This window comes from Melanaphis sacchari, unplaced genomic scaffold, assembly GCF_002803265.2.
Source record: "Melanaphis sacchari strain LSU unplaced genomic scaffold, SCAv2.0 Contig20_pilon_pilon, whole genome shotgun sequence".
Classification (NCBI taxonomy): domain Eukaryota; kingdom Metazoa; phylum Arthropoda; class Insecta; order Hemiptera; family Aphididae; genus Melanaphis; species Melanaphis sacchari.
The window spans coordinates 1513604-1579674 of record NW_020271042.1 but is presented as its reverse complement, the minus strand read 5'-3'; the positions used below and the strand labels follow the sequence as shown (position 1 = coordinate 1579674).

General features: G+C 28.0%; 1 protein-coding gene across 1 annotated transcript; it reads right to left on the bottom strand.

Moving 5' to 3' along the window:
• Window positions 1-7285: 7285 nt before the first annotated feature.
• Window positions 7286-53877, bottom strand: LOC112593690 (UNC93-like protein). Its single transcript, XM_025338196.1, has 7 exons — window positions 53050-53877; window positions 41109-41974; window positions 39073-39298; window positions 28457-28619; window positions 25744-26011; window positions 8596-8922; window positions 7286-7790 (listed from the first exon to the last, which is right to left on the bottom strand). Exons 2-6 carry the CDS (start codon window positions 41890-41892, stop codon window positions 8603-8605), a joined length of 1761 nt encoding a protein of 586 aa, XP_025193981.1. The 5' UTR covers window positions 41893-41974; window positions 53050-53877; the 3' UTR covers window positions 7286-7790; window positions 8596-8602.
• Between the last annotated feature and the right edge of the window lie 12194 nt (window positions 53878-66071).

The window sequence follows — 66071 nt, the reverse complement described above, 5'->3', positions numbered from 1 at the left end:
TAAATTTACGCGTGTACGGTAAAAACAATAATAATATAATCTACGTAATAAAATGTATACGTATGGCATTCAAAAAATGTTTTTAATAGGTGGGTACCTTATATCGGATGTTCATCAAATGGTGTCCCATAGGCAAGATACTTATTTTTTAAACTATTTTGAGGTTTAATTAGTTTTAATTTAATTTTGTATTTCTTGCTTTAGTTAATTAGATAAGTATATTCACTAAAATTTGATGTCTCCCCGAAATTCCTAGATTTCCAAGTAGGGTCTTAAAAATATGAATTGGTTACCATTATACTGGACATGTGATATTATACAATGTATAGTAGGTATAGAAATTTTTAAATTATTTGTTTTTTAAACATCAATTATGTGGTTTTAACCAAATTTAAAATTTCAATTATTTTTGTTTAGTTTTACAATAGTTCATTTATTATTTGTCCAAGTTTAGCTTCATTAATGAAACTAATCAATTTTTTGGTTGTTTTTGCTGACGACACTAGTATTATTTTCATAATTGAATTTATTATGTAGTTTAATCTTTAGAAATGTATATAATATCAGTTCAAAGACTTGCTATTATATATTGCATAGTTAAAGAATGGGGCGATAAATCCCTTGTTTGAATAATATTCTACATTTGTACAATTATGGAAGACATTTTTTTAATGTCATACAGTGGGTACATAATACTATAATATATCTATGTAAATTATTTATAAATTTTTTTAATTTAACAGCGAACTTAACATCTGAACTATATTGAGTGTATACTTAATATTATTATTTGTCTTGTCTTTTTTATTTCTCTAAGTAAAGTCTAGAAATAGTAAAATTTTATTTATTTATTTTTGATCAAAAACGAAAGTAAAAAAAAAACATTTACTTTGATGTTTTATTATATTTCCCGTGAAAAACGCATGAGTATGGAAGACTTTGAGGACGTATTGCATAAGTTAAATAATTAATATAATACAAATGTAAATAACTACATAGTGTATTTATGGTAGTTTATACTATGTTTCTGTATTTTGTTATAGGCATTCATTGTTAAGTACGTATAATAATAGCATTGGTAAATCGTAAATGTAAATTAGATTTACAAAAAATCTATTCCGGGAAAACAATTCAGTCATATTCATATACCTAACTTATGGCAATTATAAAACGAGAATCGACTAAACGGTTTTTAAAAAGAGAGAATGAGATAAAGAATGAAATAAAAACAAAATTGTTCGTCTGTACATATAAGTATAGTATTAAAAAGCGTATTGTGGCCAATGGGTGCATGGGTGCCCATATATGAATAAAAATATAAGAATGTAAAACCTTATAGGAATCAAGGAATGTAAAAGTTTCAAATAGTCTAAGAAATTGGTCGTCCCTGCCGCCCAAAAACAAACAAGGCCCTAAAAAATTTAATACAAGCTTGCGACTATGGATTTTGAATAAAGAGAAGAATGTCTTGCCGTGTTGATTTTTTAATGACTTTTTTTTTTCTATATGTAATTTTGATTTGGAGTAGAATATATTTTAAAGTTTCTAAGATTGATGATGGTTTCTAATAAAAGAACTAATCTAATCGTACTAATTGGAACCACGTGGATCAAAAATAGAATATTCACAGTAATTTTCTTATTTATTGAGAAAAATGTTTCAAATTAACAATAAAAATAGCAGAAATTCTTACGCAACACCATTTTTTTTTACTGAATCAAGTTTGTTTTTGTAATCTAAAAAAAAAACCTTAAAAATGTTTAATATTTAAAATATATAAATAAGTAACAGTAAAAATAAAATGTTTTTATACTTAGGTTTTTATATAATTTTATCGGGGTTGAAATATATTTTGATTTGTGTTTCTATTTGATTCATATTATATATATATTTTAATAAGAATACTAAAAAAATCACTAAAATTTAGTTAATTGATTATATTATATTATATTTCCTCAGCCAGATAATATGTTTATTATAAGTATTATCTCTACAACTGAAATATTATTAAATATTATTGTTTTAATTTATTATTTATTTTCATCATCCATCATTATACATTTGAGCATTAGTGATATTTACTATTCCCGATTGTTTGATCATATTGAAATTTTAACTTCTTAAATTGGCGTAATAAATAAGTACTTTAAATATCTCCATATTAAAATTAATATAATTATTAGTATAAGCATTATTGTATGTAGCTATTATTTTTAATATTTCGACAATTTGTTTGATGTTCTACTTTCTACAATAGGTAATGTAGTACCTATATAATTTATTTTCTAATTAAACAAACTGTTGAAAAGTACACTAAAGTACACGTTTCAGTAGAAACGGATAAATCGATTGTATTTTTATATATTTATTATTATTAAAGTAATAAAAAATTATACTAGATAATCTAATAAGCTACTACTTTTATCTATTTAGGTCCTATTGTATAAATAAATAATAGATAAATGCAATCAATGTTTGTATACATAAAAAAAACGCGATTTAAAAGTCGAGGAAACAAAACAAACAAAAAAAAAAAAAAAACATATCGCTAAAGGCTATTTATGATCTTATTTTCTATAGATCCGTCTTACTAATTATTACGGGTACGCGCGAGTGTAAAAATCCCAAGACAATATACAATATTATTAAAATATATATGATCTCGTACGTCATTCATGCAAACCAGCAGACGTGTAAATTATATTATACGAGTCACATAATAACATAATATAATACACGACGCCAAGACGGAATTACCATGTGGATATATATATATACAAATCTTCTAATTGCGTTTGACTTTACTACTCGAGACAACCGCAGAAAATTTATACCTACCGCGTGCTTTTCCCATCCGCGGTAATGAGTTTGGGCGTTTTTTGGGCACAGTCGCGCCGACCATCGTGTGTAATCAAGTAATATAATATGTTATTATTATTATTATTATTATTATTATTATATATTTTATTGTTTCCGCTAAACATGACTCTGCCGAATTCCGATATGGACCGTATTTCTCCACGGGCGGCTGCAGCTGTATAGTATATTATTATATTATTCATGGAACTAAAGATATAGGTATCTATATTATAATAGATTTCCTATATGGTATAGAAAAGATTTATTTTTGATCTATAGTATAGGTATTATTGGTACGCGTAGCTATCATGTTATGAAACTCGTATCTAATACACAATATTCATGATAAGATAATGGTTTTACATTTGACCCGTTTTTATTAGAAAAACTAACTTCACAGGAAAAATTATCACACTTTGTAAAATAGAGAGATTTCATTATATTTTATTTTTTTATTTGAAAATTAATAAATTTATGCAGATTGTATACGACTTCGAAATAAATAAATACAGTAAGTATAAGTATATACTATGTAAAATACTTTATTTTTAGAAATTTTAATGATTAAATATCGTAATGAAATGGTTATTTAGTATTAGTTACACACGTAAGATTTTTTTCTGAGGAGGAGGGTTATAATAATTGGTTTAGTCATAAGTTTATAAGAATAGATTAAAATGATTTTTATGAAGTAAAAAATAATATGAGAGGTTTGTGATCTTTCAATACTCTTTTGACGCCACTATGTGGTATAGATAGCTAATATACAGTTAGGTATATTATAATATCTTAAGTATTGTAATCCTTATAGGTGCCTATAGTATTTAATAAAATATTTTTATTTTTTTATCGCAGTCCCGAAAATCATTTGAATGCATTATTTTCATTTATTATTATTGTTATTATAAGTATAAATTATTGATTTTAAATAATTTAAAACCTATAGGTATAGTTAAGCCATTCATAGTTCATAATAATTGACATGATTAATATTATATTATGTATGATAGTTTAGATAACTTCAAAATTCAAATAAAAGTAAAATATTAAACAAATGTAATAAATGAATATTATTACATAATATTATATACGATGAAAAAATATAATTAAACTTAAGTCTTAATTAGTTCTTTTCACCAATTTCAGGATCTTTATTATGTTCACTAAACTACATATTTGTATGGGTACAATTTCTTGCAATAGTAACTAGTCTTTATCTGTTGTAAATTTATAATTGACCTTTTACTTAGCTTAAAATGTCAGTATAGGTATGCATTATTATTCATTAATAATAATATATTTTTTAATTTAAAATTCAATAACATAAAATTTGACATATAAGGTTAATTTATTTTAAAAATGTGATTTAAAAAATATAAATACAACGTTGAGGGCGTAGTGTATGTATGTATATTGTATATTGTATACATGAATGTACGAATAATAATTTTACTAAAATTACATATTAGAAGTTGATGGGAAATTAAGTTCTATAATTTTGCGATTGTGATAGTTGTTGTTTTTTACGGCAAAATGCAATATATTTAATCATTGGCTCTAAAAGTATACCTACGTGGCTACGTAATGTATGAGCATTAATGTAGTGTATTATAAAATACTATAATAGTTATTTTATGAATTATAATTATGATTTTTTTTTTTATATAGTCCTGTTAGGTATTTACTATTTTCTTTAAGCAATTTGAACAATACATTTTTTATGATAATAGTGATATATTTTTAAATGTTAGTAATAAATCTTTTGCCACAAATTTGAAATTCCTAAAACGTATTTTTAGTTTAGTTACTAATAGGATTTCATCAGTTGTTGATATACAAATCATATTAATGTTTTAAATATTATTTAATACACTTTTTAGAAATAATGGTAATAATAAACTTTAAAGTTTATGATACGTCTCTGGAAAATATTAAATAAACTTAATTTTTTTACATTGTGCTAATATAATTTTAAAGCAAAGCATATTCATGATTTATCCATGTAACTTCTGAACCGGGAGCAATGTCTTGTCCTTAAAGCGACTACTTAATAATATATACAGGAGGGGCTTATATTATAATGCGTGTTTATAACAGTATTATACATATATACATACGCACAATTTACATGATGTTAGACCAAAGTATGTTGTTATGTGAAAGAGTGGGTGGGCGGATGGGTGTAAAAATCGCACACACATTTATAATATATGCAAATAAAAGAGGTAAGAAAAAATATCGAACAGTATATAATAAATAATAATATACATCACAGTACAGGTCGTGTAAAAATATCTACGCTGAGAGGTTCAAGGTCATTCAGGGTGTGTCCTAAGTGGATTATATAATATTTCTTAAATGTATAATATTGTTAAAAGAAAAAATAAACATAACGGATTGGATACGATACCGCACACTCATACTATAAATACGAGAGGGTTTTACACAAGCGAGAGCTATGATGTATACTAATACATCTACCATTCAAACTTCAAACCGAATATTAATTTATGTACAGATTTTTCGCAGAATTGACTAGTTTGTATGTAAAATATGTATTTTTTAATAATGTTACTCACACATAAATGGTACAATGTTGATGATGTTCAATTTTCTAATATATAATTTAATAAAAGAGATGATAAGAAGATGTCATACCTGATATTTGAAATATTATGAATGATTTAAGTTCAGCTAAACCGCTTAAACTTAACCTAATTTTGTTAATTTTAATACATTTTAGTGTAAATTTACTTATTATAAAACTTATACAGTTAAGATTATAAGAAGATATACGTAAATACATTTATTATCTTGTCAAATATTTTTCGATGTTTGAATTTTAATGTGAGCTATTTACAAGCGGGATTATAGAATATTAAGAAATTCACATTCTATACCATGAATGTTAATACAGTTACTAAGAAAAAACCGATGAGTGAATAAATAGATAATAGTATTTATTTTTTAACAATTAGTTGATTTTTATTTAAAAATTATAACACCTACTGTGTTAAATTAACTACTAAGGACTACCTAAGGAGGACGACAATTTAGCATGTTATGCATGTTTAACGTAAATGGTGAATACAACGGGTTCATGTCCTCATAATTTTATTCATAAAGATATTCGGGTGAGTGTATTGACATGAATCGATAAATCTATAATATATTATACAGAGTGTCCATCGTGTTTATTTTAAAAACCCACCTCTCATATGTAAGTTACATAGAACATATTAAAATATATCTATTACCTACTTTAAATTTAAGAACTTATGTATAATCATCTACTAAATTACTATTCTCTACTTTGTTACCATAATTGTTTTTAAGATATATACAAACATAATCCCTTCATAAATTGGACATTTTGTAGTTTTAAGATGTAGTAACTACTTTGTATTACAATTGATTTTATTCTTCGATATATAGGTTCAGTAATGGTTTAAAAAAATAAATATTAAATAAAAAAAACATAGTGAAACATCCTATATACTTGTGCTAGGACGGTGATTAGATTATTCGCAGGAGTTGTATCATATATATTATATACATATGATATTATATAAATATGTGTAAATATCTGCAGTTGTAGTTACAGTTAATATACACATTATTTAAATTATTCATTAGCCAATGACAAACCCAGTAAATACCAGCAAACCCAGTTACCTGTTATTATTTATTATTTCATTATTTTTTAATCTTTTCGATACGTATCATGATGATAACTGTATAATAAGTAATAACTGACTGTCTAAATTACCTAATACGCTGCACGTCATATTGTGATTAACACTCAATGAGTCATTTTCAAGACGTATGAAAATAACAATGATAATATTATAATATCTAATATAGTCCTTTTTTTGTTCTTCTTCACCTTTCTCTACCAACTATATGTGGGGCATCCTTGTCCTTTATCCCTAATCTAATAAAAGTAAATAAATAATAATATTTTTTCAATAACCAGCTGGTAAGGGGTGTCATATTTTCAGTTTTTTTGTACATTTAATAAGCATACACATATTATACATACATAATATTATAAAATTCAATTATGATATTAATATTAGAAAAACACCAAAAAAAAAAAAGAAAGAAAGAAAAAATGTCATAATATATATTTTGTTTTTATTTTACAATCTAATTTTTATACACATTTCTACGAGATAAATCACATCACAGTTGCTGCTGATGAGGATATACCTAAATATTATATTTTTCTTATCTAAATCGTTTTATATAATATAATATATTGTAGGATATATGCCTAAGCTGTCAAGCGAATTAAAATCTAAATGTATCAAACACACATCATACACAAAAATTATAATAATAAGTAACAACAATAATATTCAATTTTTAATTACACACTATCTAAATCTATATCTATTTAATATAATATGTTAATAATAATACTATTGGACGTGTTTTGTAAAGGAAAACAAAATAATTGACTAACTACGAAGAAGTATCTACCTACTTTGATACTTATAAACTAGGCGTATAAATAATTTAACTCATTTTATCATATATAATTAACGTAAACCATCTATGACGGATAGTTAGTAATAGTTAATGTTAAAATTAGATCACTTTCACTACAAAAAAGGGCGATATTTTAAAATAATAATACTAATGCTAATAATATTTGTAAAAGTAATGTACAATTTTTTTTTTTACTGATACATATTTCCTATGCAAATTATGAAACAGTATAAATACTATGTACAAAATGCAGTAATAAATTACACAGTATTGGTAATTAGTGTAATCAATACATCACACCGATTTCCATACGTATTTAGTTACTAAACATAATTTATAGTAAAAATAAATATATTTTAAAAGTGATGAAGACGTTCTAATAACATAGCAACTGAGCATCTTGGTTTATTCTATATAATATAGCACACCGATTAAGTCTGCAAAAAAAAAAAAAAAAACATAAATAATAAAAATAATGTTGGCAAAGTTAGTTTCAGTATTTTAAATAATTATTAACAAAATATTAATTTGCAATTTGTATCGAAATAACAGCAATAAGTAAATACTAGTAAATAAGAAGTTTAATATAATAATATCATTGATAATGTCGTGGGTAAAGTGATGTGATATTAATTTAAACTGGCAATTATTATAATATTCTATTACAAATCCAAATAGGCACATTTATTGTATATACCAGTAGGCAACATAACATCGTAGTGTACACTAATAGTATTAAAGCTATTTTTTTGCTGTGCATTGATGTTTTGTCGCTTATGAGAATTGTTGTATTAAATTCAAATATATATTATACGACATAATGTAAATTATACACGTGCGTTATCTATTCTCTGCGGGAATAAATACTGAAACCTCGACAAAAATAATAATATAACTCTGATATTTCATGTCTGTACACGATCCATTCAACGGCAATGCTCAGCATAGTAATTGATTAGCTTCAAAGTGCAATCGTTTAATGCTACGTCAACTAACTAGACACTCGTTTGCTGATTTTAGTAATATTTATTAGTCCGATTTATCGGAGACATATCTCTCCATATTATATAGTGCGTGTAATAATTTGTCAAATTTTGATCTCTTTAATAGTATTACTTAGTATTTACTAATGATCCAGATAATTAATGAAATAATAAATGAATTATATTATTATTATTATTTTATTTTACTCGGGGATTAGAGGTTGGTAAAAAGTCACACAAAAGCCCCGTCTTCACTTACCCGTTGTTCATAAATGCGTCACGATTATCTCGTCGTCGATGTCGTCCTTCTCGTCGTCGGTCTCATTGACGGTCTCGTCGGGCAGCGGCTCCGACTTCGGGTCGTCGGCCAGCCGTTTGAGCCGCCTGGCCTTGACGCTGTGCCGGATTTCGACGATTATGTATCCGACGAATCCGACGAACAGCACGACACCCATGACGTACAGCTTCTTCCGGGCGCACAGGTGCGTGCTGTACGCGTACGCCACCACGAAGCCGGCCGACTCCCACAGCCGATAGTTACTAAACGCCGCTTCCTTGTTGCGCCTAAACAGTGTCCCGTAGATACCTGTAGACAAAAACGACATTTTTCACTACAATTTTTTTTTTTTTTAAAGCTATTTATCGCCATAATGTTCATAGGTTAAGACGTTAAAGAAGATAGCCACGTTTATAATTGTGTACGGTGTTCGATGATAGGCACCGTGGTTATCCAGCCAGGGTCCGAAATTTGTGTGCGCCGACCCGGGAATTTTTGTAGTATTAAAATTTAAAAATCTGTCAAATGGATTTGATAAAAGTAATATTTGTATAATTTTTTGAAATGACGGTGATGAAGATATGTTTTTTTCTCTTTTCGATTTGTATCCTCTAGTATTTTAAAAATGCTAGACAGAAAGAATAAGATGTTTGTACGGGAGCTCGTAATTTGCACCAAAATAAAGATATGTAATTTGCACCACCGTAAGTAGCCGAAAATAGTGTTTGTAATTTTCACTAAAATTAGGGCATATAATTTGCACCATCGTTGGTAGTAAGAAATAGGAAATGTTATTAACACCAAAACCAAAATCGATTATTATAAGATAGGTACTATCAAAGAATAATCGTAAAAGTTTCGATATTTAAGAAAATATTTTACTTCATTAAAGTTCTCACCGATTTTTAAACAAATGCGTACATAAAACTATCAAGTTTACATACATCTAACCAAATTATTTCTCAAACAAGTGAACGAACAAATCAAATTCAAGTTTCTTTGGATCAGTATCATAATAAATTGATATTAACAACTTAATTCAATGAATTAGTTGCATACAAATACAAAAAGTCTGTAAGTATCAAAACCTTAATTGCAATCTAACTATTAACTAATCCGACAATTAATGAAACGTCAGTTTGTTTTATTATTTTTTTAATAAATTATACTCAATTATTAAAAATTGCACGATTTTTCTTTTGATAATACCTATTTTATATTACCTAGTCAATTTTGATATTGATGCTATTTAAATGTTTTATTTATCACTACCTGAGATTGTGTAAATTAAAAATCTTTATTTTGATGCAATTTACACATGTTGTAAATATTTAGAATCAATTTTGGTGCCAATTGACTACGTCCATTCGTATGTATGTATGAATTTTTTATGGTTGCAAACCTAATAGTGATTACTGATTGCAATATATTTTTCATGTTTGTATAAACATTGCAATGGATAATAAATGCATCTACTATGCTGTGGTTATTTTTGTGGTTAATGGTTATTGTATATATTATATAATATGAAAGTTATCTGTGATACATTGGTTAAGCATACATTTATTAAATATAAAAATGTATGCTGGATCGCATAATTGCATAATTAATTAAATTATTTATTAACATTTATTGGACTAATCATGGACTACTAAATTTAGTTTATGTTACTATTAGTTAACTATTGATTTATTGAATGCTTAGTAATTGCTTATGCAACCCAACAATTATTACATATTTTTTTTTAAAGCAAGATATTTTATTTTTTTAAGCTAATTCTTTGAAATTATAACAAATGAAATATTTTAATTTAATAGAGATTTAAGAAAATTGCAATCTAAGTAGAATCGATTGGTTATTGATTTCAAAGTCAATATCACAACGTAATAATGTTACCAAGAACGTTATATAATATGCGTACATCACTGGCCGCCTAACTCTTGTAATATCGTACAATAACGCATCGAAAAGGTGACTTTTAACTTTGTTTTTTTACATTAATTAATCATTAATTATGAGAAGCGCGAGCAGAAACTGCTAAGACAGCTTAACTGGTGATTTCTGTTTATATTTTTTAATTACATACGGTAGGTATAGTATGAATTTTTGATTTTCTTTTAATAATAATTGATGAACGTTGCTTAAAAGTTAGGTACATCGTTTTGTATTCTACTTACAATAATATGGTTTTAGCGTACAAAAATAACATTTTAATTACTATTTTTACACTATACCTATATGATGTATGTACGTACCTATATTATGTACGACTACGACGTACGTATAATACGTAAATAATAAATATATTTTATGTACGATAATTCACATATATTATCTATTGATGCAATTTTTACATGAATACAAAGCATTATTTATTTTTTACTCAATTTCCCCGTCAATCAAAAGTGTATAAAAATAACAGTTGAAAATTAATTACGTCAATTTTTTTTTTACTACCTACTAAATATTATTATAACATCATCTTTTATACCTGATAATTATATATTTGTGTATAAGTATACGCTACGCCCACTATTTCGTCTAACGTGGTTGTGAAATATACAAACAAAAGTATTCATTATAATATCTTATAATACAAATGTTAAGTATTTAAATTATCGAAAATATTCATCTTTTGCAGTACCTAACCAATAACCAATATTAATTTATTTATAATGTATAATGATTTAAATGGTATAATGAAATATATGTTTAAAGTTATGTGTATATTAAATAATAATAATAATACTTGTATATTCAAACGATGTATATTAAAATAATCATTACAGAATGATAATATAAATAATTATTTTACCTAATAAATCATTTATTCAGATTTCAGACAAATGGCAAACGATTACGATACCCAACCTATAACCATATAATATTGAGCATACTATATAACACAATATATATATATGATATAAAAATGAAGAATCTTTAAAATAATTAAATAAATGTAAAATTTAATTTCTGGTGTATTCAGTAGCGTAATTATAGCGAAATTTTCACCTAGGTTTTTATTTTAATTTTTGAATACACAATATTTTAAAACGATTTTATATTTTTATATTTTAAATTTATAGTCCTTAGCCAGTACGTTTAATGAAAAATGTTATCAATAAATTGTATTCGTTTTTTATAAGTATTTAAAATTTAAATAATGAAATAGTATTTACACCACACGTTGTCTTTATTGTATATAGTAAGTACCTAGTTATTAAATATAAATTAAACTTTTTTGTTTGATTAATTATCTGATATAGTTATTTTATATATTCGAAAATGGAATTAAAAATATGGATTATTATAAAAAAATTTTAAAAATTTACATTTCATAATAACTTGCAAATTAACTATGAGTATAATTTGCTAAATAGCCTTGATTCGATTTTTTTGTCTAGAGTTCTAAGTCTCTGTCACGGCATATAAAATATATACAAATTATAGACTCCCATAATAAGACAATTGATTTATGCTGTGACAACTATTATTTTAAATCTGTGTATTTATGTTTATCATTATATATTTAACTATGGTGTAAGCATATAATATTAATTCTATAGAAATTGATTGTTGATATCATTATGTAATTGAAAATAAATCGGTCAATATTATGCGTATGCTGAATGAAGAGCGTCGCATATAATATTATTATATTAATTATTATTGTTGCATTGTGACTATAAGATGAGCTTACCTACAGTTTAGTAATATATATTATGTATGAACTTTATATAATATGTATAATAATGTACACGTGTGTGCGTGCTGGGTATACTTTACGGGCATGTCGTTGAAGAACGGATTATGTATTTTAATCCCCACGCCGTCTACCGTAATAGTAGTTTTTAAGTAATGGTTAGGTTGGTGGTTGATAATTGTCCAACCCTTATACCCTATTAGATTGTTTTTATTTTATTTTTTATTTTTTACAAATTTTTATTTATTATTGAGTGTATTTAAAAAAAAATTGTTTTTAATGCATTTAAATTCAATTTATTTGTCTATACGTTAATTTTATAGATGCTTATCTATATCTGTATCTACTATAAAACATTTCAATAATATCATGCGATTATTAAATTTCATGAATAGTTTTTTTAGACATTGCGCTGAGAAAATAATTCTATAATACTTTTTTTATAAATATGATCAAACCAATTTTTTTAGATTGAAAAAAATATGTTAGATCTTACGTACATACAGTATCCTACACCTATTTATATTTGATGCGGAACATTAGTATAAACCGTAAGAAATCATTAATGAAGAAAAAATGGCCAATGAGGGAGTTAATAGTAAGTAATAATATTATTTATTAGTATTGTAGCATATACAGTATAATTCACTAAGCGTTTAAACAAATTCAGCGTCATTTTTTTATTTAGAAATAGATTAATTCGAATATTTGAGAACTTTTCTATTAGGTATTTAAAGAGTGTTCTAAAGTAATACAAACTTTTATTTTTGAAATTGGCCTCTTTATCTTTTTACTATAAATTATTAAGTAGATCACTTTTGATAACATTTTATTGTACCTAATTTAACATTTGAACAAGTAGTTTTTCAGTTATTAAAATAGAGTATAATTTCTTTAAAATTATTTAAAAAAAATATAAAATATATGCAGTATTGGATTTAGTATTTATTATACGTGGACCATTTTTCAAATTATAAATATTGATAGATTAATATAATCTATTAAAAGTTGCAAATTACCATTGGGTACGGATATATAACACTCATATCTATCAAATTCATTATCATGGGCCTATTTTCTAGGTACAAAAATTAAAATAACTTGTTTAAGTTTTGATTTTGATGTGTCAACATTTTGTAAAAAATTATTAAGTTAAATAATTTATAGTAGAAAAAGCAAGTTGTAAAATTGAAGTTTATATTTCCTTAAATACCTAGTACAAAAATCTTAAAGAATTAGAAACTATGGTCTTCAATAGTATATTTAAAATTTTGAAAATCATATTTTAATTTACAGTGTTATCGAAGAAGAAAAAAAAGGTTGAGCGAGCTTAGTGAATTACTAAGTACCTATATAATAAATAAATATTTGTAAACACGTGCAAAAGTATTGAAATAAATGATTTTTATTAGCTTATAAAATTAGTACTAATGCAACATATACTCGTAATTATTATAATTTATAAAATAATTGAATGATATGTTTTGATGAAATACTTTCATATCGACCAATAGATGAACATAATAATATAGTAATAATATAATAATATGTATATATATGTTATTATTTTTGTATTGTTGGCAAATCATGTTCTGCAGTGTTTGCAATAACATTTTTAAGAATAGATAGGTAGTATAGGTCATAAAACACACACACACACACACATATATATATATGTATATGTTGTAGCCACTTGATGAAATTGATCTTTTCATGAAAAGATGACCATTTCATGAAATGGAAACAGATTTTTTACACTTCGTGAAGTTCGAAAATATTTCACAATATGGTCACTTTTTCATGAAATGGTCACACTAATTTAACATCGTGTAATTTTTTTCACAATGTGGTCATTCACTTTGTGTACTGAAAATTGAAATACAATATTTATTACACACGTAAATGTACAAGCTTTAATAAACATAAATGTAAGTTATTTTTATCTAAAGAACACGTAAAGTTTGATTATATCCGTTAACTAGGTAGGTACGTGACACGTATCCATATAAAATAAAACAAAATACTATCTATATTCTATACGACTATTATACTGCAATTACCGGACTATCCGAAATGTGTAGATAATATTTTATTGGTTTTGATAAAAGTCATAATAGGATAATGTCATACCAGTATTTTAGTTATACTTTGATGCTCAAGTTTTTAGTAATTGCTGTGTGGATCATTCGATCGTATTCTATTACAATTATTTACTGTATTCTATCTCTACGTAGTATATTAAAAATGGATAACTTTAATGAAAAAAACTGAGTTTTACCAAAAAATGGATAAATATTATTTGGATAAGCCTGGTAAAAAGCCATATACATCTGAAAAAATCGAGTCGATAATTATGGAAATTACTGACACTAAATTAACGTAAGTACCTACATATACATTATACCTACTAAGTTTATTTATTTGTTTTATTTTATATGGATACGTGTCACGTACCTACCTAGTTAACGGATATAATCAAACTTTACGTGTTCTTTAGATAAAAATAACTTACATTTATGTTTATTAAAGCTTGTACATTTACGTGTGTAATAAATATTGTATTTTAATTTTCAGTACACAAAGTGAACGACCACATTGTGAAATATTTTCGAACTTCACGAAGTGTAAAAAATCTGTTTCCATTTCATGAAATGGTCATCTTTTCATGAAAAGATCAATTTCATCAAGTGGCTACGACATATATATTTATAATGAAATAATGTATGCATCAATACGCGCTTCAAGTCCAATTTAAAATTTAAACAGTGCAGCGACGGTGGCAGCATAGGTTGGGTTCTGGTTTAGTCCTGGTGCGTGTATAGCTTGTGTGATTTATAAAAAACACAGAGTGTACGACCAAATATTGAGGTACTTTGAATAACGTTTTGAGATGTGAAACTTCGTTGACATAATGCTTAAGATTCTAATCATATACATAGACTTTATAAGGTTTAAATAAGACTTATATAATGTAACATAATTCACAATTTTATCGCAATTAAATTTAAATCAAGTATGGATTTTGAATAAACAATTTTATTTTTCTGTAAGTTATATAGGAAGTTTTAAAAAAATGGGTTTAATAATACATTATCATGGTTTATATATTGTTGTGGTTATTTAAAAAAAAATATAAAAGTTAATTGAGAGGATCTTAACTAAATAGTCTTTAAATATCATTCAAAATATTTGTATAATTTTAAAATTAACTCTTTATCGAGTACCCTATATATTGTTTTTTATATATTTATACTTGATATATATTCATTCAGAGGAAAAAACTGCACAACACTAATCATTATTATTCCGCTTCTGTAGGTATTCAATGAGAAGTCATTAACTATTCCCGACTCTATAATATACACTCACTCGTAATCCATGTAACGTCAAATTTTAAACTATTATATTATTATTATAGGTACCTATATCTACGATAATTGTTGTTATTATTATGGAAATGACCGTGAATGACTTTCCAAATACCATTAAATGGTAATAATCGCGAAGAAATATTGGAGATCAAAATTGCGAGCCCAATATTTACGAATAACAACAGTTTAATAAATTATTTAATTGTAGCAATTCGTAGATTCTGAATATTGTTACAGGTCACTTACGAACATTTTCCAAAGGTATAAAATGTGAATGTATCTATGTGGTAAATGCCTTCATCGCTAAGTGTAAATTGCAATATTTTATATCTATTTCGCTTATTTTTTATAACTATTATCGCGGAAATTTAGGTATCGTATAATCTAAGTTTTGAACAAAGTATTTTGTTCAAAACTAGGTTTTCGATTTTTGTCATTATTTGTATGCTATAGGTTGAGAGTTTGTGTAATTTATTTTATGAGTAAATATGAATATACAAAATTAAAAGAACTACACGTGTTCTGTGATTCTTAAAAACATTATAACACTGTAATATACGTAATGATATTATATTATATATACATGTTAATATAATGTTGCATTGTTGCACAACATTTCGGTTTTAAAATATGCGTTTTCATTGTTTCTGTGAATTGGAGCTTCTTATAATTCACACAATATAATTACATATTGTGTATTTATGTACTATATATTTATACATATATATTGTATAATGATTATTTTATTCTTATTGGTACATCAAAGTAAAATCGGAAATGTATGTTTGTAGATACTCATACTAGTGATAGCTTTTTATTATTTTTGCTTTCTAGTTCAACATTTTACAAACAAATAATATAAATTTTTTTTTACGCTTTTTGTTTTTTGTTTTTAAATATTTGACCCAATTCTTCTTATGTTATTAAACTTATAATCTTCATTTGTTAAATATGTTTTTTTACATAATATTATAGTAATTTTATATGTATATAAGTATCTTAAATTAAATTGTAATTTAAGAGCCGATAGACTTGTTTCACACATTAATCGTAAATAGATGTATTTTATCAAGCGTGTTTAACATTCAATCAGTATTTTTTTTTTTTAAATCTATAATTAAATTTTGTAACAAATATTATCATAACTACAATTTAATTTGTTTATAACAAACTATGTACAGTTGATAAATTAGTTACATCAATGTAAGTTTATTGTACAATATTTAGAATTCGAAACAATATAATATAGACTACTCTGTTGCATTGTTTAATGTTTTAACTTTTAAATGTATTTTCAAGATGGGTCAATATCAATCACACATACATGATCTATCGAAAAATTCATATATTCATGCCTAATTTAACCTAATATATAAAGATATGCATTACATCCATACAGGATGTCTTTTTATTTTTATGACTCGTGAATAACTTCTTATAATATTTTTGAAAATGATTTTACTGTATTAAAGAGGAATCGCATTAAAATTGTAGTTTGATTATTTTTTAATTTAAGTAATAAAAATAATCAAATTTTTGTTTACGAATTTTATTCTTTTATTGTACACAAGTCATTTGTTAAGGTATTTATAAATTTTATGTTGATATTTAATTTATGTATTAAATATTTATAAAGCAATATAGCTATATACGATTTAAAGCTAAGACAGAAGGTTGATATAAACAATTATAAAAAATGGTCGAACCGACCACAATATTACTGTATGATATTAAGTAATTGCGAAATCAAGCGTAAAAAAAATATTAACTAATTCTATTTGTTACAATATAGTGCAATTTACTCTTAAATCGTTTAATTATTATTATTATTATTAATTAAACGAACACAATCTAGATTATATCCATCGACTTACTTAGTCTTACTATGCGTACAAATATATATATTTATACTATAGTTTTATTGGTATTAATATTATAATTTTACTTAAAGGGCGATGTATTACAAATTATAATAGCATATAAAGCGCGTAGAATGTATATTATTATAGCGTAAGATAAAAGTAATCATCGGTTAGAAAACATAAATAATAACAATAATGAGACGATTGAGACTTATATTAATCTGCCAAGATGTTGGCGAACACATGTACGTGTGTATGGCTAAAGAGGTTGTTGATCGTACTAGAGCGGAGTAGAGCTAGGAGGTCAAAGATTAACGCTGTGGGACACGCGGAATACTTAGGTCGTCTACAATGGATTTTTCATAATAAATATACATATACAACTTAACCGAGCGCGCGCGGAAAATTCTATTTGGCAAGTCATCAGACCTAATGGTCCATTGTAATACCTACGTCACCAACACCGTTTTTTTAAAATATAATAATGCAAAGATCTTCAGCAATTATTAATTATACTCGTCTCTTCTCTTGTTTAAGATTTATAAGACGTTGCATGGATTTAACCTTGGTACACAATTTGAAACGACTTTTAAAAAAATCAATAACCAAACGCATATTGCTTTAATTACCGTGTTCAATACTACGAGATCATTGCAAAATTTGGGGGTAAAGTTATTGCAATTTTGCAAAAAAAAAAACTTACACGTTTGTGAATAAAGAAAAATATAATTTCTTCATTTAAAATAGTCAATAATATATATAATTATATGATATAATTTTGTAATATTTGATAGAAATAAGTTGTGTAAATACAGATTATAGTATATGGTGAGTTGTCAATAATAAACAATTAATTTAGTCAATAAAAATAAGTTCATTATTACACTCAATATAATTAAAAAATTTTTATCGGTCCAACATCAGAAATTAATGTCTATATTGTTTATATAAATCAAGTATTATCTTTGGTAGGTATTGAAATTGCCTACGCATTATTAAGTTCATTGACCAAATTTTGTAGATAAGTAATCGTTATTGTGTGATCTAAATGCAAATATTATATACCTATATTATGATGATATTGTTAAGTAAGGTTTTTTTTATTTTCATTATTATCTAAATTTATATTTATTATTCAACTACTTTGATGTTGTAAATAATTTAAAGACAATCAGTAATAAAAATCGAGTTTTGAAGGTTAAAAATGATTTCTTGATATTGTTTGTTAGCACTATATAATAGAAGACGTTTTACCTGTAATTACACACACGCGCACTCTCGCACAACTGCTATAGGGTTATCGGAAATTTTATTTTATTTTATTTTTTTGATATAAGTGTCCAATTCAATTTCTATATGCGTAGGACGCTTAGTAAAAACTATAATCTCAATGAGTCTCCGAATTCCAATACGGTCCTCAGATACAATTTGAAGAATTTTCGTCAGTACGATTATTGAATAATATAATTACTACGACAGCCCACATTAGAAAAGTGTACGGGACGTAAAATATCTAATAGTAAGCAGAAAATAACTCGTGTCCGCGTTATAAAAATGGTACCCGGAAATAGATACACGAGAGTTGAAAGAACAATAAGTAAAACACAACTGAATTTTAATTAGACATGCTGTTGTTACAGACGTGGTTTTTGTCTGTGCGCCAATGCGGCACGAATAGACGTACGGGTAAAGATAGACGGATGATGCAATGTATGGATATCAACGGACGCACTGCAGGGTAGATAAAAAAATGTGCTTTTTCATATTATTATTCGTTTTTCAGTTAGTCAAACGGCGAAGTATGCGTGAAAAAAAACACGAAAAGACTCGTCGCGACAGTTGATGCACCAGCATCTGTAGTTGTAACGAGATTTATAATTTAAAAATGTGGGGAAAAAAATGATTATCCGCTTTTGCAAAATTGTTGCTAATATTGCTCGCACAATACGCATAGGTACGTGGCTAAGGAAGAAAGCACGTACCGCGCACCATGCATGCCGACGCGTTATTCATGAAAGGCGCACCCGTTAACATGAAAATAATCGTTCGCCACGACGCTATAGGTATTTACTATTAATGTTGTATTACAAAATAGATTATGAAACTATACACTGCAAAAACAACGTAGGCGAATATTAAAAAAAGGTCTTTCAATCAAATGTTGCCTTGTCAATGTTTATAGAAAATTGTAAAATTAAGCCTAACGGAATAATTAATGCTGTAACACGGTGTTAAGTGATTATTATTAAATATTTAGTAATTACGTTTATTATCAATGATCTAGCAATGTGGTACCTACTTTAACTCTCAAGAATAATATCTTAAATCTTCTAAATTATTTATAAAAAAAAAAAAAAAATGTATTAATTATTAATTAACCGGAAATGACTTAGCATGGGTTGGTAAATATATAACGTTTTTATCCATTCTGTTCATTAAAAAAAATTTATATTAATATTCTGTCTCTGAAAAATCATACACGCGTGTCTAGATTAGTTTACTGTTTAAAACAATGTGAGCGAAGATAAATTAAATCAACGAACTAATTAATGACGAAAGTAACGTCTAAGTGATTTGGTCAACGCGTCATATTGCAGACTAAGGTATAGTCATTGATACTGCGATACTGCAGTATGCGCAGTATGAATATGCACGAACAGGGATATTTAAACAATAATAGTTAATATTTGTTGTGAGTATTGTGACGGAGGTTTATCTTTATTGTTATTTTTGAACTGTGCATGGTTTGATCTTATTTACGTTAGCTAGGTATAACTATTTTCCAAAAGTTGGTAAACGGTTTTAACTAAATTATTGGATATTTATTAATTTTATTTTTATTCGTAATAACAAAATAATAGGAAATATTGACTTTGATTTTTTTTTCAAATACTATTTAATTATTAATCGTTCCCTAATACCTTTTGAAAAATTGAGTATTTATCTTTAATTTAATCATCCAGTATGACAGTATATTTTTAAAGAATATTGACATTGTTAGGTGTGTTTTATGTATAACTTCAGATGGTGCATTTAACAATTTGAAGCATTAAAAAAAAAAAAAAAAAAAAAAAAAAAATGCAAGAATCGTCAAATATTAAATAATACAAATCCTACGCGTGTTAATTGAATAAATAGGTACACAGGAAATAAAGAATTTAAAATTTGTTTTTTTGTGCCTTTTAAGTACAGTTATACTTAGGTCCTATAACAGATCTGTGATGATCACCACTTATTTAAATAATACACTGGGACAGTGGGGATAATTCTATGCTATAGGGATAATAATATATATTCTGCTAAATATTATGATCCGGAAATTGTGGATTGTTTTGTGAATTAACAGTATTTTGTAAAAATATAATATATAAATGGAATTGTTCAACTGTATGAGCCGTGCAAATAATTATGTAGCCATCAACTAATAATTCGAAGTATGTGTTTGGCGTTTGCTGGTTTCGTTTTAAACTACAGAATATTATATGGCGCTCATTTTACCTATACATTATTGGTAGGCATGTAAATATAATTCATAATATCTGTAACACTACATTGTAATGTTTTACACGTATACTGTATTATAATGACAACATCGCGCTTAATGTGCACCGAGACCATTAGTGACCATTGACGGTCATTTTTCTCCGTCTCTGTCTCACTATATTATGACACGTGTAGTTGAACGTCCGTCTCTCGTCTGCAGCAAAACGGCAGCCGTTTTCTCCTCGGTAGGAGTCGACGGTATGTATCGTACGCGGTCGGATTGAAAAGGTTCCGAAAAACGTGTGTGTACCTAACGAACGAATGATCATACGTATATACGCATATCGTTTAGATACACCTCTCGCACTAGTGTATTATTATATATTATAATGCATGCGCAACCGAATCCTTACCGGCGGCCACTAGTCCCTATTGTATCTAACCTCTCAACGTCTGTTCCTCTCTCACGCTAAGTCAGAATAGGTTTTAGTTTTTTTCATCGATTTTTTACTATACTTTTATGTATATTTTAATATATACTTTATGCATATTACATGGCCCTATTTGGCTTTATTCAGCACTCGGTTTACAACCATAACAATTAAGAATAATACGTACGGCTACTGGACATCGGACACGGCATGTGTCTGAAGTGTGCAATTATGACTATAGCAGTATATATAGATTATAGGTACATTGGTAGGTACGTATACTATTATTGTTGCGTACTTGCGTACACCCGACACTGTTTGTCATATGACTTATACGTCACGCGACGATGATGACTCGCGGTGAAAGTCCAATATGCGAAATACGTGCTACTATAATACGTAGTTGTAAAATAATTATGTAATGTTATGGTTGATATAATTATTATTTTTTACCCGTTGAAATTTTGGTCGCCAACTTAGATAAAAAAAATGTGTATGATTGCTAAATAAAAGTATTTTCATACTAACAATTAATAAAGTCCAAAATATATATATATAGGTGGGTTAAAAAGTTTCGAAAAATCGAATATCGATATTATTATTATTAAATGTTAGAACTTAGTTCATAAGTTATACAAATGGTTTTACGAGAAAAAATTCATAAAATGCCTATACATTTTGCATGTGCAATCTGAAACGAGTATAAAGAATAGTGACGTTGGCTGAAAATGTTTCATGGTTCAAGGAGTAAAATTCAGCAGTATAACGTGACATAATATGTATTTTTCTGTGTTATTCAAGTTTTTAAGATATATGTCTCTTGGAGTTCGCTTTATTAAAAATATAAATGTAAATAAAAAATAGTGCTTGTAAAAATTTAAGCTGAAACGTTAACCATCATAAATATACAAAATATCTAATTTGACTTTATGGAAGTTCAAAAAACGATTGAACCTTTTTGTCATAGTTCAAAAATAATGTGTTGACGCTGCGAATTCCGAGCTCTGATTATATTTTAATAATAAGTCGTTTTTTTCACTCTTTCCCCTCTCGTGAAGATAGTAATAATAATATTAATTTCAATAAACATTCCCGCGTTCGTTGTTGTCAAGTGACAGGCACGCGACCTCCACTACAACGGTGGGTCCTTGATGGAAAATCAAAAATATATATAAGTATACACACACACACATATATACAAATACGATGCATCAAAACAATCGATATGGTATCAGCGGGTGACGAATTTAATCGTTTTTTTCTTTTCCGAACGTCTTCGCTGTACCTTTATATAATATACGCACATAATAATATTTTCCATTTTAAATTGCATTGTACGCACGCAAGTCGGCGGGTTCCCTCAAACGCGCTTCACTGTCGCGAGTTTCAAAAATTATTGTTGTACTTCACGTCTACACAGTTCACATATCCTACGTAACACGGACACATTACGATTTACAATGTGTATGCAGTATAATAAACGATGTCGAGTATGCATGTAGTCAATTGGATACAAAAAATAAATAAAAATCCTAAATTAATATTTGTTGGTTTTTAGTATTAACAATATAGTAACGATATAATAGAACTAATCAAATAGTGTTGTAATGTTTGAATCTGATTCTTTATTTTTATCTTGCACAAAAAACGATTTTGACGAATTTAATTTGAATTTTGTTAAATTGCCAATATTTTGATTGTGTTTACATAATATATCAACTTCTCGTATTACGCAATGTTACAATATTTAATATTTTTTAACTAACGTATTAACTAAATATTTAAAAAAAGTTATTTAATAGTTAATAATAATAATAATAATAATTACTATTATTATTATTATTATTAGTTATCGGTGCCATCCTTTGCCATCGTCAAAACAGTTTCTCAGAGAATTTTCTAATTCAAAAGAATTATAAATGATAATATAATTTATTGCTATATGTAGATATTGTTGACATACCTATAGATATACATTATATTGTTTTCGCAATAGCCTCGGGATTTTATGTTGGTACCTATCCGGGCCGTTTTCCAGAGGTCAAAGGATAAATTAAACTGTCCACTTGTCATTTGTCATTTATATTATGTATATCAGTACAATGGTCGACTTTAAAAAAATAAATAAATAAAATAAGAGGACAATGCGAAAAATATGCATATATACATATAATATAGAAATAAACCGCCGTTATCGTGATGTTTTACCCCAAGGACGATACGATGACGGTTTATAGAGGTAAATTAGTTAATGACGATGACAATGATAATAATGATGATGATAATAATAATAATAATAATAATAATTGAACATTGCCACTACATTATTAAAATATAAGTATGTAAATATATATAAATCATATTTTTATTTTGTTTAAAATAACTCTGAAAAATAATTCAAGTTCGGGATTTACCAACTAATCACCGAGTTTAACCTAGTAGGTTGAACCAAATTTTTATAGATCAAGATGTCAAATTAAGTTAATTTTTTAACCCATTTTAACGGGTATCAAGGCTGGTAAAAATCTAAAAATCGATGGGCCGGTACTTACTATATTCTAGCTCTACCAATGGCCATTAAGAGGGATTATGCATTCATAAATAGATTATGTAAAAATGAATTCAAGGTTAACAAAATATACATTTATATTTTATATCAAGATATTCATGACTTAATGAACGGTTAAAGCATGTTTATTGAGTAAATTTGTGCAACGATGCATTTGATTATGGCGGAAAGGATATGCACTTATTGTATCAATTCATCGATTGTAATATCTGAAAAGTTTTGAGTCGTCCTGATTCTACATAATATAGTTAAGAGGTACTGATTGTGAAATTGTTGTTCACTAATATTAACATAAAAACGAAACAGTATTTCTATTTATGAATTAACATTAATTAAGTAAAAACATATACCAGTTCGATAAACCAAGTATCACATCTACCACAAAATAGCACGTGAAATTATATTCTGTTATTGTTCTACTAGAGAATTTCAAATTGGCAAAATTGTTAAATTTATATTGCTTATATTTTTAATTGGATGGGAGAGGAATAATATACGTCAGAATTTAATGAATGAAAATTGTGGTGGCGTGAAGTGTAATATGCACATAGACATAATATTAGAAGAAATATGAATAAACTTATTGTTGAACAACAAAATTGACTAGCGCCATTATTTATCTTTATTTTATGCAATATAGGTACATGATTGGGCTAATAATTATTGTATTTATTATTGCAATTCAATTTGTCCTCGCATTATATAACACTGATTTAAATTCACATAATGTTATGTGTGTGCTATGGCTTCCATTGATATACATATTATACTGCATAATATGATGATTTTTATACCTACACATTTTTTATTTTAATCGTTCAGTTCTTGGCGTCGTATTTCCTATAACGCAAAAAGCCAAAATTAAAATACGGACCATCGTACCTACACAACATAATATGCTTTATATAGGGGAACGCCTTATCACTACTTTTGTACTTGACAAATTATATATTTATTCTGACGCTCATTGTTCTGGCGAAGGTTAAAATCCAAATTATTTCTAAGTATACACCCAACGCCGCCGATTCCTATGTTATAATATTTAATATAATGAATGATGTGCAGTAATTATTGCTACCGCACGGAGGTTATAACCGTATTTGTTTTCAGTAATTAATTATAAATGCACCTATGTATATTTATACAATATATATCATAATATTTTATGCAAATAACATAAACATCAATATTTTATTCAGTTGGCACGCCAAAAAAAAAGTAGTAACTCTACAAGAATTTATCTAGCACTTTTTTTTTAAGTAAAAAACTGGATTATTGTCTAGTAAATTTAAGGAAATACTCAAGTTTAACATTTCTAGTAAGATAATATGTATAATTTAACAAACATGAAAATAATTTATAGTGGTGTATTTTTATGTGTACATTATTATCTAAAGTTCTAAATTCTTGTAATATTTAGGTATAATACATAATGTATAGTAAAAATTAAAGTACGTGCGATTTTAACCACTTTATTAATTTTTTTCATATGATCGAACCGAATATCAAGTCAGCCAACTACCATAACAAACATATAATATTTCGTAACTATCCATTAACTATACCACAAGCTATCTTCTCTTATTTATAGACTAAATCATATTTTAAAATTCAGCACCCTCTCTATGCATTATTGTCAATGATTAACAAGATTTATATTTGTTACAGTATGATTAATGTTAAATGAATTTTTAAAACTAGATTTACTTACCACTCATTTGAGTCTGCCAAACAGCGTCGCCAACACCCCACAGTCCCGATATAGTGAAGAACAATTTGGGATTGTTGGGATGAGGTCGCCATACGATCAGAATCCATATGAGTATTGAATGGACGACGAAGCCCAGCGCCATCAGTGGCAGTCTTCCGATGTACTTCATTATGGTGCCGAACAGCAACGAGCATATTGCGTTGACCACGCCAAAACATATCATCACGTATCCGACGGATGGAATGCCTAGGGCGCAAGACACATACGCCTGAAACGGACACGATGTTTAGGTAGGTACCTAAGTCAATACAATATAATACATAATACCTATTACGATATAGTATGTTAAAAAAAAAACCATACGCCAATTAGTAGGAATATTAATAATTAATATAAAATATTGTCTGCAGATTTAAAAGAGTAAAGTCAACAATACTATGGACATGATAAAGACTTGTTTATGATTTTTGTAGACTTCAAGAAAGCCAATGATAGTGTCAATAGATTTCAACTATTGACAGCGCTGAAGAAACAGGGAATCTTAAAAAAATTGATTAAAATAATTCAAATATGAACCTAACTTAAAAACATATAATAAACTTCGATACCAAGATATAAATTTATCATTGAAATCTGAAGCTAAAACAGAAAGATATTTTCTTCTATACGTTTTAATGTGTCGTTCAAAGAAGTCTGTAAGTCACAAAATTAAACTCAATGGTAACGATGTAATGCTAGAATACATGTAGATGACACTGTAGTTTTAGCAGATGCTGAAAACGATGTAATTAAGGTCACAGCGAAATTAATCAAGTCTAGTCACAGAATGAGCCGCTTGTTATCAACAAAAACATATTAAATACCTACTAATGACTAGACAAGTGATGAACAAGGAAGCTTTTTTGAAATTAAAATTAATAATATACGAGATATGAATGACATGATCTAGAAAGGCTGTACAATAAGCCAAATACAAGATTATTTCTTAAAACAAAACTATTGGAGTGTGTTAGTTATAATTTTATGAAAGACTTATACGAAATATTCTGATCAAAAATCTTACAAAAAAGTAAACAAGGAGAAGACCTTGATAGCAGTGATTAGACAAAGGGGGAAGAACAATTTAGATATTAACGAGTGAGTATTGCAATGGACCAGAATAAATATAAAGGTTTGGTAAATCAAAAAAAAAATGTCTTCAGACAATTGTCTTTAGTCGCCTTTTAGTTATATAAAATGTATATGGAGTTTAAATTAGGTGATTTTGGGAGATTGCACTACCCTGGGTCATCGAGTCAAAAGCAAATATAAGTATTCACTATTTTTTTTTATACTTATATCAATCGTTATTGTTGTTATAGTTTTAATTTTATGAAAAATATTTTATTTTGGTATGTATTTCGTATTACTAGTCTTATACTGCAGTTTTATTAGTTGACAAACCATCGAAATACTTTTTATTACTTTAAGTCTTTAATAACCAATATTATAACGAATTATACAAATAACAGTTTAAAAACAATAAATGATAAACATGTATATGGCAGTATGTACCTACTAATAACTTTATACTACTGTACACGCTGCGTATTTAACTATCATGATCATCAGGATAATCGCAATATTGACAGTGAATAGTATTTCTTAGTTATATATTATAAGGCCTAAGTTTAGTGTCGAACGAAGTTCATATACGCGTATATCTAATCTATATATATATTATTATTGTTTAATTATATACATAATAAATATTATGTAACTACTGACTTACGAAAATAATACAATTTCATTCACGAAAAACTATAAAATGTGTATAAATTAGTGGCCGGTAAGTTGAATGGTATTTAAAATGTAAGACGGATATGCAATCATGCATGGAAATGCGTAATGGATATGTAAACGTTTTTACTTTTTACCACTTTGTCGTGTAGCATAATTATTATTATATTATAGTTATTGTTGATTGTGTTGCCGCCACATTTTATGCAAATTTCAATAATCAAATAGTGTTTACACACATTGTAGATTTTTTTTTTTTTTGAACCGTTCGGTGAAAATTACGTATGAATGTATAACTGCATCGACATACGCAAGCCCAAAATTGTACTGTAGGTATACACTTACAGTAAAATGTGTGTATATACACTTATGATGACACTCCAGTATTAATATTTTGAACGTATTAATTATAATATTCATATATAGTTAAATATGATAATTGATTTCAAATTCCTATACGCGTGATTGAGTTAGTATATCAATTGTAATCGATTAATGGAAAATTGTTTTTTTTTAATAAATATATCACAATATTGAATATAATTGGTATATTTGTATTATATCATGTTATAAAAATATTAATTATATGGTAGAATAACAAGTGGTTTTAAAATATAGGAAATGATGATTTTAGTGACAGATGGAAGTGAACTACCCTAACTGTCCCCTAGGTTGCCCAGTGTTTACTCCAATTAAACTTCTTTCGACCCTAAACGAAAATCATGTTATAATGATTAATAATGATTAACTATAATCTAGTGAAAAGTTTTAAATAAAATTATCGTAAATTTTACTAAAATAATAATAACAGTCGAGAAAGCAGCATACACTAGTCCTGAAAATACATGTGTACATAAATATACATTATAGTATAGTAGCTTCTACTTAATAACGATAATAATAATAATATAAAATCACGTATGCAATGACTTACCTGCGTGAAATCGGCTCCGATGAATGCTTGTTCCATTCCAATCCAAATGGTGATCGGTATGAGGAGTTGTTGGTACGGTTTTTTCAGTTGATAAGCCGTGGCCGACAACAGTTGAATACCGGACAGTTCTTGGCTATCGGCACGCCTCTGTTTCTCTCCGTATCTGTACACACAACAACGCGTTCAATCATAATTCATAATAATAATAAATAATAACAGTTAAGTTATATTATATTGAGAACTTGAGATAACAATGTTTTAATGTATAATGATGATATTGATTTTTCAATTTTGGTTTTTACATGTTTTCATGATAGAGAAAACTACTGCAGTATGTCTATCGCTTGATAGATCGTATAGTTATAAATATTATAATATAGTTAAACGCATATTATTAACTGTTCTCGTATACTTCAACAACCGTAAAAAATACATTCATGATAAATTTTGTTGCCTAATACTAACATTTAGCAAAACGTAAATAGATAAAATATATTTTTTTTGATATATTTGATTTTTTTCAACATTATAATTTTCTAAGTTATTTGTTACTTTTTTGAAAACTAATATGCAATATACATTTTAAATTTTGTTTCTCAAAACAGAGTGTTTTTTTAGAATTTCAAAATATAAAAACATAATTTCGAAAGAGTACTGTTTAAACTTTAGAGTTTAGATTAATGAATAATGGAGTAGTGGACCAAAATTTTATGAAGTATCCCAATGCTATTATTCTACTATGACATATTTTTCATTTATATTTCTGACATATAAACTTTATACGTATTTACTTAGATACTATAATTTCTAATAATAATCGACTGTTTTTTATTTCATTCTTGTTACAATAGCAACCCACAAATCGACAAAAATTGTATTAATATAAATAAAATATTTGTATAATTGGTTTTTGAGGATAGTGTAGAACTATTAACGCATTGAGTTGACTAATAAACTTTCCGGACATCACCGACCATTTTACAAAATACACGTAAAAATCAATCCAGTAGTTTTTGAGTCTATTGATCTCGGACGGATATACTAACATCCATTTATATATACATATAGATAAAAAAAAAATATTACTAAACATATATTGTACTTTTAAAACGCTATATGCGAAACAACAATATGTGCGAACGGTTTTTTGGAGACCCCGTCATCGTATAATGTTATTACATTCTTAAGATGCCGTCTGCGAAACAAATAACACAATAAGTCTCTTTTGTAATGATTCTCGTATGAATGTATAGTGTATACTATATAGGCTTACGAATATATTTAATAAATTTGTTCGCGTTGTCAACGAATGGGATATATTATTATGACACGACGTAGTGACTATTAATTATTCTATTCATCGAAATAATTTTTTTTAACCACCTCACGATCACGCGATCAAATGTTTGAGATATAATAGTAGGAATAATTGACAGGACCACCGCGTTACTATATAGGTTCACGAACTAAAATCGTAATTATATTATAGGTATGTCGTGTGTAATATTTTATACTTTCTATGATATTATGATATATTTTACTCAAATTATTTCGAAGTTTTCGAATTTAAACATAATATAGTAAGTACCTAGTGTTTTAATTTTGTTTAAAATTAAATAATTATTACGATCAGCAATATTGCTATTCTTTAAATCTTTAAATAGGTAATACGAGTATATACCTAATAATAATATGCGGATTAAATGAAATTGAAATAAGACAGTTATTTCAATAGTACCAAATGGAATAAACACTATATTTATTTTATTTTTTATTACCCATACGGCTGTACCGCAATTTGGCAATGTCATTTTTTTTCTGAAACGGTACATCGCACATGTAGTTAACAAGTGGATATCAGATTACATAACATAGTAATATATCATTATATAGGAACACTGCGCGTATTATGACCCGTGCGTACAATTATGCCATAATATATGATATAGAGCCTTTTAGATACACAATGGGCGTGCTTTATACTTATGGCGGTAATCGATCTGCTGGTATGGATGTCATTTTGAAGTTGATATCTTTCATTCTTTTTACGCAATTCAAATATTATAAAATAATCATACAGATAAACAATGTATATTATAGGTATAATTGAAATATTATTTTAAGTAGCGAGTTTCAACGAATTTTAGATTTTTCTACAGCGTTTTAAGTTTTAAAAACACTCCGACTAATTTGACTAACATATAGCTACAAACCTAACTAATAAGAAATTTGACTTAGACGGTTGATCTGCCCTTGGCGAATTAGATATTATTAGGTATATTTTCAATCGTAGTAAAATAAATTTTCAATTTATATCTGCCAAACTGTTCAAATTAGGTTAAAATCGTAAGCTTAAATTATCAAAATTCCAAAGAAGTATCTACACCTAGTGCCTTAAGAAGAACTTTTTTAAAATACAATTATCGAAAAAATAACAAGTGTTTAATTATTTATTTTTAATTCTAATTGTGATAATGATTAATTAAAAAATTATATGTTGGATACAAAATGTTACATTAAGTTGTTTGGACTACAAAATCAAAAATGTTCCAAGCAATTTAAAAGTTATTGACTATTGCTTGTGTAAGTATACTAATCAGTAGACACCGACAAAAGTTGATGTAACATTGATATAATTTTAATAATAATTTCAATTGTATAATTCTTTACTTTTTATATTTTATAATATAATGAACACCATTCCTAAAATGACTGTCGAACCGTTATTCGGTCAAAATGTTTGATCCGACTCTCTACTGTATATACATAATTATTAATTTATATTGTATATACTCATAAGACATTTATAATTTATTCCGTGTAATATTTTTATAATAATTAAAATAAATTTATAAATATTTATATTAATATATTTATTATATTAACAGGTGGGTCAAGATTTCAATAGCGATTGTGGTAATGACAGGATAATTCAATGTTTAGTTACAATAGTCGTTCAGAACAACATGTAAACATAAATATACAAATATGTGTATATTTTTTGCAACATTATCGTATTATGCTTTTTTTTAACTATTACTTTTAAAGAATCTAATTAAAATATATAGTATATATGTGTGTATTTCAACACTTGAAATAAATTAAACGTACATGAGAAATTTAAAATTTACTTGAATAATCTTATGATGAGAACTATAGAGAAGGTATGTTTTGTATAAACATTTTATGGAATAAACTTAATTATGTTTAATTAGGAAAATATGCTCTTAGTTATCGAAGTGTATAAATGACTACAGTGATTCTCAACTAAAATAAACATTTACTTTTACAACAACAGCAACAAAAGACTAAAATTTAACAGTTGAGTACTATAACACAGTACTATAACTATTAAGTATAACTTAATTTTATTGTGGTTAATTAGGGAAACATGCTCTTAATTATCGAATTGAATAAATGATTACGAGTAATTCTCAACTAAAATAAACATTTACTTTTACAACAACAGCAACAAAAAAATAAGACTTAACAGATTTATCACATAAGTGATAAATAATAATTTATGTTTGTATAGGCTGGTATAATTTTTATAATAAAGTTAATTATTAATAAATGAATATAATGATGCTGTTAGATACTTAAACATAGTTTTTATTTAAGGCAGACGAGTCAAAAGATCTTTAATCGATGGAATAATTTCTTATCACAATCATTAATATAGTTATAACATATATATATAATTATAGATATTTATCAACAGATATAGTAGCTATAATTATTAAATATCATAACTATAAAAATACAGTATATTAAATAAAATTTTTTTTTATTGATAATACAATAATATTAGGGTGTTATCGAATTGATATTTTTTACAGGTGATAAAAAATTACCACATGTACAACATCATTAAATGAAATTAACCAATGTTTCACTAATTACTTTTTTTTTATAGAAATTAGCATAAGTAAGGTAAATATAGAAAAAAGTTGATATAAAAATCGTATTAGGAATTATTAAATTTATTATGCAACTTAATTTTAATTTTTTAACTAATATTAATCCCCAGCCTTGAAATTTAATAGTAAAATATATAATATTAGAAAAAAATCTTGTTTAAAGACTATGTATATTATTATTATTATTATTTAAAATGGTGCGAAAACTTAATAAATTATGTGAATCGTGTAATGTTTGGTTTTTTTATGGTGGGGCTCTATATAGGACATGGTTAGTCGTAAGTAATAAGTATAAGCTCTCATAGTCTAAAGATTGGTATTAAGTTAAATACATACATTTTAATAGACATATCTGCATACTACGAATATTAGTGATTAACTTGTCCTGTGTTTGATATACAATGATGTACTACGTTATTTATTATGTATAATACAATATAATTATTTGATACTTGAATGTCGGCATATAAAATAATGGAGAAACAGATTTGATTTTGATTGGTTTAATAGGTAATTCTTACACGAAAATATTTATTTTTATTTCCTTAGTATAATATTTATATATATATTGTACAATATAATATTTATTATAGTTTTCGTTCGAAAAAAAATATTGCTACTTTTTTTTTGTGAAACATTATGACGTAACCCAATGATTATTATCTGTAATTATTATAAATATTTATCGTGTGCATACGAGTATGTAATATGTATGAAAAAACATGTAATAATGAATAATTATAATGTTTACGGAAATATATTGAGCATGTTATTAATTATATCTTCAATGATTAAGTCGAGTTAATAACATTTTATCAATTTTTATCGAAAAAATATATAACACTCGATTACCTGTAAATATAAATACTATTATTGAAAGGCCTAACAAATATACGGAAATTATTATAGTGTATAGGTATAATTTATGTTTTGGACGATTTTTTTTTTTTTATCGTATTATCTCGTATTTACCTATACCGAAGTCAAGGAAAACTAATTTTGCGTCGATTAACAACTAGTTAGTTTATTATCCATATAGGCAATATATTATGTACCTACTTATATTATAGAAATGTTGTATATTTAGATATATAAATAATCTACATAGGTAACCGAAAAAAATGTCTTCTTGTATCTCAAAATACTATTAGTGAATAATTACGAATGGTTATTTTGGTCATTATAATTATATATTTATCCATAATTTTTAACTAAATATAATATATACCTTCACAAATTTCTTAGTTGTAACATTATTGTTCAGGATTATAGAATTTAAATTTTAAGGCGAATTATTAGCTATATTGAATTATAATATTAACTATAGATAAGCTGCTGGAGTGAGATCCTTCATCCTTGTGTTGGTAGAAATAATTATTAAGAATTTGAACGTAACAATTAATCACCATGTAAATGATTCATAACTGAATTTGGGATCCTTGTATAGTATTATATTATTATATATATATTTAAACTATATAGTGATACAGGGTTTCATAAGATATTTTTAAAATTTTGCACGAGTAGACTTTTATTTTTCATTTTACCTTACTTCATTATTGTATTTTCTGAATTATATCACCAGATAAGTACGTCATAATATAAATATAATAATATCCTTGTTGTGTATATTATATATACATACGCCACACATACACACACACACACACATATATTTATATCATTTTTTAACTACAATTGATTACGTGTTTAGTATTGAGGTGCTATGCGAAATTGTCTGAGCTTTTTTAAAAGTGTCCGTAGAAAAAAAAATGTACGTATATTTAATATTATATTATTTATTGTCACGAGACTATTGTATCCCACACATATTATAATAATAATATGTAACTAAATTGTATATTAGAATGTATAACACCTTCCTATTTTCGCTTTCATAATAATATTAACACAATAATTATTGTGTCGTTCGGTCACGTTTTCTTGGACAACAAAAATAGAAGCCTGACACATGATTTATAATTTACACGTATTTTACCATCATTATTATAACACGACGCCCGCGCCTAACCGACTTCGCGCGTTTCCGCGTCGAGATTTCGATCCGGTCTACAACCATTATCCATATTATTATATCAAAATATATCCTAGTGTTTGTTGTTAAATCATTTTTCTTTTATCCTCTCCCTCGGGAAATTTTAAAATAATCACTTTGCATGCAGTATAAACACATACGATGTATAATATTAAACACGTGTTCATGGGTTTGTATAAGTTTACTGCAGTTTTTCACCGTGTTTGAGACTGTATAATTGTATACATACCTATAAACTTACTTTTGCTTTAAAACTTATATGTAAATATGTAATAAATACTGGCTGTCTCATATGTATTTAGGCCTATCGTTTCTAAATGTTCGCAGATTCGTCGAAGGCTGCGTTTTCGTATCAGTGCGAAAACAAACCTCTCTGTATTTCCAACCCCTACCACTTTTCACCCGTCATAACTACGACTGTAGACAATGGACATTACAATCATTATCATTATTATTGTGTACACGCAGTGCTGGTGCCTACGACTTTCTCCGTACATATAATAATAATATATTTATAATTTACCTATTATACCTATACACATATTTATTTATGCCCGTGTTTAACGCATATATCGAAGACGAGCTGGCGCATACCGCACATATTATCTTATGTTTATTATTATTTGTTTTTTGTTTTGTGTTCCTTATTTTATTTACTATTGAAGCGCGTTTTTGTGCACGCGAAATTATTTAACCCCAAACAAAGTCACATTCGTCCATTGGCGTTTGTATATAGGATTGCCTGTAGCTAATTTTTTTTTTTTTTAGTTGATTATATGCATACACGTACCTATGTCTTATGAAATATGCTTTCAGATGATTTTCTCATGATTACGAATCGACCTCTTTCCCGCATAGGAGTAGAGAAGTACAATGAATCGTAATATTATCTTAATAAATGTCTATATATAACTCGACACATTTAAGTATTTACATTTATTAATCTCAAAAATTATCAACTGGTAAAAATATTTGTGTTTTGCATATAACCTATGTATAAATTATATATACGTCATAATATAATAAGTAAATATTTTTAAATCATATAATAACTATATTGTTAAAATTGATCTTTTCATTTTTAGTTGAACATTGTTTTTTTAAGCCAATTTTTATTTATTATTAATTTATTATATAACTTAATCTACAATTATCATACTATTTAATTGACAACATTTTTTCTTAAGATAATAAATTGTGTGAAAGGTTATAAAAGAATATTTTATCTATTAGTTTGTATATGAAATTAACATAAATGGATATCAAAACTTCTATTATTAGGTGAAATGTCAACAATATAATTAAAAAAAAAAAAAAACTAAATCACGTTACACAAAACGGATTGCCGAATAATAGACGACGTCAAATTTGAACTTTAATTTTATGAAACAATGTTCACTTAACGATTTATTTTTAGACTTAGCGGAGTGTAAAAAAACTTTACACTATAGTATCAAGGCTATTATTATATTATACATTTACATTTATCGATGTAGTATCCATCGTGTTGTTAGTGTTTTTTTTTAGTTATATAATTATATTATGTCGTACGGTTGTATTGGATAATGAATATATTTTATTGTTGCTCGCCGTTATCTCGTTTTCGCGGTCAAGTGTTTTCTTTGTTTATTCATTTATTTATTTATTCGCCAAATCCAGATTGCCTCTAGACTCAGGATTCCGCGTAGACGCAATCAGAAGCGTAATAATAATATAAATATATTATAGTATTATATAGGTAGTATATATAGTAAATTTAAATTAGTGCAGGCACGCACACCTCGGAGCGATAAAAAGTAAAAAAAAAAAACAAATTAAATAAATAGTCAAAAAATAAAAAAAAATAAAAACCGCGACAAGATTAAAAAAAAAACTCGTAAATCGCGATATCCTGAGGCAAGACGTCTATTCCCGAGAATGCGTAACTCGAAGGCGACCGATTATAATATAGTAATATTAATACATTGCTGTGTGATGAACACCATATATACTTTTCTATCAATGCTTGTTATGTGTATTGATACCTATGTTTTTAGTGGATAATTTATAAATAAACTATTGAAATCTATACGCAGCAATATTATGTTTTGTACAGTAGTAAAAGTTAAGTACAATCGTACAGTACCTATTTGCAAAATCCAACCTAATATTAAAATTTTAAATACATGCGTCGCCCCCTTGCACTACACTTTGTAGTAGATAGGTGTACATTATATTATATTGTATTTTGAACCGTATTATATTTTGGCTAATGAATAATTATCATCGCACTATTTATAAATATTTATGAGACCGAGTAATTTCAATCTAAAATTACTTTATTTTTTACAAAAGAAGTTCTTAGTTTTTTTGTATAGGTAGTTGGTACCTATTATTATTATTATTATTTTTGAATTGCAATTGTATATTAGATACATTTATATATAGGTATTAGTTTGTAATGTTATTATTATATAGGTAGTTGTTTAATATACGTATGTCGTATGTATATTGTAACTTACGTATCTCCCCCAGTCTTTTTTTTGATAAACTTTAAATAAGTATTTACATTATTCGTAGTAATTTTATGTACATATACATATCATTATAAGATATAATTATTCAAGCTGTAAATTACTTTCTGTTATAGATAATTTAGTCAATTATTCATATTATTTAGTTATATACTTGTATGTCATAACACAGTACATATCCAGAAAATGTACAAAAAATTCATTGTAGATCGAACTTGAAATATTATACTCGAAAAAATTGTCCTAGTTTTTAAATATTTATAACTGAAGAAACTTTTATTACGAGAATACACAGTTTATTTACTAGTATTCTTTATGTGGTGTATGGGTACACGATTAAAGTACCTAAACAATTTTAACCTGATTTGGAATTTTTACATTTTAATACAAAAAATATTTTTATTTTTATTTTGAAAACGTAAATATTTAAATAATAATTTGTATGTTTATACTTAACATTTAAATAATTTATTTTACATTTGTTATACATTTACCTATACAGTACAATAGACATAAATGTATAATAGGTAGATTGGTTTATTTAAATTATACAATTTGAATTTTTTTTAAATATTAAAAAACGCTGTCATATTTTTTATATAACCTACATAAGAGTCTACCTAATAGATAGGTGAGTAAAAATCGATTAGCAGTAGTGCAAAAATCAAAGTAAGACGTGTGTTGAACTATAATAGTGAAATCGTTTTAGCACAAAATAAATTTTAGGAGATTTAAAGGTGATTGTTCGATAACGGTATAACCCGCCAATACGATGGGCACATTTTTTAACACGGGCCGCGTTACAATTGTGTCGAAAAATCAGGTATAGACCATCGCCAAGGTCAAATAACTTTTCAGGTTTATATAATATATATGTGAGTGTGTGTGCGTGTGTATTAGGTATTTAAAATAAGTTACGAGAGTGCATAATACAAAGACGTATTGTTTTACGATAATAAGAACGAGCGATGCAAACGAGTCTTATAGTATATACAATGCAAGATAAGTACGTGTTTTGCCTTGTTCGTGCTGAGGTCAAATCTGACTCTTAAATCAAAATAATATCCTATCCGGTTCCGAAGATATATTTATTGAAATATTATACATGCGCACTTCGATGTACGCGAGTACTGACTATTGGGTATATACAAAATATTAGGATATTTGAGAGTTTATGTAAGTGTGTCTGTGTGTGTGAGAGAAAGATTAAATACATAAATGTTCATATAAGTCTATGAAATGTAGACTTATTACATACAGGAGATATGGTGAACAAATTACGCCGAAAATTTGAATTGGCACAAAAATGTTTGGTATTATTGATAAAACGCGACGTAAGTACGTAAATTGTATATATAAACACGAACAAATGTAAATGTAAATAAAGCATTATTAATAATTATTGCTGTTTGGTTTACTATGAATTATAGGTATAGTTTAATCAAACATTCTATGTGTTATGAAATTGACGAGAGTATACTAATCGTTTTTTTTTCGGGAACACTAATTTCTGATTGGTTTGTATACATCACGTTGGTTGATCATAATTATAAACATTTGTTTATCATTGTATAATTTAAAATAAAAATTATTTTTGTTGTTGGTTCTAACGAATCAATCAAATTAAACATAAAAATCGTTGGTTTTCACGCAGAAGATCAACCTCATCTACCTCGTTTAAGTTATCGCTAGGAGTTGTAAACTTTCATTCGAGTAATCGACGGCAAGAAAGATCGTTGTCTGCTGCAAACGTTTGAGCAAATCGAGTATATTTATCAACGAAATCGATCCCAACTTCTTTTCGACTTTGAACTGGTTAATTAGTTATATACATAAAGTATATACCCGTCATCAACTCTCATATCACATACTGTAATTACTTTAAACTATCTCGTAGTTGTAATAAAATATTATATTATCATAGTATAATGTGTACTAGTTTAAATAAAAGTAATATGGTGTTTGATGTTTAAGTAAGCAACTGCATAATCAATATGCAACATATTATATTACTCTTAGTATTATTTACAAATACACATAACGTCAGTCTTCCAAAATTGAAAAATAACATTGAACTCTATCGAAATATCACCAAAAGCTTTCTAAAAAATAAAATGAAAGATTTACCTGGAAAGTGGATCCAGGAAAATGGCTATTATGATAGTGGCTAGTACTATGCACGAGAGGTATATGGTGCTTATTTCGAATATCTCCGAGTCTGGCGGCCTTTCCAGATTGTCGATAGCGTGGTTTCCCATCACGCAAAAGTTTGAACCGCACAGTCGCAATTCCTCTTCCGATAGCATCGTGCTGTTGTCGCCGCTACCACCACCGTGGGCACCGCTAGATAATACTGTGCACAAACGAAAAGTTCCGTTACGTCAGAATAATCATAATGACCATAATATCATAAAAACATTGTATAGTTAGATTAGAAATAATATTACGTATGTGTTTTATAAGTCTTACAAGGTCTCTCTGGTCCCTTTACGTTTCAGTTATTTTATTTGCATTAATATAGGGAATATTAAATACCCATTAACCGTGAGATTTTCAAAAGACGCAGTCTCACCATACAATAAATCAACCGAACAATATTTAGATTTATGGCGATCATATAAAACTGCTGCACATACAGGATTTCAACAAATTGCCGTGACAAAATGTCACGTTTACGTGTAGTGTATAAAATATTATGTTCTAACGTGGAAATTTGTTCTTGGATCGGATAGAAATTAGGACTGCGAGTAACCGTTATTCAGGGTTATTGCAAAATGTAAACAGACGTCGGAGTTAATCGATTTCGAATAGCGCTAGCAATTATCGGTAAGAATTGCATTTGCGAAATAATAATAATGTTCGGGTCAGAGAATTCAAAAGGTTTATATTGTTTTCATTGATGCTTTTATTCGTAGAATGTCTTCTGATTTGACAACGATACTATAGGTCATATTTAATGATTTCTGTTAAGCACAGGTATATACATTATGGCTGGGATTCGTGACACATAAATTTTGTAAGAAGGCTCGCCGTAAGAACGATTAAAGTCAAATAATATTTAATATAATATAACAGTGTATACAGTATACAGTAATACAATAAAACTATAGTTGAAGTTAATAGATGGCAATAGAGCGGTCCGCAAAAGAGGAAGGGAACAACGGTGTCGAGACCAAACAATATACACGTATATATATATATATATATAGATAATGATTATTATACATTTCGCCTTGACATTTGTAAATGGGATGGTAAGGCGTGAAAACGGGAGGTGGTGAATATATACTTGCAGCGGTCTAAAAAGTGTTTTACAACAAATGCAAGTAATTTAATAATACATAATATAAGTACATATAACCATTATATACGTATGTATAGAACATGATTTAATGACTATATATATATGTGTCATGTTAATTGATTTCGATTTACAGTTCCGAGTGTTCGGCGAATGATTATTAGCTTGATCCAACGGTTTAACATGCATTAGTTTACGGTCGTGTGTGCATATCTAATATTATTTATTATGATAAATAAACGAATGAGTCACTAATAATAGTAATATCTTATATCTAATGACCATTTTGATTTTAATTTAAACGATAAAACCGCAAAATTGTAGCCGGGTATAGTGTTTAATGGCATGTCGATCAGGTGTCACCGACTTGCAGCGGATCGGTTACATATGCAGCACTCGCTTTTATATGGCGGTGCATTCTATATAATTATGATGAATTATGCAAATTCATCGTAATTTTTTTTCCAAATTTTTTTTTTTTTTTTTTGTAAGCAAATTATCATCATCAATACAATAACGTTCGGGTAAAAATGTTATTTCTATCGCATTTAACTTAAAAACTAGATCAATCAATGACCTTATAATACATATTATAAATAATACGTTATGCAAACGAATTGAGCGGGTATAATTATAAAAAGAAAAAAAAATAGGTTAGAATTATAAATACGGTTAGTAATATGGCTTTGAGAAGATATTTGATTATTCGATTAGAGTGAAAAATGAGCACGCAAGAGTACTTTTTATTTGATAGACTTTTAACGGTAAAATGTTTAAACTTTGAAACATGTACTTAGCCAATAACCTCTATTACGTCACTGTAAGACGTTTTGAGTTTATATTAAACATACTAGGTACATACCCAACGAAGAGATGAGGTTGCCCCATAGCTCGGCCGTCTGCCAAGCCAGGAAGAAGAATCCGAAGAACCGGACGACGATACCGTCTACCTGCTGGTCGGTGAGCTTGGCGTATACGGCCCCGGTCTGCGTGAGGTACGTTGCCTTAGCGGCCCACATGGGCGCGGCGCCCAGGCCCACGAGCACGCCGGCGGGCACCAGCGTGTAGAACCGCGGATAGAACTGGGCACCGATGTACGGTATGTAGCACAGCATGGACAGGCATAGCGTCCACTTGACGGTCAGCCGCTTGATGAGGAACGTGGGCACGAATATGCAGCTGAGCACCAGCGCCGCGTAGATGGCGGACAGGGACACGGTGCCCAGGCCCTCGCGGGCGTTGATCGAGCTCTGCAGGTTGGCCGTGCCCTGGAACGCGGTGAACTGGACCATGAACGCGAGGCTGATGGTGGACACGTTCTTGAGGATTCGCCACTTCTCTTTGGGCGACATCTTGAACTTTCCCTTGGCTTGGTCGTCGTCACCGTCACCGTCGGTCATGTTGCCGAGCGGTGGCTTGGCCAGGTCTCCGTCGCCGGACTGCATCATGTCGTCCCGCTTGAAGCCCTGGTTCTCGTAGCCGCCCACCACCGATATCGTGTACACGGCCACGTCGGACGACTGCTTGCCCTTGTTGGCGTTGGCATCCTTGCCCTGTTTGTTGCCTGTGGTTTTGGTCGACTTTCGGGGGTTGAACAGGCTGCTGTCCACGCCGAAACTCTCGCGGCGGTCGGCGGACGCCACCATGTCGGCGCTGTCGCTGTTGACGCGTTGTCTAACCGCTGCGGTTGTAGCTGTCGCTGTCGCTGCGATCGACGATCAAGACGACCTGCGGAAAACGTCAACAGACGAGTAACGATTAGCGAATGATGACGACAAAATACAGGTAACGAAAATAATGATATTAAACACGGTTATAGTGTGAATAATTGTTAGTAAAGGCTCGGAGTTCGTAGCGAATGACTTTTTTTGGCGCCGGCACATTACATTTTCTATTGCATTTAAATCACTTTTATCGTGTTAAAGGGCTCTTAAACGGTCTACGCATTACCTTAAGTGTAAATCCGTTAGGTCCGTATTGTACCGATTGAAATCGGAGTGGACTTAACTTTATTTATTTATTATATTTTTGTTGTTTTTTTTTCACGTTTATAATAACAAACGGGTAAATGCTATTTCCGACACTAATAGATTGCTCTTTAGGTGATTTATTTTACTAGAAAATCCGAGCCCGATCGAAACGGTCGTGAAACGTTCGTGTGTTCAAATATTTACTGTTAACAAACGATACAATACTCGAACTCGCGCGCTGCTGCAGAAAACGTATGCCCAAATAATAATATTACAAATAGGTGCTGCGTACACGCGATATTATTGTGCGTAATTTTCTCGAGCCGCGTTCCTCTGCCGAACCGACGACCGACACGCACACGTTTGCGGTTCTGTCGACGGTCGTGAACCGGTTTTTTTTTTGCAAAAAAAATTATCGTATACAATACGCTCTCGTGAGACGATGTTACGCGATGGCGAGCGTGCGCGTGTGTGTGATACGTCGTTCTGGAGATACGTTCGTGTGGCCCGTATATCGGACTTAAATAATGTAATAATAATATAGTGTATATTAGAATAGTAAGTGTTGTGCGTAAAATTTAAAATAATAATAATAATAATAATAATAATAAAGAACAGCGTCGCAGATAGGACGATGAGCTTGAGGAGGAGGAAGAGGAGAGGATAATATTATTAAAAGCGACGCGATGACCCCACCCCGCCCTTCGACGCCGCCGCACCACTCGCCCGTGGCGAAACCCGAACGACGGGGACGACTTGGGTTTCGTATAATGTAATTTTATAGACTTATACGAATATTAAAAAAACGAATAACGTTGTACCGAGACTGGTTACCGGTTAAAACAGTTTATCGGTTTACCTAGTGTGTACCGTAATAATATTATAGACATATGTACGTGGATAAAAATGTGCTCAAGAACGAGTCCGGTACTAGAGGGGGGAATGGATATTGGTGGAGGAGAAGTCCGCAGACATGGGTATTTCAAATATACGCTCAAATAACATGTTCTATAGTAATACGATTTGTACCTATATACATAGGTGTATTAAATTTTGTCGTATTAGCTATTATTGTTGTTTTAGAGCTTATAAAATAACTATCAAATCAACAATATTGTGCGCTCGACTATTAAATTATTACACACTATAAACGCGCTTACGATCAGATATATAATATTATTATACACTATAGATAGTTTCCGAACGGTCATGTGGTTTTAAACGTTTATTGTATACTTTTGTTTTTGATAAAATTTCAAAATCTATTTACAATAATGTATACACTTAGTACTTTGTACGTGTCAGTTTTCTTTTTGAATTTACAATAATCGACGTGTGTATACATGGATACACTTAATTAGTTCAATTGAAAATGGCGAATAAATTATGTATGCATACCCTGCAAACAGGCCAAACGAGGATCCGCCTTAAAAACCAAAAAGCGTTGACCGGTTTTTGCGTAAGCCGATTTACACTGTATAATATTGCTATTCTTTGAAATGTGCGTAGATTTGAAATTAAAAATTTAAATAAACATTCTTCTTAGTGGCGGGTATCTATAGATAAATATAGGTAATCGACTCGAAAGTCAACAATTTAGCTATGAGTAAACGTTGTGCATGATGAATAATAAACGATTTTAATGATAGACATAGAGTATCTAATGACAAACGTAAAGGTTAGTGAAAAATTTTATGTTGTTCTGGTAGTATGACCACCGACGAGGAATTAAACGAAAACAAAAAATCCGGCACACACATTCAGGCGACATATCAATAAAACCCAATCACAAAGATACGAGTACTTACAAATTGTAGTCATGGTTGCAAGTAAATTGGGTGATTTATTTAACATAAGATACATATTATTTCAAAAACTATTTAAAATTTTTTAAATAATATTTTTACATAATTTTAAGTAGTTAAAAACATTTTTCTAAAAAATTGATATATATTTTAAAATTTTTATCATTAAATTTTTTTTTGACATGCATTTTTTATTCTTTATTTCAAAACAGAATATTTTTTTGAGTACTTCAATATATAAAAATCGATTTTTAAATGAGCAATTTTTGAGTTTTAAGTAGCTATTTAAAAATTACTGGAATGTGGTACATGGTTTAAAATGTTGGCCCACTATTATTCCACTCATCTAAACTTTAAATAATTTTTATTAATAAATTATTAGCGCGAAATCTGATTTTTGTTGATCAAAGTACTCTTCGAATAGTATTCTCTTCTGAAATATAGAATTGAAAATAAGATTATATGTAATCACTCAAAAGAGTAAAATATTTCAAAAAAGGTAACAATAAAAAATATTAAAAATATCTTTGTTTTTTTTTTTTTCAAAAATGTTGTTTTATATGACTTAAAATTATGCAAAGATAATATTTTCAAAAATGTTTTCTTAATTAATAACAACTCATATGTCTTACGTAAATGAATCACCCCGTATATTGCACATTATATACAACCCACGTGTGCGAAAAAAATTAAACTACGTGTAGCGGAAAACTTGCGCTGGACAAGGTTATACTTTCTCCCATTGTGCATTCCGGGAACCACAAAACACACACATACACACAGAAACGCACATAATACATATGTATACGTTCGTTTTATTTTGTGTATAATTATGTGTATATATAGGCGTACCAGCTGGCAGATGATTGGGAGCTACGGGCGCCGAGGTTCGCACAGTTTATTATTATTTTATTGTTATTTGAGTCAAGGCAAACGCGAGTTGATTTTTGACTTTGAAATTTCCGAAATTCGTCGTCTGATATCTGGGTCGTATACATATATAAATTATACCGACATTATATATCTTATTAGTTGTGTCCAAAATATTGCACACGTTACACGTTTATTTATCATATTGTTATATGTATTATTATTAGAATGTATATTTTGATTATGTGACTGGGCAAGTATGACTGTTATGTAGAAGTGTTAAAAAATTAACATTGACATTGACTAATGTCATCGAATGAAAATCAGTTAAAATCGTCAAAAGATAAGTCATATGTAATGCCAACTAATAATCACCTTTTACGTTAAAAATATCTATTCTTTATAAACAACTATTAAATAATATTAATATTTAAATATATATGTGTGTATATGTAATATATATTTATTTGAATAAGTGATGCTGTAATTAATGTTCAGCTGGTCCCCCCTTCGTGCACTAGCTAAAAAACGAGAAAAGGAGTATACATGTACTTATGTTTACCTATACAGAGATATAGCGGTATACGCATATATGGCTATACCCGAATATTGAAAAAGGCGTACTTAATAATTTTTACTAAAGTTAATTTTAGTATGTGTGTATACATCAAAACGATCTCGCAATTTTCGCTCTACACTTGGCTCATACTCGGACTTAAGTAACCATTCGAAAACTTAACGGAAATTAATAATTTAGCGTTTACTATATAATATATTTGCATAAATTAAAGCTCTGTAAACGAACTTGCCGACTCAGATTTTTTTAGAAACGGTAAAACAAACGTTTTAATTTTTTTTTTCATCCACTTAGGTAAACCTACTACTCTCAGCTATAATAACCGTGATTCATATAATAGGTACGCTTGGAATAGGTTGCAGTGATAAAGAAACAACATTATTCTCTGGATCTGCTATAATAGATCGTTCAATGTAACTAACATTGAATCAGTGAGTACATAATATATACATTATGTATATATTTATACTTAATATTTGTATAGATTAGAAACGAGTATAAAAATAATAATTATCATAGCAACTGCTATAGATTCCTATATTATCTATATTATTATTATATAAAATGATGTACCTATAATACATGATATACTAGCTAATAATTCTTGTATAGAAACATATTAAGTCGATCAGCATATGTACAATTACTACATTTTAGTTCCAACCAAAAGATTTAGAAAAGTGATAAAATTTAAGGAGTCGGGAGTATAATAATATTGACATTCAAATAACCGTCGCGGTCACAAGTACCTTCCTCTGAATTTTTCGTAATTACGCCACATTTTGTCCACATTATATGCACAAAATAAACCATAGATCGATTGTACCTACACGCACGTGGTTCATGCATTTATGTACCTTTGTATAATATAATATTGTTTGCAGTACGCGCTAACTGTCTAGAGTCGAAATGCCCATTTTCGGGAGCAGATTGCGCAATCGGAAGTTTAGAAAACGGACTCTACTTTTTATCGAAAACACTTGCGAGCGGTGAGATTTTCTATTTACAAGCCGTTTTGTATATAGTATCGTGTTTGGCACGCGTACATAATAATATATTGTGTAGTTATACATGAACAAACAAGTGCGTCGGGCCGACGGTAAAGGTATATATATATATATATGTTATTATTGTTTTTTTTACGTGGTTAATGATTAACGCGTATTTACACTTGTCATTTCATCTATACATTTCATGTATATACTATTATATTTTATGAATTCTTTGTAGACATTTCGCTAACGAACGACACACGATATATCATGATGATATTATGGTCATTTTACAATTTCGTCCTCATCTGTAATATTACATTTGTGGTATAAACGCGAGTATAGAGAACAATCTCCACTTAAATAATCAAAATCAGTATAAATAATATTATTTAGTAAAGTTACTACGCATTAACTGATGTATTATTTTTTATAAATACATTTTGAAAATAATAACACGAGTCAGTTAAGTTTAACAAAAATAATTATGTATAATATGCTGTTCACTGCAATGAGAGTTTAAATTTCATTTGAATTTTGACTTGTTCTTATTGTTATATTATATTGTAACATTCCTATATGTAATAAATAATATCGATCTTTTATTTTTAAATTAAATTTACTCTTCATTCCTGTAATATTAACGACGAGAATATAAATATATATTATATAAGTAAACATAGTTTTTGAGAAGATAAATTAAAATATTTAAAAAAAAAAATACTTAATACTTTGCACGTTAGCATGAACAAAAAAAAAAATAATAATAATAACAACCACGCAATAATAAATTGTTATTTTAATAGTACAGCGTAATAATAACAGATTGCTATATTGATCGAAATTCGAATTGCTTCAAAAATATAATACTTGTAAATTAATTAGTGTAAATGCAAATTTTAACATCCGTTATAAATTTCTTACAGTAAAAAATCATTAAATATATTATTTTATTACTAAATTAATATATTATAATTTATAATAAAAGCTTAAAATCATCATCAAAAAAAAAAAAAAACTTTATTATTTGTTGTTAATTTGTTAACGTCTGATGCAGTACTACCTATGTTTTGAATTGTTTATGAAACAAGGTTAAGAAATTGAACCCAATGGTGCTGAAAACTGCTTTCTAAAACCATCATCGCAACTATATATAATACATAATATAGCGCATGTACAGTAGTAAGTGTATGGTAAATATGCCATTGCCAGGACAAATAGGGTTATAATAATAAAATCGTTCTTGAAATACCTATATTGGCTATTATTCAATAAATAGTTAAATTTCATAACTGATGTTTGCTGGAGCGTGATTGAATTAAAATAATAATTATATTTATACTATTCATGTCGATACAGTTCTATCACCAATGTATTTGTATATTATATAATACAACATATACCTTAATGAATAACAAATATACTTTAATATGCTTATATACTCTACACATTTATTATTTGTTAAGTTAAACGTCTCTCAAAAGTGTATTCCGAAAGTAAATAACAATTATAGCCAATAATAAAATAAGTACTTCGGGTACTATATATTTATATATAAAATATATATTAAATTAAAAATGAAAAAAAAACGTTTTTACCGATTATTGTTTTAATAGTAAAATAGTTCTTTTTTACACTTTTTATGCTACTGAAAAAGCTACATTATACTATATTGGCTAGTGCGAAGACGAAATACGAGCATAAAACATAATATGCTGCAATGTTATTATTAAAAATGAATTTTTAAGACGCAAAAATTAATAAATTGGTATGTCATAAAAATATAATTTTGTATGACTTTTATATTATTTAACTTAATACTATAGGTACATAATATTTCATTATTTTATTGGTGAAATGAAAAAAAAAATGAAAAATTGTATGCGTCACGACAATTAATTTATCAGTTTTGCGTACACAGAAATAGCTATGTGGAATTGTAATAATACAAATTATAAAATAAAAATAAGTTACTAATCATAGTGATTTTTAATTGTAATAAATAATAGTAAATAAATATTATACGAGCAATATTATACATAATATACCCTATACATTATAATTATATGCGTACAGTTCGAACTCGTATCGTGATACGTGATATCTACGAAAGAAATCGAATGAAATATTTAGTATGTAAAAAATACGCGAAAAAAAATCAAGGTCGACTAGCACTGAAGTACTCAAATCGGTGAAAACATAAAAAACCAACCGTTGCGGAAAAATTATATTGTATGTATATTACATGTATTTAAAATATGGCGCCTACAGCTATATTATTATAATAATATAATATTATGTTTAATATTAAAATATTATATCGTCTTACAAAGTGAAATGTTGTATGCGGGTTGCGTTCATAAGAAACAATTATTTTAATAAAAATATGTTCTAATCGAACGATAATAAATTTAAAAATATTAATACAATTTGGACACTCAATGCTATTAAAATATATTATTATATTATTATGTAGCTTGTTAAACTATTGAGAATATTTAGCATACTTTTAGACGTAAAAACATATTTACGAACTAGGATGATGTTAAAATCAAATACAGATATAGCTTAATACAACAAATGTTCATATATATTATAATGATATATAAATTATATTATATAATATTTATGCTAATTTTATCATCGATACGTTCTGCTTTTCATCTTTTTGTACACAGCAGTTTCATAGACATTTTTTTATTCCTGACATGAAGTATTTAAGTATTAAGTAAAAATTAATTATTTTCATACCGTTTTCAATAGATATAAAGTACTTAAATTTTGGTGTTGATTAATTAGAAACCGTGAAAAAATTCTTAACTTGATCACGCCACAACCTATATAAGTCATAATGTTTAACTTGCACTTTACAAGACAAGGAAAAAATACAATTTCCATGCGTCGACCGTATTATTCGATATTTTTTGAGTGGCCACAAAATATTAGTCTGTGTTTATGTATACTTGTTTTACATATTATTTAGCTATATAAGAATCTAACAAGCGAAAAACCACAATTAGCAGCTAGCGGGTGATGAGTAAAACGAAATACTTATTCAGCTGTGCTAAACCAAAAAGGGGTGTCTTGAATTTTAATCAAAATGATTTTATTGGAAATGTGCAGGCTTATAAAACGGTTTTCTATACATTTCAGAAGCTTAGATATCGTGTTTTGATTTTATTTTAACTTAAAACACTTGTTTAAAATAGTAGTTTTAGCGATATGGTTTGTACAAGAATGTAAAAAAATTCGTTAGAATTACGTAAGAAAAAAAATCATCAATTAGCATTAACAATCTAAAAAAAGGTTTTCATTTGAAAAAAAAATCTGTATCGCAACAGGACGCTACTCGAATGTCATAAAGAAAAAGCGTTGTTCGTAAAAATATTACGATCTTTATTATATCTATCAAAATATACATAAAAATCTCAAAAATCAAAACTCAACGTGTCGCTCTATACAATATATTATGCAGGTTATATATTATAGTATTATACCATTACACATACGTTCGGCGATTCCGTTATAAACTTGAACCGGCCTCGAGAGTCGAGGTACTTATTACACATATATTAATATATTATTATTACAATACCTACTCATATGTAAACATATTATATGCATCGTCGCTGTATCGTAATAAAGTTGTTTTTACGAGACGTCTTCGACCGGCGCCGATATAATTATTATGATGTGTAATGTAGATATTTCAACAAACGAGACACAATAATATTATACTTGTTGTAGTTTTGTACAATACTCGCACTAGGTGTAGCCGCGGTGTAGGTATAATAAGTTTAGTACGTTATATATTAAAATAATAATAATACATAATATATATGCCTTGAACTTGACGAGATTATATGCGCGTCAGACTGTTCTCTTCGCCTTGGATCTCCGCGACGCGAAAGTGCATTGAAAACATTAAAAAAGAAACACGCTAGTTGCAGCCGTGAGGCTGCCGACAGCGTATTCCATTATAGACTCGAATATATACTATATAATATGTAAATATTGAAAATGCATACGATTATATTGCATTATATTTTATTATTATGTAGTACATAAGATATTATGTGTTAACGTTTCCGAATACACTGACATTATTTGCGATTCGATCGAAAAACACGCTCAGGTATTACCGACGCGACCTAGGTCTTGTAAAAAATGTTAGGAATGTTGGTTTACGAAACTTAAAGCGAATAATATTACGCCGTATTCGTTTCTTTGTAAGATCACAGGCACTATAAAAATATATTACAATATGTCCCACTCAAAAACATATTCTTAAAATTTAAATAGCACACAGAACCTTCAATATTCCACGAAAAGTCATCCTGCAGTATGACGGCTGGTTTTTTTTTTTAGAATTAATTCAACGAAATTAAATTTTATTCGAAGAAGAACGAAAGAGGTTTTATCAGACTTTTTTACTCTCTGACAATTTTAAAATTACTATTTATTTTTTTATAGTATTTAAACATAAGGTGTGAAATAATAATCTATCAATACTTAATTACATACTTATTAATTACTCATCAAACGTAGAACATAAGAACGGAAGTAAAATTATTGCCGTGAAAATGGATAACAAGTAAAACAAAAATACAATCAGTAATGTAATGTATTATAAGAGCACTATAATTGCCAATTGAATCTATAAACACTTGAGTTTGACGTATTATAGCACGAAAAGTATATTATTATTATTATTATTATTATTATTAAACAGTTGAACGAATTGAAAACAACAGTAATAATATAATACTTAGAATATTTTATGATTTTTATAGTATGCATTCAACTTTAATATGCTGCGACTGATGTATTTGTATGTTTAAATTTATGTATAATGTACTCAATAATTAAAAAAAAAAATACTATTAACAGTAGGTAAAATTTTATAAAATTTAATATTTAATACAGTGCTAGTAACTAAAACTCTATTGTAAAATCGTAAAAGTTTAATTGACAATTCATATATAACAAAATGATGATCCATAAACCACAAGAAATCAATACTATGAATTGTAAAATATAAATTATTTGCATATTATTATGATTATTTTAATTAATTTAATATATAAATTGTTTATTTTCACAAATTATATTATGTTTTGTATTCAATATGTACGTTATCATTTTGAACAGATTAAATAATGTAAAAACATTCGAATTTTGTGTTCTAGATATACATACATATATATTCAATAAGTAAATACTGACGCAATGCAAACGGAAAATATGGGTATAACGATTATATAAAAAATTATAGTCCTATACGAGAATGTCAACAAACCTAAATGATTATGGAATTAAAGCGTTTATATTAAAACTATAAGACTAATAATTTAGGGGTGCTACCATTAGGTGATTACCTCAACACGCCTCCTGATTTCTTTTTTCAAGTTAATTTATTGTACGCGTTATATATATATATATATTGTACAGATTATAAATTTTCATATTTTTTTAAAATTTTTTTTTGAAGAAAGAATATAAAAGAATAGACTAATAATTTTTTAATACATACTTAAGATTATATGTTTAATTTTAGATATTCAATACTTAGGTATATAGTTACTTAGCTGATACCTATATTTAGTGTATCGTAATCGTTACTTACGCATTGTATGTGGAATATTTTAGCAATTGATAAAACGAATTTCGTTCTAATGCACTCTCACACACAAGCACAAACGCACAATTACACAAGCACGGACGGACGCAATAACCCAAAATGATATAAAATTACTCATTTGTGTATTGCTTTATATTTTATAGGTATGTAATAATGGCTTGTTCCGATACGTGTAAAGATATATTATGATTTTTATATACACACACACGTGTGTGTGTGTGTATGCAGCGTGTGTGCTATTATACTGCATAAAATGGATAAACATATTTAATAATGAGTATGTAACTATAATATTATACAGACTAAGAAAAACCATTTAAAAAAGGAATGCGTACGCATAATGTTATTGTTATAGACTATAATAATATAATGAATGCTGTGCGCAGTAGTAGTCCGAGATTATGTATTGCAATAATAATACTAATTGTTTAAAAATATCAAATTATATAAATAATAATATAAATATTAAATAAAAAAAGTAAAAAAATAATTATTACAATAAAAATAATAACTGTGCCCTCCATACACTGCTCAACCGGCCGCGGAGTCGCACGATAACGACACGGTTTCCTGCTTCCACGACGATAACGATCATACGTATTAAAGATTATATTTAAATTTTCGATGGAATCGCGTAAAACGGAACGAACCGAGAGGCCCCGCATCGGATCCACCGTACGTTATATTACATATGGGTACCTGAGACTAGGGTCGCGGTAAGAAAAATATTTCAGTCAAGAAGAAAATGTACAGTATAAAAAAATGCGCTCTTCGGAAACGCAGAGGCGAAACGTCGTCAGCGGAGAGAACACAAAAACGCACGTCCAGACGGACTGCGGCGGAGACTCGCGAGCACGCGACACCCGTCCTCGACTGGCCGGGGGGATGAGGGTGGATTTTTGTGGGGCAAAAAGAAGTAAGTAATAACAAGCATATACTTGTACTTACCTCGAGCCGGGCTGCACGTCCTGCGCCGTGCGTTGGGCGGCAGTGACAATCCGAAGACGTCTTCAGGGCGTCATCGCCGTTGCGGTGGCTCGTGTGGACGACGGTTTCGCACTGGCCTCGTGTACCTTTACACTACTTCGTTTTCAAGTAACAATATATATATTTATATATATATATATATATGTATATTTATATCGTCAAGCTATGTTTTATGCGATCATCGACCGAGTGCGGATATAGAGATATTTATTGATCTTTTCTTTTTTTTTTCTGCGTCCGTTTCTGTCACTAGGACGGCTGTGACGGACACGCGGATCGATCGCGGACGAGAGATATCGGCGTGTTCGACGACGGCGGCGGCGATGCGTTGACGGGACCCGGATTGTAGGTCAAGCGGAGGATACGCACGCGGACGGCGACAAGCGGTACGGACGACGCGCGCAGCACGACAGACGTGCACGTACAACAGGACGCGACGAGCGTACTCATATACGCGGTCGACTGCGACGATGGCACACGCGACCGTACACACTTACACTCACACACACTCGTGTACACACACACACACACACACACACACACACACGGGTGCGCAAGAATACTCCGGTGTACAGCTAGCGCGGAGAGAGAACGCGACACGAGCGCAGTGCGACGACGGCAACGGTAATAATAATAATAATAATAATAATAATTTGTGTAATTGTATAATTTTAATTGCGTTTGTCTATATATTATTTGTGCGTGTCTTTCGTATAGTACGGTATATAATCGTATCGCGCGACGATACTGAAACGATAATGAGATACGCGTGTACGGCGACCGACTGTCTGAACGACTGATCGACTGACACTGACTGCAGACCGACTCGTCCGACTCGTTGGCAACGGTGGTGGTAGCGACCGACCGACGTCCGTCGCAAAGTCGTACCCCTTTTTTTTTTTCTCTCTTTCTTTCCGTTCCGTTTTATTTTTTTCGCGCGCGAATATCCGTCGTCACCGTTCCCCTCGACGTCCCCCGCCCGTCGGCCACGGCCGCGCGCGTTCACGTGCCGCCGGCGTTCGAACGCCGTCGATGACCGTCGCGATCGCGGCCGAGGAGAAGTCGGTCGGACCCGGCGCGGATCGGTGTGACTCGACTGCGATTTCGCTACAATATTATCCTTTTGATATTACCATAATGTGCGTGAGTATAGGTATATGTCGGCTGGTCAGTTGGCCTTTTCAAATAAAAGTCCGTCGGCCTAAAAATCCGTTTTCTAACGATTCACGAACACAGGTTAACCTATGCTGCGCACTATAATATGTATTCGAAAAAAATATAATTACGATCGAGCTCGCGGTGTACGATTGAAAAAAAAAAACCAGACGATACAAATTCTCGCATCCTGTGATCGTAGACGACGGGTTGAGATCTCCAGCGTTAAATTCTAAGGTCTTACGACGATCGGTAATGCAGTTATTATTTTCTGCGAGCGCTTTTCAGCAGACACGTCTCATCAAATCGCCATCTTTTCATTTACTGCTGTAGGTGTTTTAAAACGAATATAATTGGTGAGAAATGTAGAATGAGAGCTTTTTCGTATTGTGGGTCAAAGGAAAAACAAAATAATTCCGAGAGGCCGTACCAATACAGTTATATATATTAAAATAATTTTGATCGCCTCGTCCACCACTTCCTTGATCGAACTTTAGATGTGCTATTGAAGCTAACTCTTTCATAATAATTTAATAATATCACATACACATTATTTGATATTTCGGTTCAATGAAATATATAGTGTAGGTCTATACTATTACCTACTGATTACTGACTTGCAAGATGTCAGCATTATCGTTAAAAAGTGGTTTTTTTTTTAACATTTTTACTTATTGTTTGGTTGATTTCCTAATTAATTTTTTAACTATTTTAATTTACTGTTGAAATAACTTATCTTTTTCAAATAATTTAAATTTAATCTATCAAGTTTAAATTAAAAATATTTTTGAAATTTTCACTACATAATTTTTGTTATGTGTCTTGATAAAATAACATTTTATAAACCTAGATAAGGTTAAAATACTTTTTATGTGACCCATGTGTTCATTAATAAATAATAATAAATTTTATTTTTTAAGTACCTAAGTTAATATTTTTTTTTTACATTATAACATTAAATTTAGTGAGTTAAATATATTATTTGTTATCTATTTACTTTTACTTAGGTAACGATTTTGTGCTTTTGTAATTTTTGTTTATTATTTTCATCAATTTTGCAATACTTATTTTTAATCCAATCAGATCATATTGTGATTTGTGCTTATTGTAACACACACCTTTCGACCTCCATAAATTTACGTCAAAAATACTTATTATACCGAGGTGCATGTCTTACTCTCAGAAGTCCGTAATTTAATAAAGATTACAATTTACGGTATAGTTTGGTTTCTATGAATTACACTTGCCTTCACTTATGCACTTATGCACATAAATTCAACGCATTTTAAATTAAATATATATTAAATGTATGTTATTAATAATTACGTATTATTGCCGAGAGATAGGTTCGTATTAATCGAATAATAAATAGGCATCAACATTAATAATATACATACCTATATAACTGTCAAGCTGTTTACTACTATTACAGTTATACACAATTGAAATGATTACTGTACACTTAAACAGTCAAATTATATGTATATATAGGTATGAAATAATGGCGGCAGCGTCTTTCGCGGCTTATACAATATGTATATAAGTACCGCGATTATATAATACCATAGTGGAGAAAATGTTAAATTTGCTGAAAACAACTGTTGAAATATTCACGTAAAACAAATATTTAAAAAATTACTACAGTAAAACCTGTCCTGTGCGGAATTGCACGGGACCGGTAAAAATTTCCGTTTTAGGCAGGTTTCCATGTAACTGAATAAAAAGAAAAATTCTGTACTATAGAGTTACAATATTCTGCATAATTAACATTTAAGGTTATAAAATTTTTCAGCCAATAATGAAAATTAAAATTCTGAAAATGAATAAATATCATAGACTACTGTAAATTTTAATTTTTAGTAAATAATTACATAATATGTATTATAAATTAAATATAATTAGATATTTCAAAATAATGATAAATTTTAATTCCAAAATTTGCAAAACAAAATGTTTAGTAGGTATTAATCAAATAATAATATAATAAAATAAAGTAAACAGATTAAAATGCAATTAAAAATTCCGAAATTCGTGTAAAGCTTTGTCTAGTTTTTTCTTTAACAATTAACAACTTTCTTCTAGAACTTTCATTTTTTCATTTAAACTTAAAAAATTCTTTGAAGACATTGTGAGAACAAGTAAGACGAGATGAAAGACAGAAAAACTACGACTATACGGTGTGACAATAATGAGCACTGATGATATAGATTCAAGATAAAATGTAGTTATCTATCGACACGTATAGTCTTACCTTAATAATTGTTTAATAACCAAATAAATGTGGGTATCAAAAATATTTTTGTTAGTTTTATGATATGTTTTTCCGTCTGTTAAAGCTTAAAGGTATATATGATTTATGTGACTAAAAAAAGCTTTCCGTTTTATCAAGGATTTAATCCTATATTAAATTATAGAAATCTGCCCGGAACAACATAATAAATTTCCGCACAGAACAAGATCCCATCTTAACAAGGGTCCGTAAAAGACAGATTTTACTGTATCATCCGATGAATATCGTCGTCGTTTCATTATATTGCATTTTTTTAAAAATAAAAACTAAAAAAGTTGCACAGACATACCCTTTTCCATAGACTACTGAAGTAATAATTTTACGTTTTAATATTATTTGCGGATTCAAGAAATAATTGTTTCGTCAACTTCTCATTGAAATATATAATATATAATTATAAGCATCGAACAAGATTTCATATTTATGTGTAGTATAATATTTATTAGTATTTAGGTGTCGAGTTTAAAAGTTTCTCATAATATTCTCATTTAATCTGTAATATAAAAACAACGATTTTTTCTTCTGATTTCCACAACTAGTGTATTTACGCATTTAATAACATCAATCGAGCATGATACATATTATGAACACTGCTGAACAGTTTAATATTTTTAAACTTACAATATTTTTTATCATATAGTGTTTATACAATATAATATAATAAATAGTATAATATTATGTATGGATGAACAAAAAAATCGCACAGTACATCGAATGGCATACGTGAAATATGTACATTAAAGATATACTTATGTTATTATTATATTCAAACGATATGTAGCGTTGTTGGTAATAATATTATAATAATTAATTGAATACCAATATACCTTAACCTGTATACGGCCAGTATGAGTGACCATCGTGATCATGCAAAATGACGTCTATCACAGTCGATATATACCAACCGAAATTCATCATAATATTATTATTTTGCATTTTAAATAAATATTTTATCATTTATTTTATTTATAAGCACGTGTACAAAATAAATAAAGGGACTTGAGCGAGCGGAGATAAAGTAAACGATTTTCATATCGTATTATTATCTATGAATTACCTATCTATATCTTACAACTCAAACACCAACAATTTTTCACGTTTAAATCCTTCCAAAAGTAATCACCGATAATTCTTTCCACATTTTTTTCAAATGAATAAAATTAAACATTTAAATACGATTATGGAAAACTATCAATTTATATAATTAAAATACTAGTATATATATAAATATATATTATTGTTAATGTATGTATGCTTGTAATTAATTAGTGGTTACCAATTATTATTTAGTGTACGTTGTGACATAATACACGTGCCTATTATGACTTATTCGTATACTATGCCTACTTGCGATTTCCGTAGAACAATAATATTATATTTAATATTTTAAACGATCACGCTATAAACCTTGTTTATTGTAGTAATTTATCAATAAATTATCACAATAGTTTTTTACAACTTTGGCAGGTATTGTTGTGTCAAAAAATAAATATTACTACAATAATTTAAATTTTTAATCAAAATATATTTGTTTAATAGTTTTAATTTTAATCGTGATAATATTATATTATAATGTTATACATAATTAATAAATCATTATTAATTACTTTTTATACGTATAATATTAGATTTTATTTTGCTTATTAATTGCAATTTTGCATCCACAACTGTACGGACATAGGAAATAACAATAACAAAATGCAGTATTAAAATTAAGTAACCAGGAAAAGAATTATTAATATTTTATATTTTATTATGAGTATTTATATATTATTCCAATGGTAATGTAATTCATAAATATAATGATAACCCCACAATAGCATACGATTGTCAATTGACATTTGTATTATGATTTCTATACATATAACAATAATATTTAAATATCTATATTTGACCGATAGTCATAAATTGAAAAATCAGAAATATAATCTCCGAAACGATATTGTCAATAGGTCAACGTCATAATTATTATCCGTATTACTTATATGCGTATATTATATTTGTATACATTTCCAACTACATAATGTAATAATAAAACCAATCATTGAGTTCGTTGGCTCACTGCAGTTAACAATGAACAATAAAAGTTATTTAAATATTCAAGTTTTCTAATTATATTATTAAAGTCTTAAATTTAGTGCCACAATGATATATGGTTGTCGATGGATGACAATTTATTTTTCTAATGCTTAAATAATTCAAAATAGAAAGCTTACAAGTATAAAACTATAAACATGTGGATATGACTATGATTTATTTTCTTGCTGGTATAGTTGTTTTTCCAGTAGGCAACATACATTGTGACAAGTAGATACCAAAACCATTTCAAATTTTACTGCACACATAAGCATACTACGACAATACTATAAGATACATTTTTACACAGAGACTGTAAAAAGCGAATATTCATTACACTTAACTCAATTACGATATTCGCAATCGGATGATTCCAATATTATCATATTTTAAATTTTTATATAAAAGAAAATAAGAACAATATTTTTAAATATTTTGATTTTTTTTTATTATAAAAGAGTATTTGTTTTGATACAATTTATTTTTTCAGATGTAAGCCACCTTTTTTACTCTAATTTGTTTTTCAAATGATTTTTTTTAAATTTTCAATGTAGGTTTCTTTATAGAAGTCTTATTGAAAATTTTGGTATATTACACTTTGAGTACAAAAAATAATAGTCCATAATAATAAGCTTAGAAAATATGGGGCTATGATAATTTGAAAATCATAGTAATTAGGTAATTAATGTTAATTTTTTTTTAAATTTCATAAATTGTAAGAATAAATAGTGTATAATTGTATAATAAATTAAAGTGCCCAACAGATTAAATATTACATAATATACTTAATAAATTATGTAAAATAGGTACTATTATTTGTACAATAATAAAGTTTAATATTTCAGAAACTAATTTTTCGAATATCGATTTAGACGTGTTGAGATTTTCAAAAAAAATCATCTGAGTATTAATAAAAAATAAAAAAAGTAGATCTGATTTGATAAAAAAAAGATTGGTATCGTCCTAGATTCTATTTAAATTGTGAACTATGTAAAAAATTTAAAAATTTAAATGGAGTATGGTCTTTAGTGTAACATCAATAATTCAAGAATTATAATTTATATAAATACATTAAACATTAAAAGGTGAATGAGTCATGATATTACTCGAAATGTTATTGTTTTCTTTTAAACATCAAATCTATACACAAGTTGTAAAATCTGTTCGTATTTCCATTTAAGTTATATAAGATAAAATATATATAAGTATGAAACTAATTTATAATGTATTGACTTATTAATTTATTTTTTCAAATTAACTATCCATCTACCAAACTAATACAATATTTGATTGAGTGATATCCACTCTCCTCTCTACACGAAGAACAGCATCGACGTGTGGAAAAATAAATCATTGTTATTTTAATATTAGTCCATAATATGATACATTAATATAATTTTACAATTGCAGATTGTAGACTGTAGTAGGTGTACGCATCATCTGCGAATGGTCTATTCGTTAGACAGAATAATAATAGTTGTATAAAATAATATGATAAGGACACGATCGCTGTACTATCGAATTACGGTCATCCTACTATACGTAATGTTATATACCTACGACCTACCTATATTATATTTAATAACAAAACGAAAACAATACTTACTTTTATTTAGGCACCTGTTGAGTTTAGTCATCGCAGAGGTAAAGAACTAAGAATCTGAATCAACAGACGCTACACAAAATGGCGTAAAATAATAAATACCTGCCTATCTGACCTTATATATTATCACATACTCACATATAATACATATTATATTATTTATTATTATCTATTATAAATAGATTACGAGTACATTACGACCCATAATCAAGTTTGGTCCGAGAAAGAACGATTCGACCGATTTATGACAGTGCGCATGAAGTACGTATCTACCTAGTACATATATTTAATGATACACCTATCCTACATACTACTATAATTTATAATACAATATATTCTAATAATGCGACGCCAATACGCCTGCCAGTTCAAACTGCGAGAACAATGCGGTGCATTTATTGTTATTGTATATTATAGGTATGTACCCACTACCCACTACTCGCACACCGCTGCGGTAATTTAATTTGTGGAATATCATTTCTTTTAACGCTGACTGTAGTTGTTTGTAATTCCGACGACCTTATTTTAGTAAACGAATAAATGGAGCGCGGGTCGCATAGCTGTAGATTTATAAATAATAATATATAATAATACGTATCGTAGTCATGCTTAAAGTATAATGATAAAAAAAATAATAAAATTGATTTAAACACACTTACACATATTATAGCACATTGCTACAGCAGCGGTGTGGTGCGCCCATACGTCATTTTGGAAATTGCGCAATTATATCGCTTATACGGCAAAAATAAAACAACAGTAATCAATTAGAAAAAAAAAAAATCATTATTTTAAAATCATTACGTATTACCGCCAGAGTTTATGATTTCTAGTGTGTATACCTATATTTTATCCGTGTACACTGTTGTACATTGCACATAAAAAATATACAATAATTTAAACGGATGATGAATCTAAATAATTATAGCGGTACCTAACTGTGATAATTAATAATTATTTCAATTAGACAGGCAGAAAAAAAATCAAAAAATAAACACACCCTGGAAATAAAAGCACTAAGTGCCATATTATAATTGTTTTATTTAATATTTTGTTGATAAAAAGTTCTGTAATATAATAATAATAATAACTTATACATGATAATATAGATAACAGATAATAATCATAGCCATAACAATAATAATAAATAATATTAATATAATCGTGGAACGTGATTTACACTCATCAGTCAATTTTTGATAATTCATTAAATAATTAAACAATCAAAAATTTAATTATTACAGTACACATGAACTTAATAAAGTTAATCGAGTATAATCCGTGCATTGAATGAAATAGCCTCTAAGAGATGTTCAATTTTACTGTACATTTTTAAGTACTGAAATATCTATTTGAAGGAATAAAGTACAGTTTACTTAATTTGAATTGGTTAGTACCTAACAATATAAATGAAATAAAATGTCAAAATACTTATCAATAGTAGGGTGCTAAAAAAAAAAAACACAAATGGAACATCAAGCTCATAAATTAAAAAAAAATTTATGAGTTTTTTCTATTGGACATTTTTTTTTAGCTCTTTTTCTATGAATTTTTTCGGGATTTTTTCAACTGGTACTTATACATAACAATATTCAAAATAATATGAACATAATATAAATACTACCTGAATACATTTACATCTAAACAAATATCTTACTAGTACAAATTGTATGCAGTTTTTCCCGGTTTTTTGAGCTATTTTTTTTTTTTGTATTTAGTTAATTGTTAGTTTTTGTTGGAAATACGGAGGGAGGGTGAAAGTCGAACTAAAATTTTGCACCCAATACAGATCTGATTCTCTGCGGGCGCTCTTATACATATCTACATTATAATATGGTACACAATTGGAAAGTCACTACCGATTTCACAGCCGCAAGTCAATAATGTTAGTTTTTTTTTTTAAACTTTGTGTTAAGTATGTCTACGTTTTGCACGTCATTCAAAATTTTAAAATCCCTTTGAGCCAACACATGTACTGTGTCGATACAATTCAGATTGTTTTCTCACGAATAATAGCATCATTATAAATCAGCAAATATTGATTATCTTTAGAAACGGTAAATATATTTAGTTACCAGCTACGTGCACACACATATATACAAATTAGATATACCTATAGTCTATACACGCAATATGTCTACGTAGCTATGTATTAATAATGTATATTTTATTTTCTATTCGACGGATGAAATAGCAAAAAATGTTCACGACCACTGTAGTATATGGTTAAATATCAAATTTCAGAATAATATATAAAATTAAAAATAACAGTAAAAGATATAAACAATTTAAATTCGCAAATAAATAAATGAAAATTTAATTTTGAATCTCTGTAGTTAATTTGGCTGGATCTTACTGATAAGTGATAACCTTGATTTGCTTTATGGATGAACCGCCATCCGATAACTTTACTGGCAACGATAATTTATCACTTTCTTCAGTCTAGTGGATTAAAATAATCGTAAAAAACAAAAAACATAGCTAATCGCGATATATATTTTACAAAGTAATACATGTACAAATATATATATATAGTAGGTGAATTAACTTTTTTAAATTAATCAATCGATCCCACTTAACTGAATCGTTTAAAAACATTATTAACAATCTGCAGTCACTTTAGTTCATTTTTTTTTTTTAAACATGACTTAAAACATTCTTCTATGTCTCCTCAACCGCGTATTTCATGTATAATATGTATATATTTTAACGCGATGTATTGCATTTATTAATGCCTACAGTTATTAAGTTAAATGGAATTTTATTCGTAGGTATAGTGTAAAAGCATTCAGTTTCAATTTTATCGTTTATTTATTCGAAAGATCGAAAAAGAATTGCGAGCTCAGCTTCAATATCTCTCACAATTTGGATGATATTAATTTTTATTTTTCCCCTTAAAATCATATATTTTTTTTCGATAAAATTTCATAATATTCAAGTCGATTATTATTCAAAACCACGTGATAAAAATAAATGCGTGCAATCTCGTTGTATATTATCAATATACAAAGCGGAATGTGCCCACGTTTACGCATTCGTCTAGGTAGAGTAGCGTTTTTCGTGTTCGTTCGTGCACGTAGAAAAATAATAATTACTACGATCGTATAGGTACTACACATCGCAGTCTTTGCCGAAAAAAATGACAGTTATTTCATTGTGTTTTCAAGGTCAACGTTATTATGTCGTTTTAGATTAGTCGGCGAGAATACAACGTAAAACGAATAGAGTACCTAAAGGTCAAATATTGAAGAGCATAATTGTATAATAATAATAATAATAGGTATATAGAAATGTTTTAGTTTTTCCCCGCGCGCGCCATCGGTGTTATCGTGGTGTATATACACAGTTATTATCATACGTGATGTGCATTGTCTACAGTCGATTACAATTTTTAAACGGTCGTGTTAATGAATAATAATTATTATACAGTAAACAAGATCGTATTGAACCAATTAGTACATTACATATACAATATCATGTATAGACCTATTACATTATATTTATAATTTTGACATGATGTATATCGTGTTAAATTGCAAATTTTATCCATTAATTTTTACTATTATACATGATATATTGATATAAATACAATAATAGACCACAATCACTGTATCTGAAGTTTGGTATGGAGGTTGAGAGAAATTATATTTTATATTTTATATTTTTTAATATCCACACCCCATACTAACTGTTTTGATTACTATTTACTTTATTTAATAGTACGTTATTCATTTACAGTTTTATATAATGCTTTTTTTGACAAATTGATTAAAACAGATATGTACATATAAAAAAAAAAAAATTAAAGCTTGACTCATGAGGAGATTCAATCCACTAAATATCTCCCTTTAAATACGCTACTTAATAGACAGAAGCTTACTAATTACTATGAATTATGAAACCAATTATAAATCTATAATATTGATAGATCTGCATTAGTCATAAAATCACAGAATCTAAATATTATTATGTGAATACAATTCACGCATTTTCATGTTTAAAAACGATCGTGCGGCCAATAATTCGTTTAAAAGACTGTTACAGAACAGAAATTTACATTTTTTTAGAACTCGTATTGATTACTTTGTAATAAAATAAAATTGCAAATCCCGTTTTTTTTTTTTTTTTTTTTAATCGCCCTATAATACTTTCACGGTGTCACCTTTTTCTAAAAAAAAAAATATCATAGACAATATAAAAACTTATATTTAAATTTAAAAACCTATTTTTTAAATTTAGGTAATGCTATAGACTAGATTGGATTACACAGAGTGAAAAAAGGCAAAATTCACATACTAACGTCAAAATGATAATAACGATATTGATAAATATTTTTACATATATGAATGGGGACTGCTGCGAGATAAATATTATATTATATTACATTTTGGTATGTTTTTCAATAAAATACGCTGAATAGATATGTGTAAACTATAATGTATGCAATGTCATAATATTATACTATTAAAATGGTTTTAAATTGTAAATAAAACTCTGAATTTACAAGTACTTAAATACTGTTTTATAAATTTAACTCTTTTTTAAGAATCGTGAAAATTCTCAACTAAGGAAGTATTTATATACAACTTTTTCTTTTTGAATTGTAGTTACCCTTGTAATTATGAGGTACAATAGTTATAGCTATAAAACTTTATAATCTATATGTTTGGAATTTTTATTTTTTAAGCACATGTTTAACTCTTGACTTTGTACACGATAATTTTATTAGTAAGACATACGTGTCATTTTTACTATACATAATTTTATCGGGACCGAATTCATAAAAGTTGACATTTTATTTTACCCGACTTTGCCTATCTAATAATTTATAATAGTTAAATTGATCTCTATTCCAAGATTATATTTGCCTGTAGTTCTGCATAACATAGGTACCAGCAGTACAAAGCTATTCAAATGAAACGATGGTAAATGCTAATAGCATGCGGTCATTAAATCAGTAGATTGCAGACAGAAAATTTTTCACTCAATTTGCAATTCGTGAATAATTCTGTACGAAAACTGGTTTGCACCAACTGTTCACGATTAATTTACTTAATGTTTACTCAGTTTGTGTATTACTATTTTAGTCCAAGCACTGTCGGTGACACACGATGGGGAGGGGTGTAGGCATGTTGGTAACATATCTATATACTATCATGATCGTATATAATAAATGTCCAAGTAAACTACGGAAATGTTTAGAATATTTTTTCCCCGATATCCATGTAATAATATAAAATAGGGTCATTTACATTTAAACATATAGGTATTTATCTAAAGTATTATGCATAAAGTGCGTATTAAAAATTATGTCACATGTTTATCGTGGTGAAAAATAAATAAATAAAAACTTGTTTGGCAATATAACCTTGAACATAACTGTACATACACCCATTATAGGTTAGATTGTTTTTATTTATCTCTTTCTTTCTCTCAGAACGTATTATTTCCTCAAGTTTCGAACGCCGATCACCAGATATACAACTTAAATCTTAATAATATATGTATATACAAATGTAACCACTCCGACGGTATGCTAAATTGCGAAAAAATAATTTTATACGTGCTGAATATATTGATACCGTATTTGTCTGAACAGAAGAAGCGTCTTTGAAATATTTAATATAAATTCTAAAGTGACGGAAACAAAAATAAAAAATAAAAATCAGTGATATAATATTCATTTTCATTATAAGTAAATATTATATATGGAATTGTTTTTTCTTTTAAATTAATTGTATATAATACTATAGGTATAATACAATTAAGTTATACATGATATGTAGACCAATAAAATATTATATATAAAGTAGATTATATTTTCTTACTACTAAATAAAACGTAAGTATGCCAAAATTG

What these genes read in the sequence shown, in the direction of transcription:
- LOC112593690 (XM_025338196.1), bottom strand. Translation starts at nt 41,892, where the DNA reads ATGGTGGCGTCCGCCGACCGCCGCGAGAGTTTCGGCGTGGACAGCAGC. An exon ending in TCGGAGCCGATTTCACGCAG is followed by an intron (nt 26,012 to 28,456) that starts GTAAGTCATTGC and finishes TGTCCGTTTCAG; the next exon opens with GCGTATGTGTCTTGCGCCCT. An exon ending in TTGGCAGACTCAAATGAGTG is followed by an intron (nt 8,923 to 25,743) that starts GTAAGTAAATCT and finishes TTTTGTCTACAG; the next exon opens with GTATCTACGGGACACTGTTT.